General features: G+C 36.4%; 1 long non-coding RNA gene across 1 annotated transcript; it reads left to right on the top strand.

The window, feature by feature from the left end:
* Positions 1-40,311: 40,311 nt before the first annotated feature.
* LOC131046469 (uncharacterized) lies at positions 40,312-61,690 on the top strand. The gene is made up of 2 exons (XR_009106011.2): positions 40,312-41,218; positions 61,030-61,690. It is a non-coding gene; the product is annotated as an uncharacterized LOC131046469 (long non-coding RNA).
* The last annotated feature ends 10,399 nt before the right edge of the window (positions 61,691-72,089 follow it).

The following is a 72,089-nucleotide window of genomic DNA, read 5'->3' as shown; positions in this document are numbered from 1 at the left end:
AGTTCTTTTGGATGGATGAAATTTACTCAAGGATGTGTGCCTTTTTTGACCTTGCATAGAGGACAAAGGGATATAAGGACCTAAGATGGATGGAAGGTATGAAGGGGAAGGGATATGTTTTGATTTTGATGGAGGGATACCAACGTCTTGAGAGTGAGTTGTGTAGACATGACCCTTAAGATCTTCTTTGATATGGAGGGGTTCTTTCTCATGAAGGTCTACTCCTTTTCCTTTATGAATATCTTGACTTGTAGGATACTCTTTTCTTTGGGAAGAAGACGTGAGTCCATTATGAGGTGGATATGATATGAGAGAAATAATGAGATCTTGAAGTGGATCGGATTGCACCAAAGTGGAAGAACCCATTATGCATGTCGAGGGTTCATGAACATCTTGCACTGACACATTAGAATCATGAGGGGGATTAGGATCATGAGGGGGACTAGGATTGTGTAGTGGACATGGTTCAATGACAGGTTCTTCAAGAGATGGAATGGGAGAAATAATGGGATCATCAAAAGGAATGAGATCTTGGAGTGTATATGGAGCATTAAGACAAGGAGATGGAGGAACAAAAGGATCATGTGGAGGATTTAAAGGAATAATTTGATCTTGACAAGGAGGAAGATCATTGGAATCCTCTTTAAAGGTACTTTGCTCTTGACTTTTAATGGGATCATCGGAAAGGATGGAAGGGATATCTTGATCTTTCTTAGGAAGTGGAATGTCAATGGGATTCGAAAGGACATTTTTTTCATGAAATGGAAAGGGATCATTTGGGATTGGATGGACTAGGATATCTTGATCCTGCTCAGGGAATGGAGTGTCAATAGGATTTTGGATAGGATGGACAAGAATAGGGGAATCATCGTGAGTGTCTGGGAACATGGGGTCCTGGTCAACAATTGGATGGGATGATAAGGTTTCAAGATCTTGATCTTGATCTATTTTAGGACTCATTTCTTCGTGCTCTAAATTATCCTCTTGACATGGGGTTGGACTTTGGATATGCATGGGGTATTCTAACAAGGAATCAATGTTTTGGCATGAAGGAAATGCACTTTGAACATTTGTGATGGATTTTGGCAAGGAATCAATGCTTGAACATGAGGAAGAGGGACTTGGAATGGGGTCCTGTAAAACAGGTAATGGCAATAAAGTGCATGGTGGCATTGGGTCTAGTATTTCTGAAACATGACAAGGATGTGCATCATGAATTGGATTATCATGGCAATAAATTATGGATAGCCCTTGGATAATTGCATCCTTGGGTGTATTGTTTGATGAGGACAATATGGAAGGTTTTTGTGAAACTTCTAAAGGTGTAGGGATAGATGCCACTGGAGAGTCAATTTGTTTGCAAGGGGATGAGGCATTGCTAGACATAAGTGTATTATTTTGATCTTCCTCAAAGAACTCACTTCATAATTTCCTTAAGAGCAATGCAATAAAGCCACCTTTCTTTTGAGGTTTTGACATGGTTGTATCTAGAATTTGAACTTGTTTGGCAAGGAGTTGGTTCTAATCTGATGTCATGTTTTGATTTCGAACTAGATGTTGATCAAATTGGTTTGACATGTTCAAAATTTGGCTTGGTGCATGTTGCAACCTTTGTGTTTGAATGTTTGGTTGTGGTTGTTGACATTGATATTCCACCATTGGTTGAACCATTTGTGGACATTGTATAGTTGGACCATTGGTTGTATTGGTAGTATATGTTGATCAATTGGTTGTATTGGTTGAAAATCTGATTGATAGTAAACACCTTCTTGTTCTTGTTGTGGAGGCACATAATGTTGAAATTGATGGTGTCCCTTTTCTTGAAATTGTTTCATCATCTCTATTTGGGAGAGGAGAGCTAGTATGTCTGATTGTTCAAGAAGAGATCTTACATCAATTGGCTCAATCTTTGGATTTTGACCTGGAAATTTTCGAAACATTTTGGACATTTGTGATCTATTCTTCTCAATGTTTTTCACTCTTTGTTCCAAAATCTCATTTTCTTGAGCTAGTTTCTCCTCTAGTTTTTGTATTTGGACATTTACATCATCATGATAAGTTTGATCCAAGTTCTAAAATGTTTAAATGCAGAATCTAAATAATTTGTTAAATTTGATAAGAAAATTTGAAATTATTTGAAACATAATCTTATTAGATAAATTCACTTCTTTAGCCAACTCATCTTGATCAAATTTAGAGATAATAAACTAATTACCATACATTATTAATATAAGATTCTTATAAATAAATTAAGACAATCTAAAATTGGATCACTAAATTGAAATAAAATCATCAAGAAACTTTTAAAGAATTTAAGACTGCTATTTATGATTAAATTTACTATTGTAGGATAAAGCTTGGATAAGGATTAGGGTTGATATAATGAAATATAGCCCTAATTGAATCCTAATTTGACCATAATTGTAATATTAATTATAATTAAAAATATTAATCTTAATTAATGTCAGATCAGAACAAACCTCTTCACCCCTTCGTAGGCCTTCCAACCTTTATGTTGTCATTCGGAACACCCTCTCCGGCGGTAATTGGTGGTATAGCCCCTAAAGACAGTTCGGAAGGAAGGAGAAGTCAGTCTTTTGGTTAGGGCCAGGATCGAGCCATCTATTATAATTGGAATATCAACTCGGATTAAAGCTACCTTTCAGAACTCGTATTTGGCAATTGATCATGTAATTTTAAAATATTTATAGAAAATAAAATTAAAAGTTATATAATTTATAATTAATTTTAAAATATTTATTAAAAAAAAATTAAAAGCTATATACTTTAATTTATAATCAATTTATACCAAAACACATACTTTTATATTTTTTTATTCTTTATTTTATTAGAAGAACAAGTAGAAATATGACTTATCTAAAATCTATAAAACTGAGTTTTTAATCAATCAAAAATAAAAGAATTCTAATATTAATTTTCTAATAAAATAAATATAAATAAAAAATTATTTATATGTTGATGAGTCTATACAATAATTTAGATTAATACAAAATAGGATATTTATTTAGAAAATAAAATAATTTTTAAAATAGAAGTAAATATATATTAGAGTGATATTGATAAACATTAAGATTTTTATAATATTATATTTTAATTATTATATTATCAATATATTATAATTATGGTTTAGCAATTGTTTTATTTTATAGGAGGAGGTAGAGGCAGTATGCAACTAGGGCTTGACGTGCACCCTCTGGTTGTGCTTGAAGTTGGGGTCCTCGCTCCTGCGTGTGGAGGAGGTGGTAAGGCCTCCTCCATGGTGGTAATTTACTCTCCCCCTATTTGTTTTTACTAACCCCTTCCTCTCACCAAGGCTCTCTCCGTGCGGTTTTAGCAGTTATTGCAGGTGCGTGTGGAAGCAAACACATTCAATGCCCGATGGAAGCAGATTCAAGTGGACTGGACAATGACGCAACCCAACCACTATCCTCAAAAGTAGTGGAAGAAGGACTTATCGACAAGTCCTTTCGAGACATCATCGTCAGAGATTTTGTGCAAGTCCCCTGTGAATCCAAATTCAATCTGATAAGTGCTTCATCTTCTGACTGCCATGGCAGAGATGGAGGATGAGGTAAGGGCCCTTCCTCGACTCTTTGTACCTTTTCTATTTCTCCTAATGATTTTATGGCCAAAGCCCTTGATTTGGAAAATAAAAGACTCCAAGACATTGCCAATTTCTTTGCAGTTACTAATGTAGATAAAAGTCTAGCTAGGAAATTTCTAGATGGCTGGATGAAAAATGTTTTGGTTAAAAAGTTAGGGTTAAATTTTTCTTTTTGTAGAATGATCCAAAAAGGTTTATTTGTTATTTTCTTTAAGGATAATAAATTGCAGGCAGAGGTCCTCCAAAAATAGTTCTAGGCTATTGGGCAAACCACTTGTAGAGCCCTTAAAAGGTCCTTTGATGCGATTAACGAAGAAATTTTGGCTCTTTCCTTCCCTCGTTGGCTCCTAATTAAGAATTTGCCCCCCATTTTTTGGAATTTCATACCTCAAATTCTAGAATCTATCGGCATAGTGGTTAGGGTTGATCATTCTTCGAATCTTGTCCCCCACCTAGATGTCAGAGTCTTAGTATCCATTAATCCTGGCATTGATATCCCTAGATTTCTCAAAATTAAACTTCAAGAGGACACCTTCACTTGTGTTATAGAAACCCTAGGAGGGTTGAACTCTTGTTTCCTATGTAAATGGGAAGGACACATCAGAAGATCATGCCCTATTCTTTCGGCTAAAAATAAAAATAATGGTAACCCCCTTGGAACCGCCGCTAAAAAGGACATTATTGCCACACCCAATTCTTCCTCCAAGATTGAAGAATCGCCACCTATCCTGGATAAGTTGGAATCTCTTGATAAGGTCATTAATAATGCAATGGCTATTGAAAAAGAAGTCGACTTCAACTCCTTTAATGTCGACCCCCTCCCCCACTCAGTTGTATCTACTGCCATCTCCTAAATGGAGGGATTCGAGGACTTTGGCTTCTAGGTGGTCTCTAGAAAGAACAAGAGGACAAAAAAGAAGAATGCCCAACAATTGGCTCTGGAAAAAATCAGGACTAGAGGGCATTAGAAATCATGTTTTGTCAAGACATGCATGGAAGATGATGGATGTAGACCCCCACCTGAGACTTTAGTAATGAACAGTTCTGATAAGGATTCCCATGTCAAATCAATTGTTAGGACTTTTGAAGAGATTGATTATTGAGGTTGCGATAATAGAAGAATGGATGCAACCCCCTGCCCCCTGCAATCCTTAGTCTGCTCCTACTTCTTATCAATTCCAAGCCTTAGATAATTTATCTGATTTGGCCTTAATTCAGATTGGCACTGAGGATCCCCGGGGGAATGGAGATTGTCCCCCTTCTTGTCTTGTCATTGTCTCCTTGGATTCTGTCCCTATGAAACCTAATTCCTTGGTTGATGATGCCAATGTCTTCTATGAGGATATCTAGACTGCTCCAATGGTTGACAATCCTAAACCCATTTGTCCATCTGAGAAAGGTTTATCTGAGGGTTATACCCCTAAGGAAGCCTCCTTAGTTGACATTCATGAGTCTAAGGTTGAGACTGAATTGAGATCCAACTTCTCAGTTATTAGTGGTTGAGGGGTTGAAGGATAGTGATAATCTAAATGAGGAAATTTCCAAGTCTAAAGCGCTCACTAGGAGGAAAAGAGGTAGGCCATTAGGTTATCAAAATAATCTCTCTCCCCTACACAAAAAATCTAACTGGAAGGCTAGCTTCCCCAAGTGTTTTAGCAGCTTTAAGACTGACAAGAATGATATTTAACTATTTGGTTTCCATGAAGTGCCTATTGGAATATCCGGGGGCTAGAATCCCCAGACATGAAATATGTGGTGAGAAGAATGTTTAATCAACATAAGGACTTTGATTTTGCCCTGCTCTAGGAAGTTAAAGTCGTTAGATTTTCATTGGAAGTCAATCTTAACTTTGTCTGGAGGGACTCCCTCAAATTTTGCACTAAACATGAGAAAGGCAAAGGGGGAGCTTCCATTCTTGTTAACTCTATATGGAGAAGCTCTATCCTTTGCTTAGGAATATCCCCCTGTAATAGGACTATATGGGTTACCTTCCAACATGGTGACTCTTCCTTTGGTATTTGTACCATTTACGCTCCCAATGACTATAGGGATAGATCTGACCTCTGGCAATGGCTTGCATCACTCCCTAATATCTCTGGATCCTAGAGGGAGATTTCAACATGGTTGAGCATAAGGAAGATAAGTCGGGGGGGTCGTTGTTGAATGGAAAGGGGGGGATAAGCTTCATTGGGATAGACTAAAAAGCATTAAGAGACTCTTTGACCCCTTGGAAGGCTTAAAATAAGTCTACAAGGGCATTTGGTTTACCTGGTGCAACTATCAGAAAGCTGGCAACAAGATCTTCTCCAAACTAGACATATTCTACACCAACAAAGATGCCTTTTCCTTTATCCCAGATCAATAAGGTTGCCCGATGGTTGTGAGGCCTTCCTCCCTCTCTAACCATCATCCCATTTTTGCAAATATTTCCATTAGGAACTTGAGCAAGCCTGCTAACAAAAGTGGTGGCAAATTCATCCTTAACAATAAGCTTCTATGAGATCATGATGTTTTGGCTGCTATCCATATTGTGAGACTGTTCAATAAGTGGAACTCTCAAGTTATCTCTAATATTTGTCGGTGGAATACCTCAATAGCTAATTGGCAAAAGATTCTTTGTACCACTAGCAAGAAGAAGGCCAAGGATGCCAAATAGGTAGAGCTCATCCTATCCTCTAACCTGCATAAGGCGGAGCAAGACATTCAAAATAACCCTAACAACTCTCACCTTACCCACTTGGTGATGGTAGCTAGAGATAAGCTCAGGAGACGTCAACATGATAGAGCCATGGGAGCCAAAACTAGAGCTAGGATGTTGTGGTTGTCTCAAGGGGATAAAGGTTCTAAGTTATTCTTTAACCTTTTGAAAGAAAAACAGTGTAAGAAAAGAATTGACGAACTATGGGTGGATGACAGGGAAGTCTTTGTAGATGAGGAAATCCTAAGTGAATTCCTTAACTTTTACAAGATGTTGTTCTCCTTAGAGGACTCTCTTGCATTCATGATTGCTAGAGACAAATGTCGGGCTCTTATACCCAAGATTCTATCTCATGAAGAAGGTAGGACTCCTAGTAGACCCTTTTCGATTGAAGAGGTCAAAAGAGCCATCAACTCCCTGCATAATGATAAAGCCCCCTGGCCGGATGGACTTACCATTGAATTATATAAGGCTAATATCACCTGGATTGTCGATGACTTACTTGAGGTCTATAAGGAAGTTGCCAAGTTAGGGTCTCTAGGTGCTGACATTAATAGAGGACTTATCAAGCTTATTCCCAAAGATGGGGACAAGGCTCTTATCAAAAACTGGTGCCCGATTACACTACTTAATGTTTCCTATAAGATACTTTCTAAGATGCTTGCTATTAGACTTGAAAATACCCTGCCCAAGTTTATCTATTCCACTCAAACCGAATTTATTAAAGGGAGATACATCTTGGAGAACCTTATTACCGGCTAGGAGGCTATAGAATGGGCTAGAACCTCGAATCAAAAGGTGGCCATGTTCTTACTGGACTTTGAAAAGGCCTACGATAGGATTGAATGGAAATTTATCTCCACTATGCTTAAAGCCTTTGGATTTCCTGAGGTCTTTTGCCATTATGTTCAGGTTCTTCTTAGGGATGCTCATGCCCAAGTGGAAGTGAATGGGTTGGTCTTGCAGCCCTTCAAGCTTAGTAGATATATTCGGCAGGGGTGCCCTCTAGCCCCTGCCCTTTTTGTAATAGCCTCTAACGCTTTGTTTTACCTGCTCAGGGATAACTCTCTCTCCCCTAAGGTTAGAGGAATCTCCCTTCTAGATAAATCTGAGTTGCTTAACATCTAGTTTGTAGATGACACTACACTCTTCTTTGAACTATCCAAGGAGAACATGAGTGCTTTATCTACCAAACTCACCCTATTCTGTGATGCCTCATGAGCAAAGATCTCTCAAACCAAATCTACTATGCTTGGATGGGCTGAGTGACCTCCAGATTGGATTTCCACCTATGGGGTTGAATGGGGAGGACCTAACACAATTTTCAGATACCTGGGGAGTCTTTTTGCAATCTCTCCTTTCCTCAAGGATATGTGGGCATGGATTAAAGGCAACATTGACACCAAACTTACCAAATGGAATAAACACTATCTCTCACAGGCAGGGAGAACGCAAATGTGTCAGAAGATTTAGTCTTCCTACAATATCTACTATGCTTTTGTCTGGATGTTTAGTAACTACCAAATTAATGATCTGTAGAAAACCATTAGGAATTTTTTATGGTCGAATGGTAGAGATCACAAAAAATCTCACTCTGTCAAATGGGAGTGGTGTTGTATGGATAAGTCTATTGGAGGTCTAGGTCTTAAAGATCTTAAAGTGCAAGGGATTGCACTTGCTACCAAATGGATTTTTCATGCACTGGAAGGTAATGATCCTTGGAAAGTACTCATTTGTAACAATATCAGACTGGGTGTTCCCAAGAAGGCTAAAACTCAGAAATTCCTCCCTATTAGTGACCTACTAGCTGGATCCTTCTCAATCTCTACCACAGGCTCTGTTGTCTTTAAAACTATATGGAAAGCATGGGAAAGCACTAGATTTAGCATTGGCAATTATTGGATCAGCCAAGGTAACCAAGTATGTGGGGAAAGATCAATCTGGTGGAACTTAACCCACAATGGTAAACCTCTCGCCCTCACTCAAGGTTGCTCAGCCAAAAAATGGGCTAGCAAAGGTATTTGTTGTCTTAAAGACATTATAGCTAATGGTGCTCTCATCTCATGGGATGATCTCTCCAGTAAATATCAACTTCCTATATCTAATAAAAGGACTTATAACGTAATGTGCAATGCCTATAATCTCTTGCAACTTCCTAAAACCTATGATGTGAATGAAGACCGATTTTATCCTTCTCATGGACTGATGGCAGCCCACTCAGCAATATGAAACCTATTTATATCTATAAAACTCTTTCTTATAACAATAATATTCTTAATCATGTTAATGCTAACTGGTACTCAGATCTTTCACATGCTCAATGGGGTAAAAATTTTAAGGCTCTTTGGAGCTCTCCTTTGGCTCCCAAGAAAAAATGTTTAGATGGTTGTTAATGCTTGATAAGATATCTATTAGATCTTATTATAATAAAGAAGAACTGTGCACTATATGTAAAGTTAAGGATTCCAGTAGTGAAATGACCACCCCTATTTTCATTTTGAAAGAGACTTGCAAACTACTATGTGATATCAATTAAATTGCTTAATAATCAACATGGCATTTTATCAAACACTTGACAAACATACAACAATATATGCAAAACCCGAAACTTCTTATTTGTTGTTATATACTGATTTGCAATATCAATGTGCACATTCAACTGCCTTATGGGTTGCGATAATGATTCAGGTTTGTATTCAACAATTACAATGCTTAGTTATGAAAATATGATAGAAAAAACTTGGAATTGAATGTTGTAGTGGTCTGCAGATGTAATGGTAGCCTTCCAAACTTCTAATCAGTAGGAAAAACAAGTGAACTTCATACCAACATTGTTCATGCACTATAGCAGCACTATTCATGGTACTATAGCATTTTTAATATTCACGCGGCACTGTAGCAAAAACACTATTCATGTGGCACTGTAGCAAAACACTATTCACGTGGTATTGTAGCAAAAACACTATTCTCGCGGTACTGTAGCAAAAACACTATTCATGCGGTACTGTAGCAAAAACACTATTCACGCGATACTGTAGCAAAATCACTATCTTCAAATCTGCACTTTCAAACCCCTGTAAAAACTTCATGCAAGAGAACCATATGAAGCCCAATGTGTTTCCTGAATGAAAACACCATTAATCCTCCTGACTGTGTCTTTCAATAGCGAAGAGAATGCTAGCAAAGAGGGATTCCGTCCTCCAAGCCCAATAATCAGATCTCTACGAAATCCAACAGCATAACATTAATCTCATCCAAGCATACCCCAAAAGAGAGCTCTCAACCTCAATTTATATCTTCTTCCTGGATGCAAACACTTCATTTCCTAAATGTGGGATAATACATTTTAGAATAAAATATTATTTCCCACAATGTACACATTAAAGGGAACTTTTAATATTTTAAACATTACTTTATATTCCCAACCTTATAATATAACGATAAAGTTAAATATTTAATTTAACTTTATACTTTATCGTTAAATATTAAAACATTGTTGATAATCCCTTTAAATCATTGTCGCCTTCAAATATTTTTTACTGATAATTATGCCAACCAGGGAAACACTAAAAATTTCAAGTCACTGCTTGGAGATTAACTTACTATAAATAATAAGAGTCTAGAAACCCTGTCAGAGCAGCACCGATTAGCCTGAAACTGAAAACACCTAAGCCAAAACACCTCAGGATCCCACCAATGTCCTTGTTAGCCTTCAGGACCATGTCAGAATAGGCTAACGACACCCCATATCATGTTGTGCTAAAAAGAGGACATTACAGTCCACCCCCCTTGAAATTGCTTGTCCTTAAGCAAATTCAGTCCTGAATGTTGCAATACCTGCTCATTCTCCCATGTAGCATCCTCATCTGGCAGGTCTCTCCATTTCACCAAGTATTCCTTAATGATTTTGTTCCTGAGTGTCCTTTCCCTGACATCCAGAATAGCTTCGAGTACTAACACAAGCTTCCCCTCCTCATCCAAAGGGGGTAAATCTGCAGAAGGCACTACACTCTGACCAATGGCTTTCTTAAGCCTAGACACATGAAACACATTGTGCACCCGACTGCCCTCTAGAAGCTCAAGCTCATAGGCGACTTCGCCCACTCTGCGAATCACCCTATAGGGACCATAAAATCTAGGCTTCAACTTTTCAGCTCTGCTCTTCTTGAGTGATGACTGTCTATATGGTTATAGCCTCAAGTAAACCATATCCCCTACCTCGAAACTGCGCTCTATTCGGTGTTGATCAACGTACAATTTCTGTTGATTCTGGGCCTGCTGTATATTCTCCTTGAGCACTTTCAGGATGTCCTGACTATCCTGCAATAAGTTTTTGGCTTTGGGCACTCTGCTGTCCCCCAAAACTAAATCCATGAAGCTAGGTGCATCATAACCATAGAGTACCATGAAAGGAGTCATCCTGATGGACATATGATAAGTGGTGTTATAACAATACTCTCCCATATGCAACCATCTGACCAGAGTCTTTTGTTTTGTAGTTACATAGTTCCTCAAATATCCCTCCACCCATTTATTCACAATCTCTGTTTGCCCATCTGTCTGCGGATGATAACTAGTGCTAGGTGTAAGATCTGTACCACACAACCTAAACAACTCCTGCCAAAAAACACTCATAAACATACTATCCCGATCACTAACAATGAATCTAGGCAACCCATGTAACCTGAATATCTCTCTAAAGAAAAGATCTGCCACTTGTGTTGCTGTGTAAATGGACGGAATAGCAAAGAAGTGAGTGAACTTCGTCAAGCAGTCCACCACCACATAGATGCAATCCCTTCCCTGCACTCGTGGTAAACCAGTGATGAAGTCCATCAAAATACTTTCCCATTTCCTATCAGGAATGGGCAAGGGCTGTAATAAACCTGTAGGAAATGTGTGCTCTCCCTTATTTTGTTGACAAACTGCACACTCCCTGACATACCCCTGAACATCATCCTTGAGCCCTCTCCATGAGAACCACTCTTGGATCTGCCTGTAGGTCTTGAAGATCCCCAGATGCCCAGCTATGGGTGCATCATGAAATGCCTTCAATATCACCTCTCTCAAATGTGATGACGGAATCAAATAAACCCTGTCCCAAACTCTGATGAATCCATCTATCACCTCATAGCGATCATCCTGTATAGTACCTGAAATCAATCTAGAAGCCCAAGCATCTCCGACATACTCTGTTATAATTCGATCTCTCCAATTTCCTGAAATCTCTGCCAGAGCACATAAGTGAGGTCTCCAAGATAAGGCATCAGCCACCACGTTTTTCTTACCTTTGACAAACTCTATGCCAAAGTCATAAGCCTGCAATTTAGTAACCCATTTCTGTTGCCAGTCATTAAGATCACGATGGCTCATGAAGTATTTAATACTGTTGTGATCAGTTTTGATCACAAAACACCCACCTACCAAATATGATCGGAATTTGGCCAATGCATGCATTATGGCCAACATCTCCCAGTCATAGACAGAATAACTCCTCTCAACTCCCCAGAGCTTCCTACTCTCGAATGCAATGGGATGCTTCTCCTGCATCAATACTACTCCAATCCCATCACCCGATGCATCACAATGAAGCTCAAAAGGCTTCGTGAAATCTGGTAGAGCTAGAATTGGACATGAAGACATTACCTTCTTGAAATGCTCAAAACACCTCTATGCTGCCCCTGTCCACACGAAGGCCCCCTTCTTGGTGAGATCTGTCAAAGGCGCTGCCATTTGTGAAAAACCCTTAACAAACCTTCTGTAGAATCTGCAAAGACCAAAGAATCCCTTCTATAGCTCTAATCTTTTCAGGGTCTACTCGAACTCCATCTGCACTAATAATATGCCCAAGGTATAGTAATTATGTCATACCAAACTCACACTTAGACTCATTAGCATACAAAGACTGTCTCTCTAGGATAGATAATACCTCCTCCAAATGTTGTGAATGTTCCCCCCAGGTCTTACTGAAGACCAAGATGTCATTAAAGAAGATCAAGACAAATCTCCTCAACTACTCCCTGAATACCTGGTTCATACAACTCTGAAATGTAGCGGGTGCATTGGTTAGTCCAAATGGCATAACCATAAACTCAAAGTGGCCATAGTGACATCGGAAGGCAGTTTTCTCAATTTCCTCTGCCTTCATCCTGACCTGATGGTATCCAAACCGTAAGTCTATTTTGGTGAAAAAGCATGCTCCATGCAATTCATCAATCAACTCATCAATCCAAGGAATGGGATATCTGTTTTTTATTGTTTTCTTATTCAATTCTCTATAATCGATGCACATGCGCATTGTCCCATCCTTCTTCTTTACCAGAACTATAGCTGAAGCAAAGGGGCTTTTGCTAGGCCTGATGTGCCCCATTTCCAACAACTCCTTAATTGCCTTCTCTATCTCATCTTTATGTTTCTTAGGATGACGATAGGGAGTGATCATCACTGGTTTGGCTCCCTCCTCGAGCTCAATAACATGCTTTGTACCCCTGTCAGGAGGAACCCTATGAGGAATATCACTGAATACCTTGGCATGTCTGTCAAGAATCTCCTGTATATCTGGTGGATGATTCTTCACCCGAGGCTCTGGTGAAGATGGCATAACTAAGCACTTGGTTGCCCACTCTATGTCATTATGCCGAAAAAATCTCTCCATTCTCCTCAAAGAGACTACCCTGCAACTCTCATCTGAAAGTCCCCTGAGAACAACAGTCCTACCCTCATGCTAAAACCTCATTTCCAACTTTGCTAGGTTGAAAGTGAACCCAACCAATGATGCCATCCATGTCATACTGAGGATGATGTCGTAATCTCCCATGTCCACAACATAGAAATCATCCTCCAACTCATAGCCATCTCCAAATCTAATGTGAAGATTTGAAACCTTCTGAGTACATAATAGCTTTTGGCCATTAGCCACCATGACTCTAAAACCATCATGCTCCTCTATCTATAAGCCTCTCCTGGCTACCAACTGTGTATCTATAAAGTTATGTGTAGCCCCAATGTCAATGAGAGATATCACTTTCTGCCCCTAGATAGTACCCTTGACCTTAAATGTGATTGCCTTTTGGGCCCCTGTCAAGCGTGCCAACGATCTATCATCCTTAGGAATGCTGCTCTCCTCTATCGTGTTACCCTCATCTGAATCAGAGTGTTGATCCTCCCCCTCTGACTCTGACTCCTCTGCTGAAAAATACTCCATTTGATTTACCTTAGCATTGAGAGGGCATTTATGAGATAAGTCCCAAGGCTCTCTACACTGGAAGCATAGTTTCTTCTTTCGAAGTTCATTCAAGGTTTCACTGTCTAGTCCTTTTGATCCTTCTTTGGGTTTGTTATACTCTTTCTGAAATGGTTTTTTGTCTTTGTCTTTGTGGTAGGAAGAATCTATTGAATGGTATTTTCATTTGTATACCGAAGGGGCTAAATCTCGTGCCTTTTTAGTTGCTTCTACTAAGGTGAGTGGATCATGTCCCTTCACCCAACCACGTAATGGATCAACAAGCCCATCACAAAATAACACCACCAATCCCCTAGGAGAGATATTAGTAACAAGTACAGACAAACGCTAAAACTCGATGATGTAAGCATCCACAAAACCTGATTGTTTTAACTGTGCTATCTCCTTGAAATGTAACTCAGGATCCCTAGTGTCAAATCTCTCAATCAATCTTTTTGTGAATTCCTCATAGGATGTAATCTGATTATGTCCCAGAGTCACCATGCCATGATGCCACCATTCATGCACAACGCTATCCAAATGCATAGCCACATACTTGATAGCCTCCTCCTTAGGCATAGGATTTAGCTGCAAGTATGTATCTACCTTCTGCACCCAAGCTCGTGCGGTCATCTTCCTTGAAGCATCATAATAAGGAAAGGAAAGTTTTCCAACTTTCTTTCTCAACTCAAAATTTTGATTCCTCCCTCCTGCTCTAGGCACATGTCTCATCCTCGGGTCCATATAATCTCTGAGGGAAATATCTACCTGAAACTCGGGTCCACTGGCCTCCCAGTCCCTCCTGAACTGACCCTATAACTCAGTAATCTGTGGTTCGTTCACTGGTTGAACCAGATCCCTAGGTGGGAAGGTGGGTAGAAGAGGTCTCGAGCTCGCTGTTTGAGCTGGGCGTGCAACGTGTCTAAAGTTATCTGCCTCATTCCCATTGTTGCCATGTCCATTATTACCATTAATGTTATTCTCAGGGCCATTGTTGTTGCCTCGGCCTACATTATTATCATTGCCCCTATTGTTATCGTTTCCCCCATTGTTATTGTTTCCATTGTTGGCATCACCTAGATTAATATTGATGCCCATCTGTCTAGCCATAAGCTGCAACATCATGTCCATTCGCCTATTCTGCTCCTGTTGCATATGTTGCCCTTGCTCTAACGTACCCAGTAACTGTCTAAACATTACCTCCCCCTGATCTGGATTGGTATTCTTATCATCTCGGTCACCCATACTGTTGTCCTGATCAAAGAATATCTCCTCTATGTTTGTATGACTGGATTCTATGTCCACCTGCACGGATGAACTAGACTGCTCGCTCTATGAGTTCAAATTTTTGTTTTGTCTTGCTTTGGTATGGCGGAAGTTATAAGGCCCCTGTTGCATGCTTAGCATGTTTTTTAACTCATTAATTTCTGATTTTAGTGTTTTGATATTTTGTCAAACACTTTTCCCTCTATCCGGCTATTCCAAAGTCTTTGTAAGACCTCCATAGGATGGCAGGACTTATAGCTCTGATACCACTGAAATGACCACCCCTATTTTCATTTTGAAAGAGACTTGCAAACTACTATGTGATATCAATTAAATTGCTTAATAATCAACATGGCATTTTATCAAACACTTGACAAACATACAACAATATATGCAAAACCCGAAACTTCTTATTTGTTGTTATATACTGATTTGCAATATCAATGTGCACATTCAATTGCCTTATGGGCTATGACAATGATTCAGGTTTGTATTCAACAATTACAATGCTTAGTTATGAAAATATGATAGAAAAAACCTGGAATTGAATGTTGTAGTGGTCTGCAGATGTAATGGTAGCCTTCCAAACTTCTAATCAGTAGGAAAAACAAGTAAACTTCATACCAACATTGTTCATGCACTATAGCAGCACTATTCATGGTACTATAGCATTTTTACTATTCATACGACACTGTAGCAAAAACACTATTCACGCGGCACTGTAGCAAAACACTATTCACGTGGTACTGTAGCAAAAACACTATTCATGCGGTACTGTAGCAAAAACACTTTTCACGCGGTACTGTAGCAAAATCACTATCTTCAAATCTGCACTTTCAAACCCCTGTAAAAACTTCATGCGAGAGCACCAGATGAAGCCCAATGTGTTTCCTGAATGAAAACACCATTAATCCTCCTGACTGTGTCTTTCAACAGCGAAGAGAATGCTAGCAAAGAGGGATTCCGTCCTCCAAGCCCAATAATCAGATCTCTACGAAATCCAACAGCATAACATTAATCTCATCCAAGCATACCCCAAAAGAGAGCTCTCAACCTCAATTTATATCTTCTTCCTAGATGCAAACACTTCATTTCCTAAATGTGGGATAATACATTTTAGAATAAAATATTATTTCCCACAATGTACACATTAAAGGGAACTTTTAATATTTTAAACATTACTTTATATTCCCAACCTTATAATATAACGATAAAGTTAAATATTTAATTTAACTTTACACTTTATCGTTAAATATTAAAACATTGTTGACAATCCCTTTAAATCATTGTCGCCTTCAAATATTTTTTACTGATAATTATGCCAACGAGGTAAACACTAAAAATTTCAAGTCACTGCTTGGAGACTAACTTACTATAAATAATAAGTGTCTAGAAACCCTGTCAAAGCAGCACCGATTAGCCTAAAACTGAAAACACCTAAGCCAAAACACCTCAGGATCCCACCAATGTCCTTGTTAGCCTTTGGGACCATGTCCATGTTAGCCTTCGGGACCGTGTCAGAATAGGCTAACGACACCCCATATCATGTTGCGCTAAAAAGGGGACATTACAAGTAGACACATTTTTTTTATTGTATTATTGCTAAGGAAGTGTGTCTTATGTTTGGTCTTGTTCTTCTAGTACATATTAGCATACTTGATGTTGTTACTGGATGTATTAAAGGCATTAAGAAAGACACTAACCTATTCTGGAATCTGTTATCTTGCGAAATTCTTTGGTATTTTTGGAAAATTAGGAATTTAGAAAGATTTCAAGGGCAAGATAGGGCCTTTATTGAGTCTCTTCATAGACTCACTCTTCACCTTTTTCTTTCGCAGGTTACCATGGTTATTAGGCTGAATAAGGAGAAGTTTCATAGATTTCTTACCAACGGGCACACAAGAATCTTCATCTTTGAACTTTCTCATGGCTATACCTGGGAAGAATGAATGTTGAACAAACACCCTTTGTCAACACCCTAGATGCTCTTATGGAAGAAATCAGAGGTAATGGTCAAATGGTTTGCCAACAAATGGTCCATTTTGCCAGAATGCTCGATGAGGTTGGTATGGATGGAAGGTCACTCAGGATGGATCGCTTGGATTTAGTTCAGAACCGCCTCATGGTGGATATAAATAGATGGACAGTTTTTTGTATATACCTCCTTAGTTATATAGTTGGGCAGATCTTGTATATGGTTTTGTAGTTGTATAGGCCTGTATCTTTTTTAGGGATATATTTTGTCTTAACCTATACATTCTTGGGTAGGGATGTATTTTGTCTTAACCTGTACATTCTCTCTAATGTGACTACCTATCTGGAGGGGTACCATGATCTGTTGGTAAAGCTCTAAATATTTATTATTATGTTATTGTTATTGATTAATTTATTATTATGTTATTGTTATTGATTAATTTATTATTATAAATATTAGTATTATTAATTTATTGCATGAGGTTAACTAAAAATATATTATTAATTTATGTTTTTAAATTATATATTTGTTTATTTATTTATATAAAGCTTTAAAATATTTAGATGCAGAGTCTAAATAATTTGTTATATATTTGGAAACTTAAAAAATATGAATCTTAGCTTTATAAAAATTGAAAAAATATATTCAAACAAAAAACTCAATCTTCTAATTGAATAATAACCACAATAGTACTAGCCACAATTGCTAATAATGGTTTAGAGTATTGTCATTATTAAAAAAAAATTATCCAACAATAATGTTAATACTATTTAAATAACATTAACCCTACCTTATTAATCTTGAGGTGAGTAAATTGCTTAGTAATATTTTATTTGAAACATTTTTATTTGTAATTTGAAGGGAACAAATGATTTCGCAAATGAATTAATTTTAATGAAATGATAAGATTTAAAATAGTAATAATAATTAATATAGTGGAAAAAAAATTATACTATTATAATGAAAATATAGAAAGTATATATATTCAATGTGTTGGTTGTGATATTTTTTTTAAACACTACAAATTATATTTTATTATCATAACTATTATGAAAAAATATATATAATAAAAATAGTGTGTTGGTTGTTATTTTTTCTTTAAACACTGCAAATTGAATTTTATTATTCTGAAAAAAAACATACTATTAGAATGAAAATATATATTCAGACATAACTATTATTAATTATAGTGGAGAGAAGAGGTTTTACATCTTTGCTAGTCAAATCCGCTCATAAGATCAAATCCTTGGAAAGTGTCAGTCTCGAGATTTGTAGCCCATTAAGCCTAAGATTTCAATACAGTTAGACCAAGTGAAAATATTTTAGATGCATTTTTTTCTTATCAATTTAGAGATCATTTTAATGTTTTTAGTTGGCAATGGAATAGATTTTGAAAGAGGAGGGGATGTTGGCATTGATAGAAAAGGTAGTTGGATATCAGATAACTGTTATAAATGGAGAATAGAAGGATTTAAATAAGAAGCCTTCAGTTACTTTAATAAAGATTCTAGTAATTATTATGATAAAAAAAAATTTGAATGTATACAGATATATTCAGTATGAATTTTATAGTTTTTATGATCACTTTTATTTCAAGTTGGTCTTAAACTGCAAAATTCATTCTGGAAAGCTTTATATACATTCGAAATATTTTTGTCTTATGAGTGAAAATTTGTTTTAGGTAGTCACCCTTTTAGAAATAAATTGAAATCTCCAGTCACCTTTTTCATCGATATAAAAAATCTCACCTCCACTTTAAAATCTATTCCATTGCCCAGTAAAAACATTAAATTGACCTCTAAATTGGTAGCTATAAAAACTGTATGAAAAATATTTTCATATGATTTAGCTATATTCAAATCTCTTGATTACTGCCCTACAAATCTTTAGACTGACACTTTTTAAAGATATTTTATTCTATTTGAATCAAATGGAATAAATGAATTTGATTTTAAATTGAATGGAATGAAGAATTTTATAAACTTTCAGTAATAAAATAAAATTAAGATGCGTAGATCAAATTGAAAAATTAAAGTACTCTTGGATAGATTTGATGACTCCTAAAGATTTTCAAGAAGAGAAATAACTCCTCAAAGTATACTCTTTCATTCAACTACTACCCTATATGAGATAATCTATTAGGAGAAGCTTGCAGTCATTCGGATCTCTTCCTCCAATTTGCAGCACAGAAGTAAATTGTTTAGTCAGTGAAATTAATTTTGGTTAGTAATTTTGAATTTAAATTTGTGTTGGAAATTTTGTGGGGACAGCTAAGACAAATAAAAGGAATGTCAACAGACAAGTTAGTCAGCAGAATAAGAATGAACAGCAGTTCTGAAAAAAACAAGAAGAATGTGTTGAGTTTGCAGCTGCAGCTGTACGTGCAGGTACAGCCGATAGTTCCAGAGGAGTAGATGTCTAAAGAGCTTATTTTATGTTTGGGCGTGATTTAAAATTGGTGCAAGTATTTATAATCAGCAATTTATTTCTGAATTTGAAATTATTTTGTAATCGATTTGAATTAATTTATAAAAATTTATTTTTCTCAGAATCTATTAGCAGGTAAATAAATGCTATTTGGAAACACAAAAGTATGATAACTGTGAGAGCCCTAGCCGAAGGCTTTGATGAAATGTGGTACAATCAAATCGGTAAGCTTTGGTCTCTTAAATGATATTCTTGCTAAAAAGCGATCATTCAATTTATCTATCCAAGGACTGCTATAAATGTACAATCGTACATTCAAGCATACTCGATCAGCTACAAAGTTGATGATAAAAGGGAGAGGAATGTAGTATGGAGGGGATGACCATCACGAAAGAAAAAGATCGGCTTGTGGAATCAGCGTACATCAAGCCAATTGGAGTGTGAAAGTCGATGGTGGAAGAGTATTCCAGAGCAGTCCGATGGGAGGTTAATAAATCAAACCCATCTGAAGTTTGAAGTCCAATCTTTAGAATAATTGATTTCCCTTCTGTAATTCAAATCGTGGATTGAAGTTAATAAGAATTTTCATTATGTTTTCTCTAAATTGACAATTGATTGAATTACAAGAGTTTGGATTGTTATGTGGACTCATCTTTTTGAGTATTTGTTCTATCTCCTATTACCCCAAACCATTTGGGTTCCTATCACACATTAATGCAAATGTGCATCTAATTGAGAGCCCTATTTTAGTTCTAAACTCCCAGTTATTATTATGTCATCGTATTGTCATTCAAGTTACTATTTTTTTAGTTAGAAAGGCAATCATCATTAATTAATTAAATTAATATTTAATTAATTTGAATTTTTTCATATAATTAATCAATTTAATTTTGTTGATTCCTTTCTTCTTAAGATTAATTAAATCAAATTTAGTTAATCTTATCACTATAGCCTTATAATTAATTTATCAAAAAATTAATTATTCCCTACTCTTCTAAAATCATTATTTTTTCTAAACCTTTATTAGTTTATTAGCTTCAATTACCTAAGCTAATCATGTGATTCCTACAAATTGTCCTTCATAATCCTATCATCTAGCGTAATTAATCCTATCCTAATCACACTTATCATTTTCCTCAATTTTATATTCCTCCACTTATTCTCCCTCCTCATGTCACATCTTCCTAACTTTCCCACTCAAGCGTTCTAATCTCTCATCAAACCACCTAATTTGTCCTTTTAATCACCTACACAATCCTAATCACCTTGATTATGAAAGGGTCAACTCTTTGCCATAAATGACTTTCTTCTCTCACCTTCCAAACCTTAAATGCACCAACTTTGCCTCTTCTAAGGAATGTCGAATCCTTGCACATTCCCATGCCTCCACTTCCCAAGGAATTTTTAATTCCTCTCTCCATTTATTCTCCCCACACAATCTTCTATTTTTTATTTTTTAATTCCTTTGTCATCCCCCAAGGAATTTAATATTCCTTTTTCTCTTCTCAATGTACTTGGAGAATCTTCTCCACGTACTTGAGAAGTGTGGGGACAAGAAGTGTCTTTATGGAAAATCTCTTGGATCTCCCACTTTGTCCTCTCAATTCTCTCGAGTGGTTTCGTTTAATCCTAGCCTTTCATTCCCAATCAATCTTGGTCCTCTATTTTGAGCCTCTCCAATTTATAAATTGGAGCCTCCATCCTTCACAATCAGATCCATCTTTCAAGTAATTTCATGGTGTCCATTTGAGTCCCAAAATCATCCATAACACCCTCATAATGTAAAAATATTGCCTCATAATCCAATCCATCTTATCCACACTTATCCTTTAATCCAATCCAATCTTGTTGTGTAGTGGAGAGCAATCCACAAATCCCTCATCCAAGGAGAAAATCAAGTGGAGCAAAGGGTGCATGTACACTTCATCAAGTTCAATTAGAGAAAGAAGGGAGGATTTAGATATAATGGTTGTTTGTCTATCTCTTTCAATTCTTTTAGTGTTTTATTTATGATTTATGCAACTAAGCATTAGCTTATATTTTCCCCTCTTCAATAATATTGGTATTAGAGTAGTAAGTGATCGGTGACTGAGGAGTGGACAATGCCACCAAGAATAATGATAAAAAAACGTATTAGAGGAGGATGCCAAAGAGAGTATTGTAGTTCTTTATCATGTATTAGGTTTAATTATTACATTTATTATGGTCTTTATAAATTATTTGGGGTCTTCTAAAATCCACCTTGTTAGTCCCAATAAAATGAAACAAAATAACTCTTGAGATAATAAAGTCATATCTATACTTATAACATAAATATTTTTGTCACTTACCTAAATTTGTCTAGATGCTCTAAATAAATATATCTGGAAGCCTTTGTTAATTTCATATAAAAGATGCATAAAAATCTCAAGATAAAAAGTTTCATACTTATTTAATCCATACTTTATTTACATGTTCATACAATGGTACAATCTTCTAAGAAAGCGTAGTTTCATTCTCAAATCTTTTGTATATATCCACCTCCACATTTTCCAAGACATTTGAATCTATTTTATCTATTTCTAAACTTATTATTACATATTTAAAATTTATTTTTAATAGATATTACTATTTCTTTATTGAAATTTAAAAATGGGATATCTAATAATTTTCAATATAATAAAAAAAATGTATTTAATCAATACAAATCATTTACAACTAATTTAGTTTATAATTATTTTTTGAGTTTTTTCATGTTATTTATCCCTTTTTTATAACAAACATTAGATATATAATATTTTTCAATATAATCACATATACATAATTAATCAGTACAACTCAGATACAACTACTCTTTTTAACTTATTTTGCCTTTATAAGATATAGAATCATTTCCAATACAACCACATATATCCAATTAACTAATACAACTTATTTACAACTACTCTTTTTGAGTTTTTTTCCACCTTATTTAAACCCAACAATATGTTAAAGTAAATAATTTTTACTATTTATGTTTACTTAAGTTTAACTTAGGTAACTAGCACTTAATTAGATGGTTGAATAGTTGTTGAGTTATGCTTAGGTAACTAGCACTTAATTAGATGGTTGAATAGTTGTTGAGTTATGATTGGACTCTAAAAACTCATCTTCTAGATGGAAACACTTTTCAAATCTTGTTTACTCGCATCTCTTGCTCTTGTCTATTTAAGAACACTCCTTGCACATTTTTACTCACCTCATTTCAATACATTTTGTGTGTTGAATCTCTCTTAATTGTGGACTATGTCCTGCAAATTGGCTCCTGGTTTGGGTGGAAAAACCTACACCATAAAGAGTTGCAATTCAGCATTCAGTCATACATTTCTTGTGCCTATTGTACCAAAAATCATGGAAGATGAGTAGGGGATCTGGACTCATGCAACTCTACCTGAACTCATCGATGCATAGGCTGATGTAATGGTAAGTGAAAAGCATTTTGTCACTAGATTATCTTGTTTTTACAGAAATATCATTTCATCTTGTTGATTTAAGGAAATATTTTTTTGAACAAAAGAAATGTAAGAGATAAGTATTAGATCTAGTTCATATAAAACATTGTAGATCCCATATTTATGTTTGAAGTTTCTTTTGATCAGAAAATGTATTTGATATTATTGTATTTTATAGTTTATATATGTTAATTTATAATTATGTTTGTTTATATTTAAGAAGAAGAAATAGGTAGTAAATTTTAAAAGAATATTTATAGATTATTTTGTGTTGAGAACAATATAATTACTTATTTTACATTGTGAAAGAGAAAGTTTTTAATAAGTTAATGAAGAAACAAAATATCTTAATTTTATTTTCAAAAACAAAAAAATGCTTTCCCTTGAAAATTCTTACAGCCATCTAATCTACTTAAGAGTACTTAATTTTTTCTTATTGATATATTACTAAAAGTTATTCCATTCAATCCAAAATGAAAAGAAATCAAATCCTTGGAAAGTGTTAGTCTCAAGATGTGTAGTGCATTAATCTTGAAATTTCAATATAGCTAGACCACATGAAGATATTTAGATGCATTTTTTCCCCTGCTACTTCAGAGATCATTTTAATGTTTTCAATGGGCAATGGAATAGATTTTGAAAGAGAAGGGGGATTGTTGGTATCAATGGAAAAGGTGGCTGAATATCAGATTGAACAGCTGTTATAAATGGAGGAGAGAAGGGTTTAAATAAGAAGTCCTCCTCTACTTTAATGAAGACTCAGCAGCAAGTTCTTTGTTTTTAAGATGAATTAGTGCAGGCAAATTCTAACAACTATTATGATAAAAAAAATATTCTGAACACTCAGTATGAATTTTATGGTTTTGATGGTCGACTTTTATTTGAAGTTGAATTTATTTCAAGTTGGACTTACCATCTTTGTATACATTCCTAATTTATTTGTTCTGAGTGGGATTTTGCCTTAGGTAGTTACCCTTCAGATATAAATTGAGAACTTTCTTGATCATTGTCATTTTTCATTTCCTCCATAGATTCTTGTGACTAGTGATTCTTCATTAAAATAGCTCAGGGATTCTCATCTATTATACAGCCATCTTTAAAAGCTATTCCATTACCCAGCAAAAACATTACCCAGTCCTCTTTAAAAGCTATTCCATTACCCAGTGAAAACATTAAATTGACCTCTAAATTGATAGCTATAAAAATGTATCTAAAATATTTTCATATGATTTAGCTATATTGAAATCTCAAGATTACTGCCATACAAATCTTGAGACTGAAACTTTTTAGATATTTTATTTTATTTTGGATCGAATGGTATGAAGAATTCTATAAACCTTTCGTAATAATAATATAAAATGAAGATGCGTAGATCAAGCAGAAAAATTAAAGTACTCCTAGATGGATTTGATGATTCCTAAAGATTTTCAAGGAGAGAAATAATTCCTTAAACTATACTCTTTCATTCAAAGATAAATAAGGTTTTAAAGATTTTCAAGGAGAGAAATAGTATACTCTTTCATTCAAAGCTAAATAAGATTTTAGGTAGTGATTAACAATATGCTCCGAAGAAAATTAAATTCGTTATTTTAAACTGATTGGAAGATGGCATGAGAGAATATCTGCATGATCAAGCATATATTGAAATCATTCTCTCCCTTATCACGGCTGGGTCTCGTGACTGGAGCATCTCTAAAAACTCTATCGAGAAGCTCAGAGAAAAGCTTAAATTTTCTCAATGAAATTAATTTTGGTTGGTAATTTTGAATTTAAATTTGTGTGGGAAATTTTGTGGAGACAGCTAAGACAAATAAACGGAATGTCAACAGAAGAAGATTAACAGCAGTTCTGATAAAACAAACAAGAATGTTTTGAGTTGGCAGCTGCAGCTGTATGTGCAGGAACAGCCGATAGTTCCAGAGGAATAGAACCCTAAAGAGCTTTGAGCAGCTCCAGGTTATTTATGTTTGGGATTAGTTCTAAATCGCTTAAGTATTAGTAATCAGCAGTTTATTTCTGAGTGAAAAATCTATTTTATATTCAGTTTGAATTAATTTGTAAAAATTTATTTTCAGATTTTGTCTGCAATTGTTTTGTTACTTGATTTTTACTTTTGTATTCCGAAACTGATTAGAAAATCTGAGCAGCGGTCTCAGTGATTTTAGTTTATCTGGAAATTTTAAATCTAACAATGAAGAATCCGCAACCGGCAGAACAACTTTAATTATGATCAGAAATATTCTTAATGTACACAGGTATGTCCAGTATGAATTTTACTAATTTCAAGGCCAACTTATTTCAATTTAACGAAGTCAAAAAATATTATAAATTAGAATTGTAAGAACTACTTCTACTTTGCCTTTAATTCTAATGTGATTTTGCGATATGTTTCTTCTAGTGGAGACATGTTCGACTCACTGCAAGAGATGTAAAAATATAGCAGAGATCCAGAAGAAGCAATCTCGGTATATCACTTTGTTTACACTGCCCATAGATTTAAGTATGATATTGAAATTCTCCTAATGCACTGCTGTCATCAATTGCATTGAGAGAAGTTTGTTATTTTTCTCAATATCTATTGGCAGATAAACAAAATCATATGCCGAATGCTATTTGAAAACACAAAAGTATGATAACTGTGAGAGCTCCAGTCGAAGCAGCAGCACCAGCAGCGGGATCATTGTACTTCTTGATCGGGAGAGCACGCGGCATTCAGTTTTCACAGATAAAAGCATTTGAAATCTGTCTCAACGGGTTTGTCTTTCATAAGAAAGGCTTTGATGAAAGGTGGTACAATCAAATCGATAAGCTTTGGATCATGTTGTAACCAGTGCCATGTAAGAGATCATCTACTTGGAACAAGAGTAAATCAAGAGCATTGCCTAACGGACATTTATTAAAATATCAGCTGGAGCTGGGGCCATTTGCAGGATGTGAGCTATATAAGCATTTATACAGTTTAGGTCAAATATTTTTTCAATACAGCAAGGAGCTGAAATGTTTTAAATAATATTTTATTTTCAACAATAAACGAAATTAAAATAACAATATTCAATTTCTATTTTAAAAATAATTGTGAATTTTAGGTTATTGTGAAATTAACAAATCAAAAAGATGAAAATAGAAGGATGATGAAGCAAAGCTATGATTATTTCAAATTAAGGTGGCAAAATCTCCATGTTTACTCTCTTTATTAAGTATTTAATAAATTATACAAATCCAATCTATCTATCGCCTTTACATAGAAGATGACTACTTGATAATAATTATTAATACCATTTAAAGAAGTATTCCAGATAAAAACTGAATGCTATTCCCATTTAAATTTGGTCAATCCTAAAAAGGATAGAATACTAAACTGTAAATTACTCCTATAGGAAAGCAAACAACCCAGTGGACTTGTTGGCCAATTTAAAGTATTCCCATTTAAATTTGGTCAATCCTAAAAAGGATTCTAGGGTTCTTATAGGGTCAATCCTAAAATAGAAGCAATGAAGGCATTATAGGGTTCTTTCCTATGGAAGGGATTCATAGGCATACAAATATGAAGAAGGTGGTGGACTTAATAAACAAGAGAGTTGCAGGCAACGAAGTTCCAGTTCCTATCAAAGATACGAAAAATAGTCTTTGATTTTGTGTCTAGAAAATTAAATTATTTTAGTATAAATAATACACATACAATATTATTTTTTCAATAATAAAATATGGCAGTTCTTGAAACAATCAAGAATAGGTTTTTGAAGTTCAATTGTGAACAGAAATCATTTCTCTAAAAAGAAAATTAATAAATTATTTTAAAATAGAGAAATAATAATCTAACTTCATATCTTACACGAGAGTGGTAAACCACCAATATTTTTTGTTTTATTTGGTGAATATGATTGGGAAAACAAAGAATATTTATAAAGTAAACAAGCTTGTATTAAACATTTCAAGAATTGTAACTAGAATAATTAATCAATGTTGCACATGATCATAATATACTTGCTTGGTTTTTTACCCTAAAATGTATTTGAATCTGAGCTGTTGTTGGTGCCCCCATGGTTTACCAACTGTTTGGCATGCTAACATTTCTCCCTAAAAACTATTAACTTTATATCATCTATAATAAAATAAAACGTAAAAGAAAAACTCTTAAATTCTAAGAACAATTTTGATTTAAGGAGGTGGTAAGTATATTTTTTTCCTAGAATACAAAGTCAAACTGAAAAAGATATAACATTTTGAGAAGATTTTATGATTAAGGAATTTTTTTTCTATGCAATGAACATTGGTAAATTGGAGTTGGGGATATTAAGAAATGTTGTTGTCAAATCCTTAGCTATTTCTAAAGAGATATATTTTTGTTATTGCCTAAATTAGCCCTTACTGCTTTTTAACATAATTTACCATATACATGCTAATGCTTCAATAAAAATGAATACTAATAAAAACAGATATCAGTTTCCCACATAAGATGGAGCAAATGGATACAACCAGTTATCTTAATGACAATTGATTGTCCTAACAATAGTAAAATGAAGAAAAGGAAAATACAATGAACACATAGTCCATGGCCACATAGATGGCGTGTCAAAAAAGGAGGGATAAAATTTCTGCATGGGAAGCCCTTCGCTATAAATCCATCCTCCATTTAGTTATAGCAACTAAGAACTAATTTATCATTCCATAGTAACCAATTACACTTAAGTATTAAGGTCTGGTTATTGAGCATGTGAAGACAAAGAAAAATGTATTATTGAATAATAAAGAAAAATAATAATATTTACTCTAGGCTTAGTCATTGAAAGAATAGGCAAATGTTTCTGCCTTCTTCATAATCCTTTAGTAACATTATGATTGTAAGCATGGCAAAGTATGATTGTAACTGGAACTAGTGCATCCTATCTTATTATTAATACAAATCTATAACAATAGCGAAGATGAAAAATATTAAATATTGTCATCTACTATGATATTTGATAGTTTTACTAACAGAAATATGTTTGGTAGCAAGGCACATAGCACAATCTCTAACATAATTCCTTTCATTATGTGACAGACTGATTCACTTAGTTTCTTGATTGGAAGATTTGAAATACAGCTCTATACAGTAGAAGCAAATTGTGAGTTTTAGTCTTCCAAGAACTTCAACAACATTAGTCATCTTAATATATTAATTGTTGTTATTAGTACTTGTCGTATTGTAATGAGTTTTTTGTTTTTCCAGTTAACTAGTTATTAAAAAAATTAATTTGAACCAATCACAAACAAATTTAACTTTTAATTTTTTCAATTTTTTTATTAGCAAAGTCTAATTGTACAATTATTAATATTATAAATTATGAAAATTATTTTTCTTACACTTATTGGCTAAATACAATTATAATTATAATTCAAATCACATTGACCATTTCTATTTAAAGTATATAAGGCTGATATAGAGGCATCAAGAACATGTTACTTTTTTAGTGATAGTAATAAAATGTAATGTCCCCTTTTTAGCGCAACATGATATGGGGTGTCGTTAGCCTATTCTGACACGATCGCGAAGGCTAACAAGGACATTGGTGGGATCCTGAGATGTTTTGGCCTAGGTGTTTTCAGTTTCAGGCCAATCGGTGCTGCTCTAACAGGGTTTCTAGACACTTACTATTTATAGTAAGTTAGTCTCCAAGCAGTGACTTGAAATTTTTAGTGTTTCCCTGGTTGGCATAATTATCAGTAAAAAATATTTGAAGGCAACAATGATTTAAAGGGATTATCAACAATGTTTTAATATTTAACGATAAAGTGTAAAGTTAAATTAAATATTTAACTTTATCGTTATATTATAAGGTTGGGAATATAAAGTAATGTTTAAAATATTAAAAGTTCCCTTTAATGTGTACATTGTGGGAAATAATATTGTATTCTAAAATGTATTATCCCACATTTAGGAAATGAAGTGTTTGCATCCAAGAAGAAGATATAAATTGAGGTTGAGAGCTCTCTTTTGGGGTATGCTTGGATGAGATTAATGTTATGCTGTTGGATTTCGTAGAGATCTGATTATTGGGCTTGGAGGACGAAATCCCTCTTTGCTAGCATTCTCTTCACTGTTGAAAGACACAGTCAGGAGGATTAATGGTGTTTTCATTCAGGAAACACATTGGGCTTCATCTGGTGCTCTTGCATGAAGTTTTTACAGGGGTTAGAAAGTGGAGATTTGAAGATAGTGATTTTGCTACAGTACCGCGTGAATAGTGTTTTTGCTACAGTACCGCGTGAATAGTGTTTTGCTACAGTGCCACATGAATAGTGTTTTTGCTACAGTGCCGCGTGAATAGTAAAAATGCTACAGTGCCATGAATAGTGCTGCTATAGTGCATGAACAATGTTGGTATGAAGTTTACTTGTTTTTCCTACTGATTAGAAGTTTGGAAGGTTACCATTACATCTGCAGACCACTACAACATTCAATTCCAGGTTTTTTCTATCATATTTTCATAACTAAGCATTGTAATTGTTGAATACAAACCTGAATAATTGTCGCATCCCATAAGACAGTTGAATGTGCACATTTATATTGCAAATAAGTATTTAACAACAAATAAGAAGTTTCGGGTTTTGCATATATTGTTGTATGTTTGTCAAGTGTTTGATAAAATGTCATGTTGATTATTAAGCAATTTAATTGATATCGCATAGTAGTTTGCAAGTCTCTTTCAAAATGAAAATAGGGGTGGTCATTATAGTGGTATCAGAGCTATAAGTCCTGCCATCCTGTGGAGGTCTTACAGAGACTTTGGAACACTCAGATAGAGGGAAAAGTGTTTGACAAAATATCAAAACACTAAAATCAAAAATTAATGAATTAAAAAACATGCTAAGCATGTATGTTTAAGCATGCAACGGGGGCCTTATAACTTCCGCCATACCAAAGCAAGACAAAACAAAAATTTGAACTCACAAAGCGAGCAGTCTAGTTCATCCATGCAGGTGGACATAGAATCCAGTCATACAAACATAGAGGAGATATTCTTTGATTAGGACAACAGTATGGGTGACTGAGATGATAGGAATACTGGTCCAGATTAGGGGGAGGTAATGTTCAAACAGTTACTGGGTGCGTTAGAGCAAGGGCAACGTATGCAGCAGGAGCAGAATAGGCGAATGGACATGATGTTGCAGCTTATGGCTAGACAGATGGGCATCAATATTAATCCAGGTGATGCCAACAATGGAAACAATAACAATGGGGGAAACGATAACAATAGGGGCAATGATAATAATGGAGGTCGAGGCAACAACAATGGCCCTGAGAATAACATTAATGGTAATAATGGACATGGCAACAATGGGAATGAGGCAGATAACTTTAGACACGTTGCACGCCCAGCTCGAATAGCAAGCTCGAGACCTCTTCTACCCACCTTCCCACCTAGGGATCCGATTCAACTAGTGAACGAACCGCAGATTACTAAGTTACAGGGTCAGTTTAGGAGGGACTGGGAGGCCAGTGGACCCGAGTTTCAGGCAGATATTTCTCTCAGAGATTATATGGACTTGAGGATGAGACATATGCCTAGAGCAGGAGGGAGGAATCAGAATTTTGAGCTGAGAAAGAAAGTTGGAAAACTTTCCTTGCCTTATTATGATGCTTCAGGGAAGATGACCGCACGAGCTTGGGTGCAAAAGGTAGATACATACTTGCAGCTAAATCCTATGCCTGAGGAGGAGGCTATCAAGTATGCGGCTATGCATTTGGATAGCGTTGTGCATGAATGGTGGCATCATGGCATGGTGACTCTGTGGCATAATCAGATTACATCCTATGAGAAATTCACAAAAAGATTGATTGAGAGATTTGACACTAGGGATCCCGAGTTACATTTCAAGAAGCTAGCACAGTTAAAATAGTCAGGTTCTATGGATGCTTACATCGTCGAGTTTCGGCGTTTGTCTGTACTTGTTACTGATATCTCTCCTAGGAGATTGGTGGTGTTATTTTGTGATGGGCTTGCTGATCCATTACGTGGTTGGGTGAAGGGACATGATCCACTCACCTTAGCAGAAGCAACTAAAAAGGCACGAGATTTAGCCCCTTCGGTATACAAAGGAAAATACCATTCAATAGATTCTTCCTACCGCAAGGACAAAGACAAAAAACCATTTCAGAAAGAGTATAACAAACCCAAAGAAGGATCAAAAGGACTAGACAGTGAAACCTTGAATGAACTTCGAAAGAAGAAACTGTGCTTCCAGTGTAGAGAGCCTTGGGACTTATCTCATAAATGCCCTCTCAAGGCTAAGGCAAATCAAATGGAGTATTTTTCAGTAGAGGAGTCAGAGTCAGAGGGGGAGGATCAGCACTTCGATTCAGATGAGGGTAACACGATAGAGGAGAGCAGCATTCCTAAGGATGATAGATCGTTGGCACGCTTGACAGGGGCCCAAAAGGCAATCACATTTAAGGTCAGGGGTACTATCCAGGGGCAGAAAGTGATATCTCTCATTGACACTGGGGCTACACATAACTTTATAGATACACAGTTGGTAGCTAGGAGAGGCTTACAGACAGAGGAGCATGATGGTTTTAGAGTCATGGTGGCTAATGGCCAAAAGCTATTATGTACTCAAAAGGTTTCAAATCTTCACATTAGATTTGGAGATGGCTATGAGTTGGAGGATGATTTCTATGTTGTGGACATGGGAGATTATGACGTCATCCTCAGTATGACATGGATGGCATCACTGGTTGAGTTCACTTTCAACCTAGCGAAGTTGGAAATAAGGTTTCAGCATGAGGGTAGGATTGTTGTACTCAAGGGACTTTTAGATGGGAGTTGCAGGGTAGTCTCTTTGAGGAGAATGGAGAGACTTTTTCAGCATAATGACATAGAGTGGGCAACAAAGTGCTTAGTTATGTCATCTTCACCAAAGCCTCGGGTGAAGAGTCATCCACCAGATATACAGGAGATTCTTGACAGACATGCCAAGGTATTCAGTGATATTCCTCATGGGGTTCCTCCTGACAGGGGTACAGAGCATGTTATTAAGCTCGAGGAGGGAGCCAAACCAGTGATGATCACTCCCTATCGTCATCCTAAGAAACAAAAAGATGAGATAGAGAAGGCAATTAAGGAGTTGTTGGAAATGGGGCACATCAGGCCTAGCAAAAGTCCCTTTGCTTCAGCTGTAGTTCTGGTAAAGAAGAAGGATGGGACAATGCGCATGTGCATCGATTATAGGGCATTGAATAAGAAAACAATAAAAAATAGATATCCCATTCCTCGGATTAATGAGTTGATTGATGAATTGCATGGAGCATGCTTTTTCACCAAAATAGACTTACGGTCTGGATACCATCAGGTCAGGATGAGGGCAGAGGACATTGAGAAAACTGCCTTCCGATGTCACTATGGCCACTTTGAGTTTATGGTTATGCCATTTGGACTAACCAATGCACCCGCTACATTTCAGAGTTGTATGAACCAGGTATTCAGGGAGCAGTTGAGGAGATTTGTCTTGATCTTCTTTGATGACATCTTGGTCTTCAGTAAGACCTGGGAGGAACATTCACAGCATTTGGAGGAGGTATTATCTATCCTAGAGAGAGAGTCTTTGTATGCCAAGGAGTCTAAGTGTGAGTTTGGTATGACAAAATTACTATACCTTGGGCATATTATTAGTGCAGATGGAGTTTGAGTAGACCTTGAAAAGATTAGAGCTATAGTTGATTGGCCTACTCCTACAAACCTCACACAACTTAAGGGATTCTTTGGTCTTTGCGGATTCTACAGAAGGTTTGTTAAGGGTTTTTCACAGACGACAATGCCTTTGACAGATCTCACCAAGAAGGGGGCCTTCGTGTGGACAGGGGCAACACAAAGGTGTTTTAAGCATTTCAAGCAGGTAATGTCTTCATGTCCAGTTCTAGCTCTACCAGATTTCACGAAGCCTTTTGAGCTTCATTGTGATGCATCGGGTGATGGGATTGGAGCAGTATTGATGCAGGAGAAGCATCCCATTGCATTCGAGATTAGGAAGCTCCGAGGAGTTGAGAGGAGTTATTCTGTCTATGACCGGGAGATGTTGGCCATAATGCATGCATTGGCCAAATTCTAATCATATTTGGTAGGTGGGCATTTTGTGATCAAAACTAATCACAACAGTATTAAATACTTCATGAACCAGCGTGATCTTAATGACCGGCAACAGAAATGGGTTACTAAATTGCAGGCTTATGACTTTGACATATAGTTTGTCAAAGGTAAGAAAAACGTGGTGGCTGATGCCTTATCTCGGAGACCTCACTTATGTGCTCTGGCAGAGATTTCAGGAGATTGGAGAGATCGGATTATAGCAGAGTATGTCGGAGATGCTTGGGCTTCTAGATTGATTTCAAGTACTATACAGGATGAACGCTATGAGGTGATAGATGGATTGATCAGAGTTCAGGATAGGGTTTATTTGATTCCGTCATCACATTTGAGAGAGGTGATACTGAAGGCATTTCATGATGCACCCACAGCTGGGCATCCGGGGATCTTCAAGACCTACAGGCAAATCCGAGAGCGGTTCTCATGGAGAGGGCTCAAAGATGATGTTCAGAGGTATGTCAAGGAGTGTGCAGTTTGTCAACAGAATAAGGGAGAACACACATTTCCTACAGGTTTATTACAGCCCTTGCCCATTCCTGATAGGAAATGGGAAAGTATTTCGATGGACTTCATCACTGGTTTACCACGAGTGCAGGGAAGGGATTGCATCTATGTGGTGGTGGACCGCTTGACGAAGTTCACTCACTTCTTTGCTATTCCGTCCATTTACACAATAGCACAGATGACAGATCTTTTCTTTAGAGAGATATTCAGGTTACATGGGTTGCCCAAATTCATTGTCAGTGATCGGGATAGTAAGTTTATGAGTGTTTTTTGGCAAGAGTTGTTTAGGTTGTGTGGTACAGATCTTACACCTAGCACTAGTTATCATCCGCAGACAGATGGGCAAACAGAGATTGTGAATAAATGGGTGGAGGGATATTTGAGGAACTATGTAACTGCACAACAAAAGGCTTGAGTTAGATGGTTGCATATGGGAGAGTATTGTTATAACACCACTTATCATATGTCCATTAGGATGACTCCTTTCATGGCACTCTATGGTTTTGACACATCTAGCTTCATGGATTTAGTTTTGGGGGACAACAGAGTGCCCAAAGCCAAAAACTTATTGCAGGATAGTCAGGACATCCTGAAAGTGCTCAAGGAGAATATACAGCAGGCCCAAAACCAACAAAAATTGTACGCTGATCAACATCGAATAGAGCGCAGTTTCGAGGTACGGGATATGGTTTACTTGAGGCTACAACCATATAGATAGTCATAACTCAAGAAAAGCAGAGTTGAAAAGTTGAAGCCTAGATTTTATGGTCCCTACAGGGTGATTCACAGAGTGGGCGAAGTCGCCTATGAGCTTGAGCTTCCAGAGGGCAGTCGGGTGCACAATGTGTTTCATGTGTCTAGGCTTAAGAAAGCCATTGGTCAGAGTGTAGTGCCTTCTGCAGATTTACCCCCTTTGGATGAGGAGGGGAAGCTTGTGTTAGTACCCGAAGCTATTCTGGATGTTAGGGAAAGGACACTCAGGAACAGAATTGTTAAGGAATACTTGGTGAAATGGAGAGACCTGCCAAATGAGGATGCTACATGGGAGAATGAGCAGGTATTGCAACATTCAGGATCGAATTTGCTTGAGGACAAACAATTTCAAGGGGGGCGGACTGTAATGTCCCCTTTTTAGCGCAACATGATATGGGGTGTCGTTAGCCTATTCTGACACGGTCGCGAAGGCTAACAAGGACATTGGTGGGATCCTGAGGTGTTTTGGCCTAGGTGTTTTCAGTTTCAGGCCAATCGGTGCTGCTCTAACAGGGTTTCTAGACACTTACTATTTATAGTAAGTTAGTCTCCAAGCAGTGACTTGAAATTTTTAGTGTTTCCCTGGTTGGCATAATTATCAGTAAAAAATATTTGAAGGCGACAATGATTTAAAGGGATTATCAACAATGTTTTAATATTTAACGATAAAGTGTAAAGTTAAATTAAATATTTAACTTTATCGTTATATTATAAGGTTGGGAATATAAAGTAATGTTTAAAATATTAAAAGTTCCCTTTAATGTGTACATTGTGGGAAATAATATTTTATTCTAAAATGTATTATCCCACATTTAGGAAATGAAGTGTTTGCATCCAACAAGAAGATATAAATTGAGGTTGAGAGCTCTCTTTTGGGGTATGCTTGGATGAGATTAATGTTATGCTGTTGGATTTCATAGAGATCTGATTATTGGGCTTGGAGGACGGAATCCCTCTTTGCTAGCATTCTCTTCGCTGTTGAAAGACACAGTCAGGAGGATTAATGGTGTTTTCATTCAGGAAACACATTGGGCTTCATCTAGTGCTCTCGCATGAAGATTTTACAGGGGTTTGAAAGTGGAGATTTGAAGATAGTGATTTTTCTACAGTACCATGTGAATACTATTTTTGCTACAGTGCCACGTGAATAGTGTTTTTGCTATAGTGCCGCATGAATAGTGTTTTTGCTACAGTGTTGCGTGAATAGTAAAAATGCTACAGTGCCATGAATAGTGCTGCTATAGTGCATGAACAATGTTGGTATGAAGTTTACTTTTTTTTCTTGCTGATTAGAAGTTTGGAAGGCTACCATTACATCTACAGACCACTACAACATTCAATTCCAGGTTTTTTCTATCATATTTTCATAACTAAGCATTGTAATTGTTGAATACAAACCTGAATAATTGTCGCAGCCCATAAGGCAGTTGAATGTACACATTTATATTGCAAATCAGTATTTAACAACAAATAAGAAGTTTCGGGTTTTGCATATATTGTTGTATGTTTGTCAAGTGTTTGATAAAATGCAATGTTGATTATTAAGCAATTTAATTGATATCACATAGTAGTTTGCAAGTCTCTTTCAAAATGAAAATAGGGGTGGTCATTACATAAAACATCACCACTAACATGGTGGACTATAAGAGAATATTTATTTATTTCCTTCTTTGGATAGTTACTAGGGTTTTCCATTTAATTTCTAATATTAAAAGTAAATCAACAAGAATTCATGTTTAATATTTAATGTAAATAAAATTTAAAAATATATTTATTGAATTCTATCCAAGAATATTTTCATTATTCCTTAAATCTTATGAAATTAGATATTATTGATTTACATGTTAAAGAAAAAATGAAAATAGAAAATTTTTGTTTCTTTCAAATTTAGAATTTTCTAATGTATCATCTTTTGTTTCTTGATTAGATGCTAATTCCTCATGCAATCCCATTACATTTTGCACTTCTTCTTTGGATTCCTTTCAATCAATCTTTAATTCCTTCTTAGTTGTGTTTGGTTCTTTAGTTTCTTTAACAACTAAACCTATGGTAGAAAAATGTTCCATAAGAATTCTATCTCCATTGTTACTTATTTGTGTTTGATTTGATGTCAAATCATTATTGGTTTTTTGTTTCGTCATCAATAGAATTAGGGAAATATCCTTCATTTATTTTGATATTCACCAATTCTATTTCCACATTGGTTGCAATATGCTTCTTTGAGATCCATCTTTGTTTAATGGGGCACATACATCTATCTTCAAAGTGTTATATGCTTCCACATTTGAGGCAAAAGTATTTTTCTCTTCAATTTCAACTTTTTGTGTCCCTATGCCAATTGAAGTTTGAAGTTGGATTAACAAAGATAATTTGCAATGAAAATGATTTGGATGTGAGCATATAGTATATGGTCTCCATCGTCCATATTGAATTCCAGGGTTTAATCAAGGTGGTTACCAATCTAGTTTAAATAATCCTCAGACCAATATTCAATATAACTTGATCCAATAGGGGGGCTCTGAAGGGCACATTTCCTTGGGCCTAAAGTTTAACATCCATTTTTGAGTGAAAATAATAAATTACCAAAATCACCATGAGCATTTGTTTAGAACCACATCCCTATTCGTCTCATAATTGAAGTTGACTAGGAAAACATGTTTTGACATAAAATTTAATTTTCTTTCTCCCTATTTCTTTTGACCCATCACCAATCTTTTCTCTTCTTCTAAAATAACCCAAAACTCTACTAATAATGGGCATGTGGTGAAAGGTCTTCAAGTCTGTTAGAAAAATAGGTGTTGTACACCTTGCATAATAATGTTGTAATTATAATATTTATTTATTATGTGGTTTTCCATGGACATCTAATGTATTATTTTATTATTATTGTTGCACTTAGGAACATCTAGATGGACGTCCAACATGTAGAGATTCCTTGGAGAATATTTTTGGAGACCACTTGATGAGTTGTTACATTGTATATTATATTTTGTTATACATATTATTATTGGGGAAATAAATCAAATAAAGTACCCAATAGTAATTGAGGTTAGGTTGGGTTATTTACCACATGATTTTGATGTAATACCACATGGTGGTTTCGTGGGAGCTTATGTCTATAAAAGCACCACAAGGGTAGTTGTTTGGGTTAGCCAGGGTAGCATTTGTGAAGGAAGGAAGCATGGCATGGGATGTGTGGTTACATGCTTGGTCACATGGAGTGATCGTTGGATAGCTCGTTTCAAAGGCTTTCCATAGTTGTATTGTAATGGTTGCATTGTTGATAATACATGGTGGATGATGCTTTTGGAGGATGGGTTTTTCCCTTATGAGGCTTTTTCCAAGGTATATGTTGTGTCACATTTTCATGGGTATGTTGTCTATTCTTTGCATGTGGATTCTATGTGTTGATTTGATTGAAATCTAAATTGGGTTATGTGAAAATTGTCATAAAGTTGGCTGCCAGTTTCTTTACAAAGTCTTTGTCCACTATCATAGATACACCAATATCAAAGAAATCATGTCTTTCTTCTTTTGTTGAAGAGCATCGAACAAACACATGGTCTCATGGCGAACCTTGTTTATTTCTTCATTTTTTTGTACCTCTTTATTTTTGCACTATTTTTGCCTTATTTATTTATTTTTTTCATTGAGACAAAGGAATAGTTAAGGTTTAGAATGACATACACAATTTTTCACACCCCTTTCCCACATAAAAATTCAAAAAATATATTTAAAACTCTTCATATGTATTTAAAAAATTAAAATTCACAATTAAATTGTATCGCAAGTTGAATGACATAATCAATGCCAAATGATGTTTGAAGGTAAAAAATTTGTAGGAAGGTAGTATATATTTGATGTCAATCCTCTCTTTTTATTTACACATGCATAAAAAATCAATTTCTAAGGGTTCCTTTGTAAACTAAGTCTTCCAACAAGACATTTAATAAATTTTTGGTTTAGACCTCAGTTTTTTTTCAATCATCATGAAATTGAAGTTGGAGGCTAGTGATGATAAATAAACAGTTTCTAGAATGAAGAAAATAAAAAAAATTATGGGACCTTATAGCCACTCAAAAATACTGATACATTAAAATTGCCATCAAAGCTTGTCCAAGAGCCATGAAATCAAGTTTGTGAATTCTTGGAGAATTGTCAAAACTTTCTACCAACTAAATTTTAAAAATGAGCCACAAATTTTAAAATTTTATTGACAAGCATTTCAAGTTAGTTGGTTGCCATAAGGGGTTCTGTTGGAATTTTAGAGTTCCAGATTCATGCCAAAAAGTAGATTTCTATGTTCATTCATGTGTAACATCTACAATCAAGTAGGTTCGTTCAATTCTAACTTTCAAAGACCAGGTCTGATGCACCCATCAAGAGGTTAGCTCGAGGTATACATATGTTTCACAAATTTCGGAATCAAGCGAGGAGATAATGAGAAGATGATGGATATTTGTTGAGGAATTTTATCAAGGCGGAGAATAAAAGACACATGATTTAAGTATCATTTAGTATTTTTAAGGATTCTCATTTGTAATTAATTATTAAACCAAAGGGTGTGTCCTTTGGAATGTAACTGTCTGTAGCTTTCTCTTCTATGAATTTAAGGGTGTGTCCTTTCATATATGTCTTTTGATTTACATACTTATAGGGAGTCATTCTTATATGTAAAAGAGGGGGAGAGCCATAAGGACAAGATACTGTTGTAATGATTGAATATCATTTTGTATTAGAGAAGTCTATAGGAAGAAGAAGTATCATTTTGTGCAAGCAATCTGTAATGGAGTATCTGCAAGTGCAGCTTATGTATGCAATTATTTCCTAAAGATTAATATACAAGGTTCGCTATTTCTTTTTCCAAATATTGTGTACACTTTTGTGTTGATGATTATCTTTGTCCTCTTGATAAATCTGTTTATAGATTTGCTATGATGTGAATCACATGTCGTTGCATTAAGGGAAAGATTGAGTTCTTATTGTTTGTGTAACGCATACTGAACCTTCATAGTTGATGAGAAATTGTCTCTTGAGTTGATAAGATATTTTGTCCACAAAGTGTCATATATATCCATAGATAAAGGCACTGGTCTGTTATTGATCTTTTAAGGTTTTGATCTGTATGCATTCAAGGTCCTTGATAGAGAAACGTTCTTTTCAAATCCTATACGAATTGATCTATGCAGATTTCATTTAAGTCCTAAAAACAATCTCATTTTTACATTCACAATCATTTCTTTTCAAAGCATTCAATTAAAGAACATAATAAAGCATAGTTGTAGAACAATAATTTGCCAGTTGTGTAAACTTGCTAAAAGGTTTAAATCCACTATAAATAACCTCTTTTGTGCTTGAGAGGAAGAGGCACACCCACCTAGGTTCAGTGGAGCCTTAAGTGCAGAGGGATTTGGTCTTTGACCATCCCTATTCATTGGCCAAGGGTGATTGGACTACTTGAGGATTTGGCAAGTCTTTTGGTTTTTCAATTTGTGGTTTTGGGAACCAACATGTTCAAACACAAGGTTTTGCCACCATTTGAAAGGTCATCATTCATTGAGAACATGGAAAAAACGTAATTGCTAACAAAGTCCATGAGAGAAAGCAACAAGGAGTTGCAAGTAGACCAAGAGATATGTTGAAGTATGGCCTTTCCAAATGTCACCTTTAAAAATGAAAAAAATGAAAAAAAACAAAAAACTTAGTGATTCCTTTGATCACACAAGGGACTCAAGTGGAATTAATGTAGCTTACACAAATGTTTTTTAGAATATATTCTATTGATAAAAAACCTAATGAGCTAGTTACATCATTATCAAAATCATGAATAAACAAGATAACATTAGGAGTAGAGGATTTACATCATGTCCCACTTTTGGGATGTACTTTAGAGTTCTCTTTGAAGGTGTCATTTTCATGCATGCACAAATTTATGATCCCAATAATAATCACTAGACTAATATGATTGACAACCATTTAAAAAATAACAAATTCTTGAAAACAAAAAATAACCATAAAAAACCCACAATATATTCGAAACTCCTGTTTAAAAATATAACATAAAACAAGATAATACAAATAGAAAATTGATACAACTATAAACATTCAACACAAACCAAATCTAAACTTTAACAATGTGGGAACTCTATTTCATTTTTCATCTTTTATCTTTCTCTTTATTAATAATTTACTCCTTGCCATGACGATTATGTAGGCATTCTCTCTCTGAAAATTAAACAAATCCAAATCTCTTTTACCGTTGAATTTTAAAATAAAGCCCATATACCAAATAATTGTCAAAAAGTTATTAGCATTGTTTAAGCACCGCAGCTTCCCTGCAAAGTTACACTTTAACCCCTTCCCTCCCACCTGAGAGGATTTGAGCTCATAAATGTCGGGTAGTGCAAATTACGTCTCTTTCAACATTGAATTCCAATTGGATTCTAAACTCCTGATTGGGATGCTAACTAGAAATCCACGGAACCCACAATACCAAGCCTTGAAAGCTTCTCCTCAACCCACGTCAAGAAAATTATCAAGAACCAACCCAAAAACAAATTGCTACAGCTGATTTGCCAAGGTCATAATTGGAAAAATGGGACAATCTCCCTCAAAAAGAGCTGAAAGCGTTCTTAAAAACTCTACTTCCTTCAAACAAGCAACGGCAAGCGCCTACAATGATTGCATAGCCTTAACCCAACACGCCTTCCAGGGCGTCCTCCTATACCAACTTCACGATGCATGTACTAAAATCTACGCCCTTCTCTCCGTCGATCCAGAGGACCCTGCTGCCAGCTTCCGTCAAAAATGGCTGCCAGAGCCTCCCACCCAGCTCCAGATTGACGAAACTCTGAGAAGCAAGAATCTTACCACTAAAGGTTTCCTTAATCTGGAGGAGTTTGAAGCTTTTGCATTGGCTCTTTTCAGGGACATGGCTATTTCAAAGGCGTGCAGAACCCTGGGTTGGTATATCCCAGTGGGTTTTGTAGCAATTTTCTTTTCGCATGTGGTGGTGCAGAGGGTTCCTAAGATTGGCCCCCGGTATCGAACCCTTGATCGCCCGCTTTCTAAAATAATGACGTCTTATACAGCTGCAACTGCTGCTACAGTGTATTATAATTTGGGCGCCTGATTTTTTTGGCTACGATTGGCAGGTGTGTATAAATAACAAGTGGGTTTTGATTATTTTGGATTTAAGTGGTTGAGTGGACTCTAGTGTAGAAGGAAAATAATTCTCTGTATTTTGATTTGGGCACCTGATTTTTTTAGGTTGTGTCGATCGGATGTGTGTAATTGGCAAGTGGGTTTTGATTAATTTGGGTTGAGTTTAATTGTATCGTTGGAATCTTTTGTCGACCTAAATTAATCCATTGTATTTTAAGTTGAATGTTCTGTTTTTTCTCGGTTAGTTTACGAGGTAGATATGGCTTGCAAGTGAGTTATGATTAATTAGGGCTGAATTTATATGGGTATGGGGCTTTTAACGTGGGACGATATTAATTAGGGTTAGTACGTAGGTGAACTTTGTACAAGGGTATTTTATTTAAGCTTCTAATTTTTAGAACAGGTAAAGCACACCAGGCACCACAAAGCCATGAAGCGAACACATCATTTCACAGGCTTGCAGCCAAAACATAGATATGACATCCACCATCGTTCGATATAGTTAGTGATAGTGATGTCATGTTTGTTATCTGATTATGACCTCACTGCATAACTTTCTATAGCATGTAAATTTTGGGAATCATAGTTGAAAATCTTGGCCTTTGAAAAAACTTGGCAAACCCAAAAAAAAATCAAGACCTGGCAAAAACTTGGCAAAATTTCAAACATCAAAAAACACATAAATTTGTCAAATATTTATGAAAACAACACAGAAAACTAAGTTTACAAAGGTCATAAGTAGTTTTTCCTTCATTTATAGATCCAAAAACGAGTTCAATTGACATCACAAAGTCATATGATCGTAAGTTACATATTCAAATATGTGAAAATTGGGGAAATGAGTGTTTATTAGGGCAGATTGTTCTATTCCAGTGTGGGCCAAGATTTTGACCCAGACTACTGAGTTTTTAATGAGTTTACTGTGCTCAGTTTTTGACTTGAACGGGTGAGTTTTTGCTGATTTTTTTGTGAGTTACTTGCTGAGCCTAGTTGACCCATGAGTGCTTGCAAGTCAGTCAAGTTTTTTGACTATGCATAGCATCACAGCAAATATCAAGCTGTTAGGAACTAATAGTGACCAATGACTGCGTTTGGAGGTTTAGGACATATCCCTGTGGATTAGCAAAGCTTTTGCAATCCACCATTGGTAGATCTAGTGAAGAAGATGTCGTATACATGGCATTGCTTCCATTGGAATAACTGCATCGGTATCAATTGTTTGGTATGGCATCACTGCATATAGTATGTTACAGTAGAGCCTCACTGCATCTATGAAGTTACTAGCAACTGATAGTTAGTGGCAACTCTTGTGTGCTGTTTGGGGGACAAGGGCAGGTGGGTGCATATATGCCTCTCCCTCTAGCATGATATGACAACAATTTAGATACTATGGTACGGTAGCATCAAGAGCATGAAACTCGAATTTAATTATATTACTTTTGGAATCATGTATTTATACATGAAAATATCATGAAGAACCGTGCATTCATGGTTTTAACAAATAACAAGTAAAAATCCTTGCTAAATAATAGTTACAAACCATTATCAAACAATAACAAAACCAACAAACTATCTACATGGAGTAAATGATGGAATATCCAACATTCTCCCCTTATTACATTATTGTTTTAAATTACTAATAAGAGAACCTTGAAAAGTTTCAAACTTCACATGTTGAAGAGCCTTGGTGAAGGTGTCAGCATGTTGTTCTTGAGTAGAGAAAAATTGGAGCTGAAAATTATTTTGTTGAACATGTTCTTGTATAAAGTGGCAATCAACTTCAACATGTTTGACCCGTTCATGAAACACTGGATTATGAACAAGCTCGGGAACACTTTGATTATCGCAATAGAGGATTGTGGGTTGATTATGAGGTACTCCCAATACTTCTAGTATGCGACGTAACCAAACTGCTTCACAAACCGCTGCACTTGTTGCACAATATTCTGCTTATGTTGAGAAATGGGCAAATGTGGCTTGTTTCTTACTTCCCCAAGAAAAGGGTCTTGAACCAAAGAAGAAAAAACAAATTTAGATGTGGATTTCCTATTATCAACAAGACATGCATAATTTGCATTTGTGTATCCTGTCAAGAAGAACTGTTCATTCTTTTTATACTCCAAACTTAATCATTGTAACATGTATATACCTTAGGAGTTAGGACCCACTTTGCTTCTTTTTAATGATAAATTTTTGGTTCTTGCATATTTCTTGAGAGATAATTAACAACAAAACTAATATCCGATCCTGTTGGCATTGCACACTCCAATGAGAAATTGTAGGTGATTGAAGGTATTGTCATTGATGGCAACCTTGCAATCCTATGGCACCGGCAAGCACCGGCACCGACAGATAGTTCACCGGCAGTGACAAAGATGATTACCAACACCTTGGCCGATAGGATTTTGTTAATTGTATTTTGTATTTAATTGTAATATCTTTTTGTAAGCCGACAAGGCGTATTGTAATAAGACTCATATATAAGTATGAGATCTTGTAGATCATTTAAAAATGCGGACATGGGAAGATTATTGCAGAAGTAATATGCGAATATTAAGGCAAATTTTGGAGTAAGGTTTATGGTTATTGTATGAGCTTAAACCAGTACTGAACCTAGCATAGTAGATGTTGAACTAAAGCAGTACATTATATTGGATTTGCATAATCCATTTTGTAAGTCAGTGAGATTTCCTTTTGTAATTAAGCAGTGAGCTTTAGGCAGTTGGCCTTCCTGCATGTGTAGGCCCCTATTGTAAGTAATATCCATTCATTGGCCAATGAGTGAATATTGTGGGTCACAAATCCCACCGAGGTTTTTCCCACACCGGGTTTCCTTGTTAAAAATCTTGTGCTATGGTGTGCTTTCTATGTTGTGCTTATTGTTCATATTTACTGGATTAATTCTTATTTACTGGTACATTGTTTTGGAATGCAATTTATTTAATAAGATCAGAAAATCTGTTAACCGGCAAGATACTGATTCACCCCCCCTCTCAGTATCTCTGGGAATCCTAACGGATCCAGTGTAAGTCAAGTAAATCAAACCTCCAATCATTTGTTGATAGAGAGTTGCATTTACTTGAGGAGACGAATCGGAAGTAGATAACTGCAATCTCAATTTTATAGGTGTAGACATGGGTTTGGAGTCCATTGTTTTGAATTTTTCAAGCAATGTCTTGTGTTGTGTAGTGGTACCATTGACCACATGTCAAACTTCTTCAAACTTGAGTTGAGTTTTGAGTTTGGTCTTTCAAGTAGAATAATTATTCCCCTGTTGCAAATGAGAATCTGGAAGAAGAAACTTTAGAGAATTGCTTGCCATTGTGTTAGCCAAATAAAGATGCTATTGTGTCCTATTTTTCGTCACTTAGATCAGCAATTTGTTATAGGGGAGAAGATACTTTAGGAGGAAGATTAACATCTTTGATAAAGTTGAGAGTTCTACAAATTTAATTTTTTTAAACATACACTCTTACAATAGTTGAAGTTTTCATTTGAAATGGTGGGAAATGGGTCTTTACCTTGGAAATGCAAACTAGGAACCATTTCTAATCTATGGGATCATTTCATTAGGGAACAATCGATTAGGCTCAGCTTTAGTCCTCTAAGAGAGTTGAGCATTGTGATTAATTTTTCCTCTTTTTTATTTGATATGATTATGATGAGAAGTGATGCAAAATAAACAATAATCAAGATAAACAGAGAGATACAAAATTGGCAGTCAACTCAAAAACAGATTTGTAAATGAGATGTAGAGAGGAACCTGTAGTTGAAATCTAAGACTGCAATAGTCGGACTATGAAGCTAGGCGCCTTAGTCCTATAGGTCTCCTTGTCAATTGATGCTTTGGATCTTGGATCAGGAGATTCTATAGATCACTCTCCAAAATTCAGCCAAAAAGCATCAGACTATGCAGCTTTCCAGATTAGTCCTAGGGTTTTCACCTGTTTGAAATCTATAACTGTGTGTTTCAATCTGCTTTGCGCAATTTTGTCACTTTCAGCAGTCGGATCTGTAACTTGCACACAAAGAGAGGGAAAATGTTGTGCTATATAGGGGCTTGCCTAAGTCAAACCTCGGGTAAGTATTTCCACCTCTACAACAGTTATGATGGATGAAAGAGAGCTTATCCTTGGTAGGGAAAAGGCTGAAAACCTTAAGGAAATGAGTGAATTGACAACTATGCTCCACTAAGTTTTAGGGATGGGGACAACAAGGGATGGCGGGATATGTTTTTGGTATGGGGGTACTTTTGGGCCATTTTTTAAGGGACGACTATTAAAAAATAGTTTTTTTTTTTAAATATAAAGAAGTTTCAAATATTCATATGAGAACATTGTTAAATCATTCATCATAAACATTGTAGAAGCTTAATACATAACATTAGATTTGAATTGAGGTTTCACATGAGCATTGACAAACAAATTAACAAAATTCAAATGCTTTCATTGTCAATGTGCATACATATTATGCAAGAATTATAACACAATGCCCAAAGTGTTAATTTTACATTTTCAGATTAATAAAGAAAACTCAGAAAACAGAATTGACCTTCAACTTAGATAGTTTGCTGTTAGATTTAGTAAGTTTCAGATTTAGGAACAAACAAAAACATAACCAAAGTTGAATAAGACACTTATTACCTTGGAAAAACCTCCTAGGAGGAAAAACCTCCTAGGAGGAAAAACCTAGCCAGAAAAGATCCTCAGATCTGATTATGGATTATGAATAATATTTTGATTACAATACTTATCTCAGTTCACCCTTTAGGGCTGATAGCATCTTCAACTTTCTAGTGGTCTCAGATTTGCCTCTTAACAAGTTTCAGATCTGCCTTTTATTGCACCAACCAGTAGGTATACATAGCAACCAAAGATTTGTCCTTGAATAGCAGATGGATGAAATATATGTCTTCAGCTGATGACAGTGACCAACTTCAGAACATCAGGTCCTTCAACTGTCAGTTCACATGATGAGGAGCACTCTCCTAACAACAGAGATAACAATGGAGAGAAGCTGATGGAGTTTGCACTTTGTTGAAGATATTCGCCTTAATATTTGCATGAATTTCGCACCTCTTACTTGCAGACAAAATTCGCTCTTGATGTGTATTCTTGTTGTTTGAATGCTTCATTCATACCTTTATTTATATGCACTTTAGCCTCTAACTAGGTCGGCTTTCTTGAATTTGAATTGGCACCCTTTTATTGTTTAAAACTTATAGTGTGAGTGGTGTGTTGAATTATAGGGTAGGGCCTAGAGCACGCCACCCTTGTGTTAGACGTGAGAAAGGGCCTAGCCCTACACGTTACCTTATGGGAGAAAGGGGCCAGCCCTTTGGGCGGATTCCAATGTTGCCTAAGGCAATTGGAATCTGCCCCTCCTACCTAATTACAATCAACACTCCCTCTTAATTAGGGAGGAGAAAACATAATCAGAATATCATAATCTTCCATCTTGCACACAAGCAAAGAATGGATTACATAATCAGAATATTGTAGTCTTCCATCTTGCACACAAGCAAAGAATGGATTACATAATCAGAATATTGTAGTCTTCCATCTTGCACACAAGCATAGAATGGAACTACATAACATAATCTTCCAGCTCGCACACAAGCATAGACTGGATCCACCTTACATTGCCCGCAAAGGGTGGAGAGGATCTTTTCTACCATCTTACATTGCCCGCAGAGGATAGTAACAATTACTCTTCTCCTTGAGAAGATTACACTACCACCTTACATTGCCTGTAGAGGGTGGTTGATACAACACAATGTATCACTGAGGTTGAGACTCCCTCTCAACCAGGGTTTCATTTTCCACAACACCAAGTCTGTCTCTGAAGTACACAAACTTCACTTTGGACAGAGGCTTGGTAAGAATATTTGCAACTTGTTCATCAGTGTCAACATACTTCAGCTGAATGGCGCCTCTTTGTACCATATCTCGAATGAAGTGATAATGAGTTTCCACATGTTTTGACCTGTCATGAAACACTGGATTGACAGACATCTTGATACAACTTTGATTATCACAATGAATAACTGTAGGTTCCCAAGGTTGTCCAAACAACCCAACAAGAAGCTTACAAAGCCACACCGCTTCTCTAGAAGCAACACTTGCTGCAATATACTCAGCTTATACTCAGCTTCAGTAGTACTTAGTGCAATTGAGGATTGTTTTCTGCAAGCTCAAGAGATCACTGCGGATCTTAAGTTAAAACAAATTCCTGAGGTGCTTTTCCTGTCCTTGACACTTCCTGCCCAATCTGCATCTGAGTAACCTTCCAAGGTTATTGGAGTCCTGAGTGGATACTTCAGCCCATAACCAATTGTACCTCGCAAGTACCCCAGAATGTGCTTGGCTGCAACAAGATGAACATTTTTAGGCATGTTCATGAACTGGCTGAGGGCATTCATTGCATAGCATATATCTGGTCTAGTGTTAACTAGATACATCAATGATCCAACCAACTGCCTGTACTTCGATGGATCTACAAAATCAGAGTTAGCTGCAGAAGCACTCAACTTCTTTAAGTTAGATTCCATAGGAGTAGACATAGGTTTACAATCCATCATTCTAAATCTTTTCAAAATATTAATAGTATACTTTCCTTGACTCAGAAAAATGTCATTAGATCTTTGCCATACTTCTAAACCTAGAAAATAATGCATTAGACCTAAATCCTTCATTTCAAATTCTGAAGCTAATTCTTTCTTACATCTAATAATAAGCTCATCTTTTCCAGTAAGAAATAAATCATCCACATATAGAACTAGAATTAGCATTTCATCATTAGATACCTTAAAGTAAATGTTAGAGTCAGCATCATTCTTACAAAACCCTAAACTTAACAAGTACTTATCAATTCTTTCATACCAAGCACGAGGGGCCTGTTTGAGGCCATATAGAGTTTTCTTCAATCTGCAAACATGAGTTTCTCTATCATGAATCTCATAACCCCCAGGTTGTTCAATATAGACTTCTTCTTCAATGACACCATTAAAGAAAGCAGCCTTAACATCCATTTGATGTAGCTTCCAACCTTTAGCTGCAACAATGACTATTATAGTTCTAATAGAAGTATATCTAGCAAACAGGAGCAAATGTTTCTTCATAATCTATGCCTTCCTTTTGAGAAAAACCACGAGCTACAAATCTAGCTTTATATTTCTCAATACTACCATCAACATTATGTTTAATTTTAAATAACCACTTAGAAGAGACAACAGACTTACCTTTGGGTCTAGGCACGATGTCCCAAACATCATTCTTGATGATCGACTGATATTCTTCATCCATAGCTAACTTCCAGGCATGTTGGCTCAAGGCTTCTTCAACATTACGTGGCTCGAACTCAATGAGATTGCTCATTAATGCAACATAGTTGGAGAATACTTGAGGTCTCTTGGTTTCTCTGAAAGTGCCACTGGGAGTTGCAAATCTTTCAGCTTCTTGAATGGTGTTTCTCACCCAAAGTGGCCTCTTTTTGCTAACAACAATGTCACTAGGTATATCAGTGAGATCTATAGGCTCAGGTGGATCATTATACTCTTCTTGAGGTGTAGGCTCAACAGACTCCCTCTGAATCTCAGGGTTAGTATCAACATTCATATCTTGATTGTCATTAACTTCATTAATAACAAGAGAACCTTTTGATTTCTTAAAGGCAATATCTTTTTCAAAAGTAACATCCCTACTTACCTCAACATACCTTTGACCTGGAATGTAGATCCTGAAGGCCTTGGAGGATGCATTGTATCCAACTAGCATTCCTTTCTTCCTGGAAGGCTCCAACTTGGTTCGTTTTTCCTTGGGCACATGGACATATACTGGACTTCCAAAAATTCTTAAGTGATTGATGTCAAGTTTGGATCCTGTGAAGGCTTCTTCAGGAGTCATATTCTTTAGAACATGATGAGGACATCTATTCTGAATATATATTGCTGTTCTAGAAGCCTCAGCGCATAGAAAAGTCTGCAAATCTTGATCATGAATCATAGCCTTTGCAGCCTCGACAATTGTTCTATTCTTCATTTCAGCAACTCCATTTTGTTGAGGATTGTATGGAACACATAACTCCCTCTTAATTCCTGTCTCAGCACAAAAATCATGAAAGCTACCAAAGGTATACTCACTTCCATTGTCGGATTTTAAACATTTAATTCTCTTACCAGAGATGTTTTCAGCCAATGCCTTAAAACTCTTTGAATCTACTTAAGACTTCATCGGATTCTTTAGATTTCAAGAAGTAGATCCAAGTTTTCCTAGAGAAATCATCTGTGAAGATTACATAATAAAGAAATCCACTAGGAGATGCTACAGACATAGGGCCACATAAATCAGAGTGAACAAGTTCTAGTTTATCTTTAGCTCTACTTTCACTTTTATGAAAAGGACTTTTAACATTTTTACCTATAGCACAACCTTTGCATGTATCATCATGAATTTGACTGAGTTTAGGCATACCTTTGACTATCTTTCCAAGGGAGGGAAGTGCTTGAAAGTGTAAGAGTCCAAGTCTTCTATGCCATAGCTCACAGGATTTGGGAGTCTCATTAATGAGGGCTTGAACAGGGTTAGCAGAGAGCTTATATAAACTATCATATCTATTTCCAATTACACGAGCAGATTTAAAACTAGCCTTCTTAGGCCAAGCAAGGACTTTACCCTCAGAAAATGCAACTTGATAACCTTTATCTTCTAGAGCAGAAATGGAAATTAAATTTCTTTTAATTCCAGTGACAAATAAGATGTCACTAAAGTGAAGAGAAACACCAGAATCTAAATTCAGAGAAGTAGTGTCAAAACCTCTTACCGAATATTTAGCATCATCACCAATTACTACATGTAGACTGGTGTCTTTCTCTACTAAGTCTGAAAGATGCTCACGATAGCCTGAGATGTGTCTGGAAGCACCACTGTCAATCAACCATGTGTTACAGTCTGTGGGAATGCTGCTTGATAGGGCAGAAATGAATAAGAATTCTTCATTTTGATCTGAGACTTTATTTAGGTTGGCTTCTCTTTGCGGAGGTTCATTCTGACATTCTTTAACATAGTGACCAAATTTGTCACATCTAAAGCATCGAACACAAGAGAGATCTCTTGGCTTATTCCAAGAATTCTGAGCATTTGATAATCTGAAATCTCTATTCCTCTTAAGATTATTCTTCTTCCAATGGCCACCTTTCTTGCATTGGGCTGCAAGTACATGTTGATCATTCACTTGAGGACTTTTTGAGTTTTCTTCTTGTGATAAGACAAGACTCTTCATGAATGCAATCATTCTTAAGACGATCAAAAGTAGGTAATTCAGTTCTTCCACTTATGGTTTGAATGAAAGAGTCCCATGAGTCTGGTAAACCATTTAGAGCAATCATGACAATATCTTTGTCTTCCATGTTATGTCCAATTGTACCTAGTTGATTCTTTAGTTCTGAAATCCTCATGAAATAAGACATAGCAGATTCTTCCTTTGACATTTTGATATTAAGTAATTGTTGCTTTAAGGTAATTGCTCTACTGAGATTGTTGATTTTATAAGTACCTTGAAGATGATTGAATATTTCCCTTGCTGTAGTGAATGAGGAAATGGAGGGGACTAGGTGATCTTTGACTGCATCAATAATGAGTTTTCTGGCTTTGACAACATTCCTTTTGAATTGTTTTAGCTCAGCTGCATTTGTAGGTTCAGTTAGCTTTTCTTCATCTATGAATTGAAGAAGTTCTTTTTCTTCTAGGGCAATACGGATGCAGACCTTCCATGCAGCAAAGTTGAGGTTTCCATCGAGCCTATCTTCAACTTTTAGCCCCATTGACGTGACTGAAAATGAAACAGCAAACTGGAAATAGCAGACTACTGAAATTTGAAGGTTAATCTAACCTAGAGCTTTGATACCATGTTAATTTTACACTTTCAGATTAATAAAGAAAACTCAGAAAACATAATTAACCTTTAGATAGTTTTCTGTTAGATTTAGTAAGTTTCAGATTTAGGAACAAACAGAAACATAACCAAAATTGAATAAGACACTTATTACCCTGGGAAAACCTCCTAGGAGGAAAAACCCAGCCAGAAAAGATCCTCAGATCTGATTATGGATTATGAATAATATTCTGATTACAATACTTATCTCAGTTCACCCTTAGGGTTGATAGCATCTTCAACTTTCCAGTGGTCTCAGATCTTCCTCTTAACAAGTTTCAGATCTACCTTTTATTGCACCAACTAGTAGGTATACATAGCAACCAAATATTTGTCCTTGAATAGCAGATGGACGAAATATATGTCTTCAGCTAATGACTGTGACCAACTTCAGAACAACAGGTCCTTCAACTGTCAGTTCGCATGATGAGGAGCACTCTCCTAACAGCAGAGATAACAATGGAGAGAAGCTGATGGAGTTCGCACTTTTCTGAAGATATTCGCCTTAATATTTGCATGAATTTCGCACCTCTTACTTGGAGACATAATTTGCTCTTGATGTGTATTCTTGTTGTTTGAATGCTTCATTCATACCTTTATTTATATGCACTTTAGCCTCTAATTAGGTCGGCTTTCTTGAATTTGAATTGGCACCCTTTTATTGTATAAAACTTATAGTGTGAGTGGTGTGTTGAATTATAGGGCAGGCCCTAGAGCACGCCACCCTTGTGCTAGACGTGAGAAAGGGCCCAGCCCTACACGTTACCTTATGGGAGAAAGGGGCCAGCCCTTTGTGCCGATTCCAATGTTGCCTAAGGCAATTGGAATCCGCCCCTTCTACCTAATTACAATCAACACAAAGGCTCCAAGTTTGAACTATAAAATGACAGAAACAGAGAAAATATGACTGCCCTTAATCAGCAAATGCAATTGGTAGGTCTGTATGCAAGGAACCCCAAGTCTCCGAGTCCCTGAAATGTTTTGGGGACAGGGACGGGGTACCAAGGTAGGGGATGAGTCCTCATAGAACATAGATTGACAAATGATACCTTGATATGAAACTCCTTGCCTTGAAGCGTCACACAAAGCTTGACAGGTGTTAATGCATGCCTTCATTCATGGAGGAGTACATATCTTGATCATGATTTGAGCTTGAATGCTTGAATACCTAACTTTGGATTTCTCCTCAATTGCCTTGAAGATGCTTGATTGAATGCTCAATTGGAGTGATAGGAATCGCAGGTTCAAATGAGGGAGGGAGTTGTATTTATATGCAACTTACACCTTTTCGGGTTTAAATTTCTGAAGAAGGCCAACATCGGGGAGCACTTTCCTACTATTCAAAATCTCGTCCATTATGATTTCAAATTTGGGCCCAAACTAGCTGGACCATGGTGCTTGGCGCCATAGTCTTGGCTTTTTGGGCTGAAATTAGGGTCAGTGAGCAAAGGACCATGCTGAGCTTCCAGAAATGGCCATGGGTTGAGCACAATCAGGCATGAATCAGGAGCATGAGGGACAACCACCAAAATGAGCCCAAAATAAGTGTGACATTGTAAAGGGATACAATTTACGACACTTTGCCATTGTATAACCTTAAGCAGATGATCTAATAGAATGTATTAGAGGCATCAATTTAGACTTCCCATCTCCTTGCTGATTTTAGAATACCTTTTAACCGGTTCTCAAAAACATAGGAATAGAGGCAGACTTTCCAATTCGTAGGGAATACATCACCAACTATGCCGCAAAGCTTGCTTTCCTTCTTACATTTGTGGGATAGATTGATCAAAATGGATAATAATATGTATGCTCTTGATATCTAGCAATTTACACCTCCTAAAAAAAGAAGTTTAGTTTGAAGAAACAAAGATTTAAGGAAACACTCGCAATAACTTGCCTCCACCCGAACCTCTGTCTGGATACATGAAATGACAATATGCAGGTTGACCTTTTGTATGTGACAAATGTAGCAAAGGGCCTTTGCTAATCACAGTCCACTTCTATGCCTCTGGGCAGATCTTATTGTCAGGGCCAACAAAAAACATGTGGTCTTCAATTTTCACAAGATTCTAGACCTTCTAAATATGCATTGATCACAGCTTCATACTGCAGAAGTGGCAAGAAAAATTTCTTTGTCGCCAGACCATTTCTAGTCAAAAGTAATTGGCTCATTGATGTTCCATCCAAAAAAATTCAAATTCTCAAATTCAGAGCTAAAAGATGCACCATAGACCAAAAATTGGTTGGGACATTGTCACTCTCTCCGATCACCAATGCCTTGTCAAGGTGCAATCTGCAGGCTCTTCCTTTATTATGCAAATTAATTACCATACATTCAAATTGAAGACAAATTTCGGCACTACTATAAAATTAACCACAGATTCAATGAATATATTGACTGCAAATTCTATCCTCTCTAATGAATGGAATGGGCCTCCTAATTAATCGATTGATCTCTTCATATGCCTATCAAACTTAAATCAATGTTGCTTCTTGCAAAAGAATGCTTGTAACCTTTGGTGACACCTTTTTGCTCCTCATCATGCCCTTTCTTTACATTTGATTGGCCAATTTAATTGCAGCAATGTCCGATTTAATGCACCTTCACTTCTTGGGAGAAAAATCTTCACATTTCCCTTGCACTGATTTAGGCCTGTTATCTGGATGCAATCCTTTTAATCATGCCAGCTCCCCGGAAAGAACAAGTCTCACACACATCTAAATATCCTGTGATGCTATCAATCAATGATCATGAAGAATTTTGCCCAAGATTTCAAAACTTGGCATCAGCAGTATGAATGCTAGAGTTGCTCTACTTGTCACTCTGATCTCTTCTCTCTCTTGTAGTCATTATCCTTTGACGCAGTCAAGGGAGGGAGATCCAATGAAGGACAACCCAACTTTGCAGCTAAACACATAAACCATGCAAAGCATACCGGTGACCGGTTACAAGGTGCCAAAAACAGCAGAAAGAACAACCGGTAACAACAGAGAAGACATAACTGGTAAACAATGTGAATGAATCTTATTACAATAATGGGAAATAATACATGCCACATGCTGGATTGTAGTCCAGGATACAATTAATGCTTATAAAGCAATTACAAGATCTGCAGATCATTGTCATATCAGATCGGCTTCTGGTAATAGTCTACCGGTTCTATCCTAATACGGACCTCAACCTTCCGTCCTTAGTCCTACTGGATCAGAATCCAACCGGTTCTACATCTTCGCTCAATCTTAATGCTCTGTCTTCAATCTTCTAACTTCTCTGTTCTGACTTCTATCCTCAAATGATTCACAAACCTCCATATATATACTGCCCACAAATAATTACAACTTAATCAAGTCGGCCCAAAGACCAATCGGTTCAAGAAACGTGCAACGGTAACATGTCGGCTCAAATCACAAAGAACAATCTCCAAAACACAAAATGATGCACAGGCCTCCAGGGATACCGACCAAGGTGCAAAGCAACACCTCCAACGATCTGCAAGTCACAGAGATCAACCGCAACCTAAAATCATCTTCGCTCAACACTCTGCCAGGCTAACCGGTAAGAACACATCAACTGGGACAATACCAGAATCCACATCTTACCGGAAAGAAACTCAAACATGATAACAACCATGAACACAAGGGAATAAACCCAAAACCATAATGTTAAACACTCCAACATGAAGAAATGCCACACTCTCAAGAAATTCCACTGAAATTTGCCCAACCGGTAAGAACTAGACCGGTGCTCTTGCATCAAACTCTCGGGGTTAATTGAAAAGTCAGTCTCATCACTTGATCTGGGTTGGCGATCGGTCAGTAGGTACTTGCAACTGCCTCAAGGGATTCAACGATCTAACCACAGCTTCTGGTTGCCTCTCCACGTCGATCTATCGGTACAAACTACGCCCTGCCTCAATTGGTGATCTGTTCAAGTCTCCACCCACTAACTGCCTCAAGCTCAAGCTCTAGGATCGGCGGTCTACCTGCAAACCTTGCTCTACCTCATGTTCGGCGATCTAAACAAGTCCACAAGTTGCTTCAATCTTCTCTCCAACCAACCGGTGCACAAACAACACTCTGTCTAACAACAGGTTTATGAACCAGCTTTGATACCAATTGATGCAGCCATAACCGATGAAAACCCTAAAAAGAGTCAACCGACTTATGCAGAAAGAGTGACACAACGAAAGTAGTAAGAAAACGTAGCAAATTCATATAAATAGATCATATCCAAGCCATAGAGCTTTCGACAACCATCCGGTAATCATCAGATTATCATCAAAGAACATCCAGTAGTTAACCGGTTACATGTAGGCTTTAAGCCAAAAACAACTCAACCGGGACTCTAAAGATCAACCAGATCATAATATGCGAATTGTTGGCATTTTTGATGATTATGTTGTGATTGTCATTGATGGACACACACTTGCTATGAGATCACTTTTTGAATGTATGAGTTATGCTCAACTGGTATTTGTTCCAAACCGGTATTATGTTGTAGTCTTTAGACTATCAGTGTTATGCAGAAAATGTATCAGTGTTATGCAGAAAATGTTTACCGATCTTAAGCGGTATGAAGACCCAAGCAGCATGAAGAGCTCAAGCGGTTCGAGGATCTCAAGCGGAGCGGTGCAAAGGATCTAAAAGCGGCACTTATCTTTTTCCCAGTCTTCATTTTTGTCAACCGGTAATCTGTTTAATACTTGAACCGGTATTACTTTGAGTTACCAATCGGTAACTGGTAAAGTTGTATAAACCGGTAATACTCTGTGATAGTTACCAAGCGGTATTTTGTGATGAGTTACCATCCACCGACACTTTGACGGTGATTTTGTGCCGTGTTACCAAATATGTCTAGATGCAATGAACCTAGGAACTTGCAATGTAATCCTATTGGACCGACATGAAATCCGATTCCTTTTTAAGGACATCATGTCTAGGGTTTTAGGTGTTGTTAGGGTTTTTGTTGGTTGATGAGTTTTCATGTGCGATCTTAGGAGAGAAGATCAAGTCTATGTGCTGTAACAGAGTGTGGAGTTTCTGAAGACTGAAGTAATGTTGAAATGCATTAACAATGAGCTATCAAGGATCTAACCAAGCATACTGTGCTAGTATTTAGATCACTCACTTGTTGATTACTCACATCTTCGACAAGGCTGAAACCCTTAACCGGGTAGGCTTGGCAAAGCTTGTGTAAATCCTCTAACAAGGTGATTCACAACTGTGGATTTGAAATCCTCTCACAAGGTAGTCTTTAATCGGACTTATCTCCTAACAGAGATTGAGATTCCTAACAGGATCTGTTCTGGTAAAGAACATTGTATGACCTTAACCGGTCTGGTTACTATTCTGTAGAAAGTTACTTGTGAGTTTCATCTCACCGTGGTTTTTCCCATTTGGGTTTCCACGTCAAAATCTCTTGTGTTATGGTGATTGTGCTTCTGCGGGTGAATGCCTTATTTGCTGTTTGGTTTGCATTTGTGTTAACCAGTTTGTTAGTAAAATTGTTATATCGGTTTACTGCTAAACTGTTTAAGTGTTTGAGTTCAATATTTTTTTGTATACTAATTCACCCCCCCCTCTTAGTATTCATCAATCTCAATCCTTATTCTAAATTCTACTTCCTTTGCCTTTACAAATGATTACATAACATCATATTTATACCCATCGGAACATATCCGGGTCGGCCTCAAAGGATTACATTCACCAATGCAGGAAAATGAAACGTGTAAATAGGTCGGCTCTAAGATTTAAGAAATCTGTCCGGAAAATAACAACCAAGTGATGCGGAACAACAAGAAGGTCGGTCGCATGCCAAAGAACATCGAACAAGACCCAAGATGGATCCACGCGCCAAGAATCGCGCCGGTAATGAAGGAAAACCAACCGGTAAGCACAAGAACTATCCCGGGAACCCAAAAACAGCCAACCGGAAGCGATAACTGACCGGAGAAGAACCCAAATGAACTAGAAATCTGAAATCAACCACATGAAACTGCCAGGAAATTGCCAACAAGAACTACCACGAAAAATAAGCAATTACCGGTACATATTGGTAAGAATACTGAAACTGCAAAAAAGAACTAAGCAAGAAAGGAAATGTTTTTGGTTGATGCAAGATTGCTCATCGACCAGGGATGCTCCTGCATCATCCTTCCATGCGTTTCTCCTCTACTTATCCCTTCATAACCACCATAAAATGCTCCATACTCTCTGGCAGATAAAATGATTTGGAAGTTGTAATCATTGCACAGTGGAGATCGTCAACCTCATATGACATACAAAATCCACACTGTAGGCACATGAATGCTTGGTGATGCCCTAATTACATATTAAGAGCATGAAACTCAAATTTAGCTATATTGCTTTTATAATCATGTATTTATACATGATAATATCATGAAGAACAGTGCATTCGCAGTGTTAACAAATAACAAATAAAATCTTAAGTTTGCTAAATAATAGTATGTCATGACCCCACCATGAGGTCATTGCTTTTCAAACTAGATTGCAGCCTTAATAACAATAAGACCTAGACAATAAAATAAAAGAAATTGATCTAGTTTAAAGATTACGTCATGCCTCCGCCATGATAGGAATAATCATAGCATATTCAATTATAGATCGCTGCCTTTATCCTTGACAAAAAGTGTAGCGAGTCTGAAGAGGGTCGATAAAGATTATTTAAGGAATGTTATTAGGCAACAGTTCCATAAAATAAGCAAAAGACAATTAATCAAAGGATTGCAATACAGCAGGGCAGTGATTAATTATGAAGGGATGTATCCCTTGCAAGAGCAATAGATTAAATGAAAGGTTGTGACTTCTTCTCACTTGAAGATACAAGAGGAAGGACAAACCAATTGGACAAGGCATCCAGGAAGTGGAAATCGACTAATTAAGGAATGGATGGATTCAGCAGAAATAAGATTAAATATCAATCAAGTCTGAATTGGAGAAGAATTCAGAAATAAACCTGAGTTAGAAATTAAGAACAACAGTCTATAATATTAAGGGAAATAATTGGTATGCAAGTATTATTGTGCTTAGTTATTTATTTCACATAAATCTGATAGAAAGCTTTTAATTCTTACTTATATAATTAAATTGGCAATCCAACAAGAAATATAGGATAAGTAATTATTTACCTAATTGTCATCAGCAATCATGTTTGGAATCAATGTGAAATGTTTTTCAAATAGGAAGATACAGCAGTACTGATCTTCCCTTTTCAAGTACACCACCCCAAGATGGATGGACTCGAGGTCCTGCCATACATGGGCCAAGGGACTGAATGGATTGGAGGTTCATTATGTGCCCTTTGTTGATTTTAAGTAATCAGATTAGCAATGTAGAATGAAAATCAGAATGCTAAGTAAATCATGCACATAACACACATGTACTCTGGGAAAACCTCCCTCTTGGAGGAAAAACCAAGCAACCAAATTATCTAGATTAGGCTATAATCAACAGAGTTTACAATGAGCTTCAACACATGAAGTTGTCAGTAAATATGCACAGAACCCTAGGGCAGATAGCAATTATGAACTTATCTTCAATACAACTGTTGCTGTGACAAGGAGGAAGACAGATTAAGGTTGCTGTCTACAAGGTTGATCTGCTAACCCTTAGATGATGTTCGCTGCCTCCTACAGACCAGTTCACAGTCCTTCAAGAGAGTTCGCTGTGCCTTGACAAGGTTTGCTGCCCTCTAAATGCAGTTCCCTAACCTCTGATTATAATTCGCTGATCACCAAAGTAGTTCATTGATAGGATAGGTTTGCTAAGTGATAATGTGTATGTTAACAATGAATGCTGACTTTTATATATATAGGCGACTTAGCCTTTTGATTTTCCAAGTCGGCTAGTATGAGGAATTACAAACAAATGCATTGAGGTGGCGCCAAATTAGGTCCACATGTTACAAGACCCCAACACGTTACATCAAGATAAGGATAATAGGACATGACTAAGGCCACGGGCCCATTAGTCATCCAAACGTGCTAGGTGTGCTAGGTCGGCCCTAGAAGGGCTCCGACCCCTTGGGCTTGTTTGAGGAAGAGAATCTCCCGACATCCTATCAAGCTTTTCCATCGGATTCTTAATATTGTTGACTATGGGAATAAGCTATGAAATAGAGGTGAATGATTTTAGGATAGTTCGATTTGAATAAAGATTATTTGTATATGATCATAGATTTTTTATATTAATGCTTTGATGTTAATTAATATTGATTATAAGGCCTAAATTAGGATTTTATCTAAATTGGCATTACAATTATGTAATTTTATTATAGAATTCTATTTGTAAATGAATTGCGTTTGTTGGAATTCTTATTTTTGGGTAAAAATCAGGTATATCCCATAAGCTATGAAATAGATATGAATGATTTTAGGATATTTTGATTTGAATAAAGATTATTTGTATATGATCATAGATTCTTGATATCAATGCCTTGATTTTAATATTGTTATTGGAGTTGAGGAAAAATCAATTCTACAGCTCCCAAAGATCACCTGCATGCAAACTTGTTATAGAAAGAGAGAAGCAAAAAAGCTATGGAGGCTAGAATTTAGAGATCCAGAAAAGAGTAGTCATATTGATTGTGCAACAAGAATGCAATTCAATAATTACAGCTATTATGAACATACAAAGAGAGAATCCTTATAAAAGGATACTTGAAACCCTAAAGGAGAAAACCCTAAAGAATTCTAAGATTCCTAAGTTTAGCTTAAGCATAGAGTATAATAGACCAATAATATAATAAATAATTATTAGCTAATAAAAGATTACTCTAACAATTGTTTATAAGACCTAAATTAGGATTTTCTCTAAATTGGCATTACAATTATCAATTATGTAATTTTATATAGAATTCTATTTGTAAATGAATTGCATTTGTTGTAATTGTTATTTTTGGGCAACAATCAGGTATTATCGCAAAAGGGGACACTACATAGTAACAAATCATAAACAAACAATAACAAAACCACAAACTATCTACATGGAGTAAATGATGGAATATCCAACAGGTAGAGATTCATTGCATCTGTCAAACTACTAGCAACTGACAGTAACTGACTATAGATTGGTGTTTGATGAAAGTTTGATGTGCCTTGGGGACAAGGGCAGGTGAGCGCATCTATGTGTCTCTCCCTAGCATGATATGGCATCAGTTCTGATCGTATGGTATGGCAGAGCTTCACTGCATCTGTCAAACTACTAGCAACTAACAGTGACTGACTATAGATTGGTGTTCAATGAAAGTTTATTTCCCTGGAGTCATTGCACAACATTTATTTTCACGATTAAACAGGAAGACATTACAGGTCCTTTCGGAAGGATCTCTACCCCTGCCCCTTTGCCAAATATAGTTATTGCCAGTCATTCCCAAAACATCTAAAAATGATGCATGATGTCCCAATGATTCCTGTAATAGCCAAGGGTATCTGTGATATCCCCTGACCCCCTGGTGGGCAGCTAGATGTCACCCCTTTGCCAAATATAGTTATTGTCAGTCATTCCCAAAACATCTAAAAATGATGCATGATGTCCCAATGATTCTTGTAATAGCCAAGGGTATCTCTGATATCCCCTGACCCCCTGGTGGGCAGCTGGATGTCACCTTGGCTGCCACATGAAAAACAAAGAAAAACATTCAAAAGCTTAAAAAAAAAGATAAAATAGGTTTTCTATGTATAGCTATACTACCAAACTATAAAATGATCTTTCCATGGAAAAATATATGGCTGTTAGTACTAAGGCATATTGCTCTCTTACCCTTACAAGCAATTTCATCTCTATTTCTCTCAGTATTTATTTATAACAATTTATGAGATCATTTACTTACAGTTACTTCTTTTGTTAGGCAGTTCAGAGCATCAAAATGGGTGAAGGCATCATGTTGGCCGTTTGAATTAGTACACATTTGCAGAATTCAAGCTCAGCATATTTCGATTTGCAGAATATTTGTGGTAAAGGAAGTAAAAGAGTACAAATGTCAAGATTGCTATTTGACTTCATACTCAGAATATGTAAAGAATTATTGTAAAAGAAAGCATAATTTACAGTGAAGGAATGTCTTAACTTAAATCTTGATGTCATGTGCAGCTATACTTTTGTGAAATATTACTTATTCAGTATATAAAGTTTCTAATATACTGCAATGCTGCCATTACTGTTCTGGAAATGTTTGGAACATAGGTTTTATTTGCCTTTAATAAACTTTGGATTTTGAGCACTGGGCATGACATGAGCTGATAGCTTTGTATATATTGTATAGATAACAGAATAACACCATAAAAATTTGTATGTAGTTTTTACTCAAGCTTGCTTCTGGATTGGAAAAGCTTTTGGTACCCACAGAATACTCTAGATTGGCATTGGATAAGAGTTTGATTCCATGGAGTCATCAAGCAAGTGTAAATACTTATTGTAATAAAACTTTGACTCTTGAGCATGGGGCATGAGATGAGATTCTGACTCTATATGGTCAGGGTAATATCAAATGTTACTATGCATGCATAATATTCATGTGTGGGTCTCACTCAGTCATGCTTCTGAATTGGAAAAGCTTCTGATATGTGTGGTGTATGGGACTTAAGAGTTCTGGTGTTAGGAGTCATCATGCATCTATAATATTTCTGTATGATATTTCTGCCCTGATAACCTTTGTATGCGTTTACAGCTAAGTGAATACATTTTCATAGTTTGACGCTTGAGCTGATTGCTCTGTGTTTGTGCTTTCTATATAGTATTTGAATGCATTTCATAGAAGTGAAGACAAACTGTAAGTAATTATAATGCAGAGATCCTATAAAGCTTGATCAAGGAGCCAGAATTTGAAGTTACAAGCACTGAATTCTCACAAATAAATAAAACATAAAAATAGCCCTATTTTATCTCCAATATTTCCTTATCATCAAATTCTCCCTTAGCCTTTTTCATTTCCATGCAATTCCACCTATTCAAAAGAAATAATGACTCGTGATTTCAATCTTCTTTGGACTTAAATTAACATTTGTCCTATTAATTAAATAGGGCTTTGGTAGCATAATAGAAGCTATAAATACATGTGTGCATGTGGGTGTGCATTCTCAAGTTCTGGTTACTAGATTGCATGATTAGTTATTTCTTTCATGGCCTTTCACTTGTATGTATCACTGATAATCACAAGGAAAGCGGACACATGAAACATGAATAAGCATTGATAGTAGTGGAGAGGAAGATGCTAGTACATCAACCTGTGTAATCACATCCTGAACGCTAAAAGTTTGAAAACTTGGACTCAATTCAGCAGCCCAAAATTTTGACTTGGACTTGGGACTTGGCACAGACTTGACAAAAAAATCGGCAGACTCAGCAAAAAAAAACAAACTCATAATTACACAAAAAAGAAATCAATGCATTTAGAGAACATAAAAGTCTAATTTGGCTATCAATTTGTCATAATTCAAACTTTGCACCTGTCATATGACCCTCAAATTCTCAAAATTTGAAATTTCAGTCACTACGTGTGTTATGTTCAGGCACTAGAAAAGTCCAGGCTCAGACCTCTGGAGTCCAAGCCTAAGACTCAGGAGTCAGAGCAGGGGTCTGTCAGACTTGGCTTGGAAGTCCTAGTTGACTTGCCTCAGCCGTCCTGAGGACTTGCGAGTTGGGTGAGTCCTGCCGAGTACTGAGGGCCCTGAAACTATGCTGAACTCATGATTTGGGATTCACAAAGATTTTGGTGCATGTAAGCCACATAAGCTACATTGATTCACAATTATTACCCATGACACCTTTCTTTTATATAGTAATTTGAGTTTCCGTAGTACGAGGTTTTTTATATATGTTTTTTTCTTGGGATTTTCTCTGCATGAAAATCCCTCCAATACACACACACACACATAATGATTATATTCTTAACAACTATCTTATATTTTGTAACTAATCTACAAGTAGATTGTTGATTTGTGTGTGTCCCACAACGTGAATCCTTTTCTTAAAACCTTGAACTTTAGAGTTGAAATTCTCAGTTCAAATTATATTATGTTGACAGAATTCATATAGCAGGTTAGGTTCAAGATTCTTCAGCTCTGCGTCTGCTATCCCTTAAGAATCAACTCAGGGCTAGTTCTTCCATTTGGACAAGTACCATTATTTGGGTTGATGCCAAGAGGGTTCTGTAGTCATCTTCATCTCAAAAATTTCTTCAATTATTTCTGAAGAATTTATTAGATAATACCGTGGCCCAGTTGGAAAGTTGTTTTGCAGCCTATAGGTTTGCTATCATTTTGACCAGAGCCTTTTCCTCAGTAATCATACAAATAAGCACAACATTCAGATAGGTGAGATAACCAATTAGAGAGGCAAGATGCACAATTAGGACAGTAACTCTGCAGTTCTTCATCTTTTGCTTGTAATATTGAACTTCGGAAACTCTTCGTTTGGCAAATGCACCATTTCCAAATGCTCTGTTTGGTACTATGTTTTCCTTATCTTTGAGTCTGCTATGCCTTTATATTCTTCATATACTGTTCAATTTTTACTTAGATAATCTGTTCAATATCTGTAGAGGTACCATTAGGATTTATATTACTCACTTATATTAGGATGTAGAATAACTTTAGGAATGCTTTACAGAGTTGTTAGGAGCGATTTCAGCATGAAGGAACATTAGATTACATTATTTCGGCTGATCTGATAATAGGAAGTGGAACCTGTTTCTGAGAAAGTAATTTACCACTTCTATTTGTTGATCAATTTGGGGATGCTATAGAGAACTTATTGAAGCTTTGTGCTCTTGGAGTGCAACAAAAGTGACATGAGAATTATCTCCACCTGAGATATAGTGGCAATTCGTGCAATCATGCAATTCTTTGAACTTCTGAAGAAAGCAATTTATTCATCCATATCAGTTTGAAAAACAATCTTGCAACATACAAAGAATCCCCTTGTTTATTAAAAGCTATAAATGAACTATCAGGAAGTTGATCTACCAGAAAATAATAGATGTATAACAGAGGCAAGTTTGACACAAAGTCAATAATATGCTGACAAGATTGACTAGAGATTTCATTAGTCAAATATGCAATTTCTGGATTAGATTGCGTTAATACTTTTTGCATCAACGTTACGAATTACACTCCGTGATCCATCATCAGGATAGTAGACTAAAAAGAAGAGGGGAGAGGAAGGTTGGCACAGGGTTCAAAGTAACAATAAACAACACTAAAAAAGGACATACAAATCAATTAAAAAGAAAGAAATGTGTGTGAAACAATATACAAGTGAATATATATATATATATATATATATATATATATATATAAAATTGATGTTGGTCATCTACGTTATTTTGCTTGTGCTTGGCAAATAGGCAAATACGTCATCTGCCAACATTTTTTGGCCGACAATTATGTTATAATACTGCCGAAAACGCCACCCTTTCATGATGTGTGCCAATGTCAATGGACCAAATAATCAAAGATGTCTCTCTCAATCTCCGTGTTTGTTTTAAGTTTTAACACCTTTTGGAATGTCTGACGAATTGGGTACTTGAAATTTGAGGCACCATATCATTTGGCTTCTGCCTAATGTTATGAAATTCAGGGAATATGGTTTTCTCAATATTTAATGCTACTTTGCTCTTAATGCCTTAACAAATGGTGCTCGTGTAGAAGGATGCTGGCCTTCTTTATCAATTTTGTGGCATAGTTCTTCCACCACAGCTCCTGGCCCTTATCTTGGACTGCCGAACTGTACTTTCTTCAAATCTACAAAATCAAATGTAGTGAGAAGTCTTCAGACCTTTTGAATCCAATAAAACATACTTTCTCAGGCTTTAAATTTTGATAAATTCTTTCCAACCCCCGAAATTTCACTGAAACTTGTCAAAGATGAATATGATCTGGTGCCCCCGACAAAGCTGAGCTTGAAATAGTAATACCATCTTCTGTGGTGCTGGGATTTTGCACATTGTTGACTATTTATTTGATTATGCAAACTAGCCAAACCCTTTTGCAATGCATCGGCATGATTTTTCTTCCATGGACTTCTTGATTATTCGTCCATAGACATACGTACAAATGAGCATAAATAGGGACATGACTATTCTCCTTACAAAATGACAGAACATTAATATATATACATACATATACAACTTGCACGCACTATACCATCGTAGACATGGGGTTCATTGACAGTAGTTTGCTGAAATGTTGTGAAGGTGGATGTCACGATGGAGGGTAGAATGGAGGGAACAGATGGAGACGACAATGTTTTGGTGTGGAAGGAAGAAAACAGTGGGAAACGAGTCAATGCAGACACGGATGCACTACATTTTTGGCCTTAAACTGTTTTCTTGTTCAAAAGTAAAAGAAGTTTTGAAAACACCATGTGTTAGCAATTTCAGGGTGATTGAAAATACTGCGTGTTTTAGAAATTTGCCTTCTGCTGTTGAAAGTAAAAGGCTGGACAGGGTGAGGAAGAGTAAGCAAATGAAATGTTGACAAATGGTGAGTAAAAAATGGTAATTAGTTCTGTTCTTTGTTTGGTTTATCAGTTGTCCAGGGTTTTGAAAAAAGGATAAATGCTGGTTGGAAAACATAGAGGGTTTTGTTCAAAGGTAAAGGGTGGGTTCCTTGGGGAGTAAGTCTGAGTTATTGACTTAGTATTGGGGCAGAATGTAAATAATTGACTATCACCTGATGGGCTAGTGAAATTTTCAACCAATTTAGTTATTTCTTTTCTTCTTTTCCTTACTTTGGGAAGGGATTTAAATTATAATGGCACAAATGAAATGCAGGTTGGAACACAGTTTTTCAAATCAAGTGGAGGAGAAAATAATACAATTAATATTCAGTTGATGGGTTAATGAAATAGTGAATCAATTTTGTTTTATTTTTTTATACCTCGCTTGAAAAGGGTTTTAAATTAAAATTTATGAAATAAAATGCAGATTGGAAAAGGTCTTGAAATAAGGTAGGGGAGAAAGTAAAAAATTGATATTCACATAACAAGTTAGTGAAATAGTGAATCAATTCTATTTTTTAAAATTCCTTTCTCACTTGGCTGGAGTTTTAATTGGATAAATTAAATGCTTGTTGTAAAAAATAGTGTCTTTTAAAACTTGCAATTCGTTATACAAACAATGTCATTAAATGCTGTTGTTAATTCAAATGTAAGTGTAACTATGTAAAATTGTGAATTTCTTTAAAAGATAAGAGGTTTGAAAATAGGCTATGTTTTTAACAAGCACTTTAGGGCATATGGTAATTGTAGTGTTGCAAATTGCACCCTCCGCATTTATGACACATTGTGCTCAGTGCATGTGACAAAATTCATGATTAGGATATTATGATTCTGATTTCATGAATTGCGACGATGAAGCGTTAGTAGCCTATGGTTTGAGTTTGGGATAAATTTGATTGGATGGGAGCGTGGTGTGTCAACGTCCCGAAAAGATTTTGGGGTTTAGATGAGCATATTCCATATCAAAACATTTTTGATGCATGTCCCTTCACACAAATGCATCCCAAACGACTATTCTCATCCATTCTAAGCCACAAAACTTAGATTTCTCCCTCATTTTCTCTATTTGGTTATTTCATCTCTCTCTCTCTCTCTCTCTCTCACACACACACACACACACACACACACACACACACACACACACACAACATCAAAGCTTTGTTGGATTTTCTCCACACTCTTGTAGTAGCCAAGACTTCTCTTGATCTATAATTACGTCTATTGTTTCAAGAGAGAAGCCATAGCTGTGTGGCACTCTTTTGTTCATCTTTCACCTCATGCATTAATCTTATATTTATCTAGTTGTCTTTATATTTTATCTATTGTCATTTGATCTCTACTAATAGGGGTTTTCCTCCACGGTGGAGATTGTTATATTACATAGCTATTGGATCTTTTATTTGGCTATCCACGAAGGTGGAAACATTGAAATGCGGGTTTATTTGAGGCAAACCCCTATACAACCTAAACATTTCTCCTTGTCTCAGTGTGTGCAAGTGACAAACATATTTGAAGAGCATAAGAAATGCATCTAGTAGCTTTTTGGGACTTTTTTGCACTTTTGATTGTATAGATGGCAATGCAGAGAGTAGACATCCTCATGATGTGCTAGCATTTAAGGCCAAAGCCTTCTCCATTTGGTTGGTCAACCTTCATGTTGTAAGGTTTTCCTTCCCGTAGTTGAATTATTTTTAGCTCATTGTATTTTCTAATTATTTGATATTTTTAGTTTATGTTTTTTATATTAAAAGCAACAAAACAAGGGTGTTGTCCCTAAATACAACAACCTAGAGGGCATAAAGACAACCAAAAAACTAGTAGCAGCACATTAACAACACATTAATCGCAAATTATGAAGAACAAAACAAAGACAAGCCAACAACGACACTTCCACAAATACTAACAAACAATCAGACAGGCAAAAAGAAAAAACCCTGTCAAACCAACAACCCAAACTCAACTCAAGGAGGGGTAGAGGCACCCAAGCCTTGACAAGGAGGAGTTTGGGGGAGTGGGGAAGACTTCCCCTTCCACTTGCGACAAACCATAATCCAGGCGATATTGTCATTATCACCATCGAGAGAGATCATATGGGAGGGACCTCACAAGGCTACAATTAGTATCACTAGTAGCGTGTTGTTGCAAAACTACAATAGGCTATTGCAAAATAACAACAACTTGTTGCAGAGGAATAACATTAGGAGCATAATCAACAAGAGTAGGGAAGAGCTATGCAACATCAATATTTTTAGTTTAGTGTAGTTTTAGTTTCCTTTCTAGCATTGTCTTTCCTAACTCATCGGAGCACTAGATTAGGGAGGTAGCTAAGGGCTTTTTCTTCCCTTGGACCTTGTCATCTTGGGTGTAGCAAATTCCCTCCTCTATAGTAACTCGAAATACAAACATGCTGTTGGCAATTGACACTCATCCGGGCTCATGGTATTGTCATTGATGGCAATGCACATCATTTTGGGTTGGATACTTATCCGCTATCCATCGGTATTCTAGGATTGACATCCGACATTGAAGGAAATCGGCATATAGAAGAGCAAGGGTAACCGACAAACTAGGAATTGATATTTGAAGGCCGACATAAAAGAAAGATCTAGTAAAAGGTCAAGCGGCAATGGTCATGAAGATTAATGTTTATATTTTATCTAGGCCAACATGTATTTATCTTTTGTAACATGATTGTAAGCCGACATAAGGCATTCATGTATGCAAGGGTATATAAGTCAGTCTATTAGGTCATTTTGGGATATAGGATATATGCAATTGTGTGAGCGAGATCTTGATCAACAAAATGAGAATGTAATGATCTGTAATCAGTCTTGGTTGTTTGTCAAGGAGATTGGAAGTGAATTAGGTTACCGATAAGGAAGGTTTAAGTGTTAAATGATATAGTCTGTGCTTAAACCAGAACTCTTCTAGCATATCAAATGCACACTTAGAGTTCAACTTTTTATTTGTAATTCAGTATTTTGTGTCTATAGCCAGTGAGGCTCCTTTGTGATGAGCAGTGCGCTCTAGGCAGTGTGCCTTCCTACATGTGCAGGCCCTCTTCATTTAATATTTATTCATCTGGCCAATGGATAGATATTGTGGGTCATAAATCCCACTGTGGTTTTTCCTGTTTGAGGTTTTCGACGTATAAATCTGTGGTATTATGGTGTTATTTCTTGTGATTGCATTGTTCTTCATTATATCTTGTTTATATGCTTACCGGTTGTTAATTGGAAAAGTATCTAAAGGAATTAAATTCTTATTTACCGGTAGAACACTGATTCACCCTCCCCCCCCCCCCCCTCAGTGTTCTTGGTTTCCAACAATTGGTATCAAAGCTTGGTGCCTTGTAATAAGTCTAACATCTTGAGGAAGATCCTGAATCCGGAAACCATGGAGATGAGTTTGGAGAAAAAAATTGAAGTAGCACTTGAAGACTTTGATGCTAAAAGATTGAAGAACATGAAGCTGCAAGATGAGTTGAATTCTACAAAGATGAGCCGAATTATACAAAAGATGAGTTGAGATCTACAAAGGAATTCATCCTTACTCTGCAAGAGAGGTTGTCATCTACACAAGCCAAAAGGAAAGAACTCTTACAAAACCAAGATGATGAAGAGAAAAATGCTCTAAGGGAACTATGCCAGAAGCTAAGTTAGGAAAATGGTGTCATGAAGAATGAAATGCAAGCCCTAACCATGAGGATGTCCAAGGAAAATGAAGACCAGAAGAAGAATGAAGAAAATCTCGCCAAATCTCTGAAAGACAGATTTGAAGAATGCACTAGGTTGGCACATGAGAATGATATGTTGAAAACTAAATTGGTGCAATCTCAAAACAATGAGCAAGAGTTGGAAAGAATGATGACAGTCCTAAGAGGTGATCTGGATACTGCAAATGAGTACAAAGACAAGTTCAAGGCCAGTTCTGCAAAGCTTGATGAATTATTGAAGGATCAAAGGTGCAATGGAGACACTAGAGGTCTTGGATTTGAGCATGGAGAAAGCTCCGGTACTGCAAATCAGGATGATGCGTCCGATCAAAAGAACAATCAAAAGAATCCACCAGGAAACCAGAATCAGAAGTCACCGGTAAGACAACCCAATACACATAAATTTAATGGTAGATGCTTTGTTTGCAATAAGTTTGGTCATATGGCAAGTCAATGCAGAAACATAGTCAATCAGAACAACAATTCATTTACTGATCAGTGTTTCAATTGCAAAAAGTATGGTCATAGGACAACAAATTGTAGAATGAATGTAAAATGTCATGCATGTGGAAAGTTTGGGCATATGGCTAATCAATGTAGGTCAAGAAATGATCAATGATACAACAAGGCAATTTAGAAGAACAATGTCACCTGTTATGCATGCAACAAAGTAGGACACATTGCTAAATTTTGCAGAAGCAAGAACCTACCGACAGGAAATGATGAGAAGGGAAAGAAAAAATTTGATGATATCTAGAAGGAGCATGAGAAGTGGATTAGAAATTATGAGGATCAACCAGAAGAATCAAATACCCCAGATGGTCATACGACAAAACAAGGTATTCATGCAGCGACAACAAGAAATGTATCCGCTAAGTAAGGCATTAGCCTTAAGGGGAGGCAAATCGATGATAAATCTTGCATGACCCCCAATTATGGTCTAAAAACTTGTTTCAGACATTGGAGAATTCAGTTTGAAGGATTACCAGTGCAGATATGATGGATCTTGGATCCGATATGATATGTTGACAAGCATTTATGTTGATAAGGAATTAGGGCTCCGTGGGTTAAAAGGAAAAAAGTGACTCATTTTTCACCACCAAGCATTTAGAGTGAGTTAAAGGAGAACCAAGGTGATTTAGAGTGATCCTAAGCATTTCCAAGTGAATTTCAGGTGCATTCAGAGTGAATTTTCAAGGGATTATCACCGGCAAAGTCTTTAAGGTATTTTTAGGTCTCTAAGCTATCTTTTCGCATTTTCAATGGCATTTGCCTCCACTCCTACCCCAAAAAACATTGCTACTCCTACTGTCATTGATGTTAAGGATCGTGCTCACCTGGTATTCAAGAAATTCCCTCAAATTGTGAAGGTCGATGATTCAGTTGGTGCATTTTCTAGGGCTCCCAACGGAGTCTTGTAGGTTGAGGATGTCAGGGCATACATTCACTGTACCTTGGAGGAGTTAGGCTCATCGGAAATAAAACTCTTGTTTGCATCCAAGATGATGGACCGGAATAGAGTAATCAAATCGAAATTTCAACATCTGAAGAACAAAGGGTTTACCGACATATTGGAACTCCTCGAGTTCGATGACGAGATGATCCAATATGTGCTTGGTAGAATTCATGGGGAATTTATGTGGTTGGATAGGCCATATAAGATAACTAAGGCGGCCATCCATGTAATACCTTGTTTACCTCAGGCCAGAATGAAGCTGAAGAAGAAGAAGATATCCAACACAGAGATCAACAAGTTAACCAGTGTTACATATGATAGTTGATCTATGAGGATCAACACCATCAAGGATTTGAATGTGCAATTTGCAAGCATGATAATTGGATACAAGGAAATACAATCTAGCCGTTTAAATTCAGTTTCTAGCACCTGCATTTATTGTGTATATCAAATGGTAAAAGAAGATGAAAATTATGATCTATGTGAATGGATGCGTGATAACTAATTGTTAATCTTGGAAAGATAAAAGGGGAAAAGAAGGGTACATTCTGGTATGACAATCTCATTGTATGCTTAATGCTATTCTTTCTTAATGAAGTCCTGGGATCCGACAAAAGGCAATGGGCCTTTGATATCCCTGTAGGTAAGCAGATCCAGAATGCTATAAATGATTAGAGACAGAATAGAGAATTCACATTATTGGGATACTTTAAGGATTTTCAGAAGGCAATGAAGCAAAGAGAAAGGGTACCTAAACATATTGTTGACAAGTACTCTACTAAAATATGCTTTATGGTCAAGAAGGATGAAACTCTAATGGAATTTGTTCAACTTAGGAAGGTATGGATAACCGAGATGGGATATTAAGTAGATGCACAGATCTTGGACTTATATGCTAAGATGCTTATAGATGCCCCTGTAGATGAAATAGAAAATACCTTTGGCACTGCTAAGCAGAAAGAATTGGAAGTCCAAATAAGATTTAGTTGGAAGAAGGGAGAGGGTTAGATTAAAAGAGTTGGAAATATTGTTGAAAATATCACCGGTGACATTGAGAAAAAGATAGGCAAATCTTCCACACTGGCAACAGTTCAAGCCTCACCGACATAAGGGAAAGGAGTATTGAAGAGGAAGCAACCTGAAAATTTCATTGCCCTAGTTGTATCAAGCTCAGAGACTGAAGAAGAGACTCCCATAATTCCTAAGACCTATCTCAGAGTCCACCCGAAGAAGGTTGAGG

The sequence above is a fragment of the Cryptomeria japonica genome, chromosome 7 (genome assembly GCF_030272615.1).
Source record: "Cryptomeria japonica chromosome 7, Sugi_1.0, whole genome shotgun sequence".
NCBI classification, from domain to species: Eukaryota; Viridiplantae; Streptophyta; class Pinopsida; order Cupressales; family Cupressaceae; genus Cryptomeria; species Cryptomeria japonica.
Note: the sequence above shows the minus strand (reverse complement) of the source record. Positions and strands in the feature narration are given on the sequence as shown.